This window comes from Elaeis guineensis, unplaced genomic scaffold (genome assembly GCF_000442705.2).
Source record: "Elaeis guineensis isolate ETL-2024a unplaced genomic scaffold, EG11 Super_Scaffold_1000045, whole genome shotgun sequence".
In the NCBI taxonomy this organism is placed as follows: domain Eukaryota; kingdom Viridiplantae; phylum Streptophyta; class Magnoliopsida; order Arecales; family Arecaceae; genus Elaeis; species Elaeis guineensis.
Window position 1 is genome coordinate 2,816,468 of NW_027332425.1, and position 72,089 is coordinate 2,888,556.

A 72,089-nucleotide genomic window follows, 5' to 3' on the forward strand; every position below is an offset into this window, starting at 1 on the left:
TACCATGTATCAGAAAAATATCTCTACTCCTTCTCAAGTATTTGAGTATATTTTTTCACAGCTTTTCAATGATCCTCCCTGGGATCAGTCTGAAATATGCTTACAATGTCTAAGTCATAAGCAACATCAGATCTGGTACATAACATAGCATACATTATTGATCCTATTGCCAAAGCATAAGGAATAGAACTCATTCTATTTCTCTCTTCAGATGTCTTAGGAGATATTTTCTTAGAGAGTTATATGCCATGACCTATGGGCAAGTAACCTCTTTTGCTTTCCTCCATGTTGAACCTTTTCAACACTAGGTCAATATACCTAGACTGGGATAAGCCTAGCATCTTTTTTAATCTATCCCTATAGATCTTAATATCAAGTATATAGGATGCCTCACCCAAGTCTTTCATGAAAAATTTTATGATAGCCAAGTCTTGACCAATTGCAACATCGGGATATCATTCTCAATGAGCAGTATGTCGTTTACATACAAAACCAAAAAGATAGTAGTACTCTCACTATTCTTTTTGTATACACAAGGTTCATCCATATTTTTGATGAAGCCAAACGATTTAACTATCTCATCAAAATAGATGTTCCAGCTCCTCGATGCTTGCTTCAATCTATAAATGAATCTATTATACTTGCATACCTGATTTGCTATCCCACTTATGATAAATCTCTCTGGCTGAGTCATATAGACTTCTTCCTCAAGATTTTTATTAAGAAAGACAGTCTTGACATCCATCTGTCAGACTCATAGTCATGGTATGCTACTATAGCAAGTATTATTCGAATAGATTTGAGCATGGCTGCCAGCGAAAAGGTTTCTTCATAATCAACACCTTATTTTTGTCGAAAATCTTTTACCACCAGTCTGGCTTTATAGGTCTTTACCTGGCCATCTACTCTAATCTTCTTTTTGAAGATCCATTTGCAGTCTATTGGGGTCACAACCTCAGATGCATTAACCAAAGTCCATACTTGGTTGTCATACATGGAGTCTATTTCAAATTTCATGGCATGAGCCACTTGTCATAGTCACTACTCATGACAGCTTCCGAATAGGTTGTGAGATCATCATTCTCAATGATGTGGGTTGTATTGTCATTCTCAATGACAAATTCATATCTGAGTGGTACATTATGTACTCTACTTGACCTTCGGAGAGGAGGTGTGTGTAGTGGCTATGCCTCAATAATGGGCACATCTGGTTGCGAACCATTTGATGAGTCCTGGATGGGTTATAGATTTTGAACTTTCTCAAGTTCAACAGACCTCCCACTGCCTCCTTCTTGGACAAACTCTTTCTTCAAAAAAATGGCATGCCTACCAACAAACACCTTTTGTTGAGTAGGGTTATAGAAGTAGTATCCTATACTCTCCTTGGGATAACTGACAAATCTACATATTTCTGATCTAGCATCCAACTCATGTTTATCAATATTTTTTACATAAATTGGGCAACCCCAAATCTTAAGATGCTTAAGATTGGGTCTTTTCTCTTTTCATATTTCATATGTAGTGCTAGAAATAGATTTTGAAAGTACTTTATTTCAGATATACGCTGCGGCCTCGAAGGCGTATCTCCAAAAAGATATTAGAAGATCTGTAAAATACATCATGAACCGCACCATATCTAATAAGGTGCGATTCTTTCTTTCCACAATTTCATTTAATTATAGAGTATAAGGAGGTGTCCATTGAGAGAGTATTCCATTTTGTTTCAAATAATCGAGAAACTCACTGGATAAGAATTCTCCTCCTTAATCCGATCAAAGAATTTTAATATTTTTATTAGTTTATTTTTTGACCATCCTTTGATACTCTTTAAATTTGTCAAAGACTTCAGATTTATATTTCATCAAATATACATATCCAAATCTAGACCTATCATCAGTAAATGTGATGAAGTAAGAGTATCCACCTCTGACTTGAGTCGACATCGAACCATATACATCAGTATGTACAAGGTTCAAAATATCACTTGTCTTTTCTCTATGTCCAATAAATGGAGTCTTGATCATTTTATCCATGAGGCAAGATTCACAAGTTTCATATGATTCATAATCATAAGGATCAAAGAAACTATCTTTGTATAGCTTGTTAATCCTTGACTCATTTATATGGCCAAGTCAGTAGTGTCAGAGGTACATAACATTCACATCTTCTTTCTTTCTTTTCTTCATATTATCAACATGAAACACATTATTATTAAGTGAAAGAAATAAAAGACCATTATCAATAAAAGTACTTCCATAATATTCATTAGAAAAATAAATAGAACAACCATTATTCTTTACAATTATTTCAAAACTTTGTTCCAATAACAATGATATAGAAATAATATTTCTAACAATATCAAGAATATAATAATAGATCTTCAGTTTCAAAATTTTGTCCGAAGACAACTTCAAAATCTTGGTTCCAATAATTTCGACCTGAATAGACTCTCCACTAGCACCGAATAGCTCAAAGTCATCATTATTCAGATTTCATACTTTCTATAGACCCTGCAATGATTTGTAAAGATGTGAACCACAGACAGTATCGAATACCCAAGAACTGACATTGAAGTACTTAATGATAAATTAGTTTGTATCATATACAAAATTTTAGCAATATTTGTTGATTTCATAGTTACAAGGTACTCCTTGCAATTTCTCTTCCAGTGGCCCTCCTTGCCACATTAATAACAAGTACCTTTGGTGGAGACCTTCTTTGCCTTCTTCTTGGAGATGCCATCCTTAGGGTTCATCTTTTTTTTAGAACCTTTTTTTGCCTTCTTCTTGCTGATCTTATCAACATGAAGGACTTGAGCCTTTTCACTCTCGAAATGACTCTCTACTATTTTCAGCATGTTCAGCAGTTCTAGCAGGCTGATGTTCAGTTTGTTCATATGATAATTAATAACAAACTAAGAAAAAGAGTCAGAGAGAGATTGCAGGATCAAATCTTGGCTCAGTTCACCATCCATGACAAAATTCAGCTGTTCTAGATGAGTGATCAAATCAATCATCCTAAGGACATGCATTTGCACGGAGGTGCCTTCAGTCATGCAGGTATGGAACAACTACTTTGATATCTCATATTGAGCAATTCGACTTTGTTTCCTGTATAACTCTTTAAGATTAAGGAGAATAGAGAGAACGTCCATGTCCTCATGCTGCCTCTAAAGCTCATTGCTCATAGAAGCAAGCACGATGCATTTGACAGTCACACTATCATCTTTCCACATCTTATATGTGGCCCTTTCCTCCTCAAAAGTATTTTTTCTAAGAGAATGTAGAGCAGGTGTATCCAAAATGTAGGAGACTTTCTCCTGAGTGAGAACAATTCTCAAGTTTCCTAACCAGTTGACATAGTTGGGTCCAGTCAAGTTGTTTGCATCTTGGATACCTCTAAGTGAAAGTGAGGATGCCATGAGTATAGTTAATCTACAATAATAAGAACATAACATAAGTAGATGACTCATGATGACATGCACAACTAGACTAGGACTTTTATCTTATTATGTCTCTCACTATTTTGTCGAACTTCATACCCCTCAAATATGAAAATCGAGAAACATACTAATGTTTCTTAGTGAGGTTGAGATTCTTATTCCTCACAAACACTTTGTGGATAGGACAACAAGTATTCATGAGTTCAAGAGTTGGTAACTCTTTACCAATTGTAACTTTACAATTCTCAATATCTTTCTGTCTGACCTCTAGATCACATATAGTCTTATGGATAGCATAACAAACTATAGCATTCTAGTTAAGTTGACTCTTCAATCCATATGGTCATACCTAAATAATGCTATCTTTGTGGATAGCATAACAAAACAACACTATTCAAATATTCCATAAGCATTAATATGCATTTGATCAACATCATGTCAATTTTTATAGTAAACCCTGTGGATAGCACCACAAGCTCACTAAGATCTTGACATACTCTATCGATCAAGTTTGAAGGAAGACCCTTGTAATGTCTACATCACTTAATCAATCTAAGTTTGAAATTCAACAAGACCAAATTGGCCAGGTAAGTAGGTGGGAGGTTCCCTATAGCTTTTCTAGACACCAACAAAGTTGGCCAGGCTTGCATATAGATCAAATTATAAAACCACCATTTATACTTTTCTCGACATCAATTGATCTTAAAAATTTGACTTTTGATTAAAAAGTGAATTCCAATATTACAACTTAATATAATTAAATGAGAGATTTTAAACTAGTCTCAACACATTCTAACTGTAAGCACATAAAATATACACTACAGATTATGCAAATTTGGATGCTTCAACTATTCATAATAGCAATCACATTATTATGCCAACAAATCATATAAGGGTGCCATCGAAGTCATAACATATGACTAACAAATTCATATAAAATAACAAACCCTAATCTAATTAGGCATGCATAACACTCTTATTTTCTATACATCGATTTAAGCATCATGATACCATGATAATAAAATTCTAAATTATCATAAATTTATAATTTAATAATTAAAATTTAGAATCATGATTCTCTAAAAGTCAAAAATAATTTTTGAGTTGGAAGAATTGATGCTAAAAATAATACTATATTTTTGGCAGGATATGAATAAGAATGATTCTATGCTACAAAATTATACTTGTTTGATCGAATCAGACAAGGTGGCTCTGATACCACTGTTGGGTTCTGACTACACAGTAAAAAATAATTTTTAAAAATTTTAAAATTATACAAATCAGTAATTCTCTCACATAAAACTACAGAGCCAGAATCCAAACCCTTAAATCACCTTGCCGATATCGATCAAAGCAAAAACAAGCATGCATAGGGATAGAATTTTATACTTTCACCAAAATAAAAAAGTGACATATTGGTGTTCTCCATAAGACTCTAAGGTAGAAGTCCTCCAATGGTGATCCACATGAAAGTTGGCCAAGATCTTTTCCAACTGGTGCCTGCTGTAGCCTTGTTTTCTTTAGAATACTACCGGCTTCGTACTTGCATCATGATCATGTCAAAACCCAGTTGCTTTCGATCTTGCTACTAAAATGACACCAAGAAGATACTTTTTGAATGTCATACAACTTAAGATTTAATTTTTGACTCCAATATATGAAAAAATCAAACTCTAGGACACTCAAGCAACACTTACTGAAAATCTCACCACCCTTCTTATAACTTTTGCCACTCAAATTTCTTTTTTTTTTCTCAAATTTTTTTAAATTTTTTTTTATGTTTACCATATCTTAACCCAATCACTTATCATTATGTATCTCAATCAGAAAGTGATGATTCAGTTGATGATATATTAGAAATCTTTTTTTAATTATCATCTTGCTTTGGCCAAAGACTTCTAGAATCGCCATCCTATGAGATCACATAAGATGTTCGCTCTCCTTATTAGGAGTGACTGATCCCTTATTGCTCACTCACAATCTCTATGCACACTTCACCATATCCAGAACACCCCATACAAGGATCAAAGAACCAAATTAGGTAGCGAACCAAAATATAGATCCATGTACATAAGGTACCATGCTGTTCTTAGGTCTAAGGATCACATACACAACTTCCACTAGAGAAATATCAGTTGATATGTAAATAAGACTTCATCTGATATTCTCTTGCAGGTCAATTCAGTGAACTCATTCTCTAATAAGCACCCATATCCTTGTATAAGTATCATCACACAAGTAGTTGTGAGATCAACCACCCTCATTGCTGAGCATATATAGGATATGCAGCCTTACCGGTATCATTGATCTCTGACTCAATGTACCAACGACTAGAAATATTTTAGGTCAGGACTATCAAGAAATTAGGTCTTACTGGTATGATCTCATCACGGCCCTAAAATCATTGTCCAAACTTATGGGGTTCATTATAATCTTAAAATAAATAAGATGTAGTATATAATAAAATAAAAATATCTTATTAATCATAAATATCAATTACATGAGTTTGAAAAATAAATTATAATAAACACCTTATCGTATCCCATATGCGATTGGCTTATAGGGTATTATTCTTTCAAAGGATCAAAATGTATGACTTTGTTAGGAACGAAGAAGAGTCTTGCATCTATAAGTGCACTACCGATTCTGTAGTCATCTTCCTTGTATTGTATGTAGATGACATACTGTTACTAGAGAATGACATTCTGACATTGTAGAGTGTAAAGCTATAGTTATCATCATAGTTCTCCATGAAGGATTTGGGAGAAGCATCCTACATTTTAGAGATGAAAATCTATAGGGATAGATCTAGAAGATTACTTGGATTGTTTCAATCCACGTACATCGATACCAAGTTGAAGCGGTTCAGTATGAAAAATTTTAAGAGAGGCTATCTTCTGATAGGCTACAAAATTACTCTCTCCAAGAAGAATACCATATGAGTAGAATACCATATGCTTCGATAGTGGAATCTATCACGTACGTCATGACGTATACGAGATCGGACGTGATCTATTCACTAGGAGTAGTGAGTAGATACCAGTCTGATTCGAATGAGAACCATTGGAAGGTTACAAAGGCAATCCTTAAGTATTTAATAAATATTAAGGACCAATGGCTAATTTATGGAGATACTGATCTAAAACTTATGGGATATACTGATTTTAGTTTTTAGTCAGATTGTGATAATAGCTGAAGCATATCGGGCTATATATTTGTTGGGTGTAAAATCCTTCCAGCCGAAGTTCGTGTCAGGAGTGACTCCTACGGGAGCCGGACTCCGTCTCCAACTTCGACTGAAGGCAAACTTCGTCCGGACTCCTACAGGAGCCAGACTCCATCTCCAACTTCAACTGTCGGTAAACTTCGTTCGGACTCCTACGGGAGCCGGACTCCATCTCCAACTTCGACTGCAGGCAAACTTCGTCCGGACTCCTACGGGAGCCGGACTCTATCTCCAACTTCAGCTGCAGGTGAACTTCATCCGGACTCCTATGGGAGCCGGACTCCGTCTCCAACTTCAACTGCAGGTAAACTTCGTCCGGACTCCTATGGGAGCCGGACTCCGTCTCCAATTTCAACTGCAGGTAAACTTCGTCTGAACTCCTACGAGAGCCGGACTCCATCTCCAACTTCAGCTGCAGGTAAACTTCGTCCGGACTCCTACGGGAGCCGGACTCCGTCTCCAACTTCAGCTGCAGGTAAACTTCGTCCGGACTCCTATGGGAGCCGAACTCTGTCTCCAACTTCAACTGCAGGTAAACTTCGTCCGAACTTCTACGGGAGCCGGACTCCGTCTCCAACTTCGACTGCAGGCAAACTTCGTCCGGACTCCTACAGGAGCCGGACTCCATCTCCAACTTCAACTGTCGGTAAACTTCATCCAGACTCCTACTGGAGCCAGACTCCATCTCCAACTTCGATTGTAGGCAAACTTTGTCCGGACTCCTATGGGAGTCGGACTCCGTCTCCAACTTCAGCTGCAGGTAAACTTCATCCAGACTCCTATGTGAGCCGGACTCCATCTCCAACTTCAACTGCAGGTAAACTTCGTCTGGACTCCTACGGGAGCCGGACTCCGTCTCCAACTTCAGCTGCACGTAAACTTCATCCGGACTCCTATTGGAGCCGGACTCCATCTCCAACTTCAGCTGCACGTAAACTTCGTCCGAAATCCTATGGGAGTCGGACTTCGTCTCTAACTTCAACTGCAGGTAAACTTCGTCCGAACTCCTACGGGAGCCGGACCCCGTCTCCAACTTCAACTGCAGGTAAACTTCGTCCAGACTCCTACGGAAGCCGGACTCCGTCTCCAACTTCGATTGCAGGAAGACTTCGTCTGAGCTCCTACGGGAGCCAGATTTCGCCTCCGACTCCAGCTATAGGTGGGATTTGTTCGAGCCCCCACGGGAGCCAGACTTCCGCCCTGAACTCCTGCTGAAGGTCTTGATCTAGATTCCTCGACAAATGATCCCCATCCGGGCTTCTGCGGAAATCAGACTCCAACCAAACTTTAGCCGACAAGTCTGGACCCCCTGGCAGGTTGCAGTAATGGCCACGACTCTGCTCCACTCCCTGCGGCGGATCCTACGCGGCTCCATTACTCCCTGGCGGGCCGCAGTAACGGCCACGACTCTGCCCCACTCCCTGCGGTGGATCCTGTGCAGTTCCACTACTCCCTGGCGAGTCGCGACAACGGACGCTGCTCCGCTCCCCGCAATTAATTCCACATGGCGAGCCATGATGACAGCCACGACTCCACCCCATTACTCTTCATGATTAATTCCTCCTGGCCCCATACAGCCCACGACGAGGCGATCATAGACAGTCGTTATCAATCCTCTGCTCCCCCCGTCTATAAAAGGGGACCCCAGATACGTTATTCTCTAAGCTCTATTTTCTATCCCAAAACTCTGCTAAAATTTTCGTTCGAGCACTCCATTCTTGTTGAGGTAGAGAACTGACTTGAGCATCGGAGGATGTTGCCGGAGCAACCCCACCTCCGGTTCAGACTTCTTTTGCAGGTCCCGACGGCGACTGCGACTCCCTCGACTCCAGCTTCTCCGGTGCAGGCGGATTTTTGCACCAACAGGATTGGCGCTAGAAGGAGGGCCGCTTGAACCTTCGCAGTACCCTTGTTCTTAAAGGAGCGCTCAACGGGACCATCTCCGATCATCTTCTTCGACATCCACTCCTCCTTCCCCCACTAGATCCTCGCCCGATGCCTTCTCACGAAGCATCCGCACAGCGACCCACGGCCTCCGCGGCCAAATCTCAGGCTCCGACCTCGCCTCCAGTTTCCCAGGTCCCACATCCTCCGGCGATGGCTGCCGGCATGGAGCGGTCGGACAATCGGCCTCTGACAGATTTCGCCAACACTATCTCGGAAGAATCTCAGCGGGGAGCGACTGGCGTATTGGCCAGACCTCCCAAGCGGCAAAAGATCGAGGAATCCATAACTTTCACCGAAGAAGATGCTTAGGGAGTTCAATTTCCTCATAACGATGCGATCGTAGTTTCCCTGAACATAGCTAATTACGACGTCCGCCACATTCTTGTCGACAATGGGAGTTCGGCCGATATTTTGTTCTACGATGCCTTCTCAAGAATGTCCATCCTTGACGGCCATTTGAGGCCGATTAGCTCCCCTCTAGTAGGGTTTACCGGCGATGCTGTTCTGGTGGAGGGAGTGATAACTTTGACTGTGGCCGTGGGTCGATATCCAAGGCAATCCCGGGCTCTGGTGAATTTCCTGGTGGTGAAGGCGCCGTCAGCCTACAACGCGATCCTCGACCGACCTGGCCTCAATGCTCTCCGAGCCATCGTGTCAACCTACCATTTGAAGTTGAAATTCCCTACCGACCAGGGGATCGGAGAGGTCAGGGGAGACCAAGCTCTGGCCAGACACTGCTACAACATAGCCTTGCAAAGAAGCGACCAATCCGACCCCTATCCAGTTGATGGGCTGGATGCCCGTGACGACCTCACTGAGGAGAGGGGCGGCCCAATCGAAGATCTGGTTCTGATCCCTTTGAACGACGAGAATGCGGAGCATGTGGTGAAGATCGGCTCCAACCTAGGGGGAGAGGTGCAGACGCATCTCATTGACTTTTTATGAAAGAATGCGAACGTTTTTGCTTGGGTTCTAGCAGACATACCGAAGATTGACATGAAAGTCATGGAGCACCGCCTGGCCGTCGATCCCAAGCATCGACCGACGAAAGAGAAAATCTGAGGTCATGCACCAGAGAGGCAGAAAGCGATAGCCGAGAAAGTGGACAAACTCCTGAAAGCTGGATTCATTAGGGAAGTCAGTTATCCTGACTAGATTTCCAACGTTGTCCTAGTCAAAAAGACAAACGGCAAGTGGAGGATGTGCATAGACTTCAAAAAGCTGAATAAAGCCTGCCCAAAGGATAGCTACCCTCTACCCAGAATTGATCAACTGGTGGACGCGACCTCGGGCCATAAGCTCCTCACCTTTATGGATGCATTCTCCGACTATAATCAAATCAGGATGGCACCGGAAGACGAAGAAAAGACTGCTTTCATTACTAACCGTGGCCTTTACTGTTACAGGGTCATGCCTTTCGACCTAAAAAATGCAGGCGCAACATACCAATGGCTGGTGAACAAATTCTTCAAGGAGCAGATCGGCCGCAATATGGAGGTCTACGTGGATGACATGCTCGTGAAAAGTAAATCTTCCATGAACCACGTCGCCGACCTCGAGGAGGCCTTCGGCGCCCTCTGAAAATACAAGATGAAGCTGAACCCGACTAAATATACTTTCGGAGTGACCTCGGGGAAGTTTCTGGGCTTTATGGTATCAGGACGCAGAATTGAGGCCAACCCGAAGAAAATTCGTGCCATCCAGGAGATGGCCACCCCGAAGTCGATAAAAGTGGTTCAGCGCCTTACAGGGAGGGTGGCAGCCCTGAATCACTTCGTCGTGAGGTCGGCCGAACGGTGCTTACCCTTCTTCCAAACCCTCAGGCGGTCGAAGAACTTCTGTTGGACCCCTGAGTACCAACAGGCGTTCAAAGAACTACGGAGCTACCTTAGCTCACCTCCGCTGTTGGCGAAGCCAGAGCCTGGAGAAGAACTGTTTTTATACCTGGTGGTCTCTCCCACGGCTCTCACGGCAGTACTTGTCAAGGAAGAAGCAAAAGTCTAACGGCCGATCTACTACGTCAGTCGCGCATTGAGAGACGCCGAGACCAGGTATACTAAATTAGAAAAACTGACTTACGCCCTGTTGATTGCAGCCCAGAGGCTCCGACCCTACTTTCAAGGGCATACCATAATGCTGCTCACCGACCAACCGATCAAGGCGATTCTACACCGGACAGATGCCTCTGGGAGGATGGCAAAATGGGTGATTGAGCTCACAAAATTCGACATCAACTACTGACCCAGGCCAGCAGTGAAGGATTGGCAGATTTCATAGTGGAGTGTACTATCCCAGAGGAGGTCGAACCTGAACAAGGTGAAATTGACGGCCTGGAGACCCGACCGAACTCCCCCAAAGAATAAGCAGATCCCTCTGGTTGCTTTTGGGCCCTCTACGTGGACAGGTCTTCCAACATGTCAGGCGCAGATGCGGACCTGATCTTGATCAGTCCAGAGGGAATCATCGCGGAGTACGCTCTGCGCTTCGAGTTCCCCGCAACAAACAATGGAGCAGAATATGAAGCTCTGATCGTAGGATTGAAGATCGCCAAAGAGCTGGGAGTAGATCGGCTCCAAGTTCACAGCGACTCCCAACTAGTAGTGGGACAAGTCAACGGAAACTACAAAGCACAGGAGGACAGCATGGCTAAGTATCTTGAAAAGGTAAAGGAGCTCGTCCCCACCTTTAGTAGCTTCAACATCATGCAGATTTCGAGGATGGAAGATATTAGGGCCAACCTTCTCTCCAAGCTGGCAACGCTGGCTCCGATCGAATTGCCTAAGAATGTTCTCTTTGAAGTTCTAAAGTGCCTGAGTATGGGAGAATCGTGGCCCGTGATGGAAATTGACCACGAGCCCAGCTGGATCGACCCACTGATAACATATCTCAGAGACGGGGTTCTCCCCCAGGATGCAAAAGAAGCTCGGAAGCTCAGAAATCAAGCCTCCCGCTACATCCTTTATGAGGAAAAGTTGTACAAGAGATCATACTCGTTGCCCCTTTTAAAATGTCTCCGGCCTTCGAAAGCTGACTACGCCTTGTGGGAGGTGCATGAAGGAATCTACGGAAGCCATATGGGGCTAGATCTTTATCTCACAAGTTACTCTGCCAAAGATATTACTGACCAACGATGCATCATGACTCGGTTGAATACGTTAGAAAGTGTGACCGATGTCAGAGATATGCCAACATCCAGAGACAGCCCGCCACCGAGCTTACACCCTTGAGTGCCCCATGGCCTTTTGCGCAATGGGGGATGGACATCCTTGGATCCTTTCTCGTGGTGTCAGGGCAGAGGAAGTTCCTCCTGGTAGCGATTGACTACTTCATCAAGTGGGTCGAAGCCGAACCATTGGCAAAAATCACAGAAGCTAAGGTGCAAGATTTCGTCTGGAAGTCAATCGTTTGCAGGTTCGGTTGCCAAGAACCCTAATCACCGATAACGGGCGGCAGTTCGTGGGAGCAAGATTTACTGAATTCTGTGAAGATCTGAACATCTCCCACAACTTCACATCAGTAGCCCATCCCCAGGTGAATGGCGAAGCTGAAGTGACCAACAGAATCCTGCTGCAAGGGATCAAGACAAGGCTCTAAAAGGCGAAGGGAACTTGGGCAGATGAACTTTATCATGTACTGTGGGCGTATCGAACTACCCAAAGACTGCCCACGGGGGAGACCCCCTTTGCTTTAGCCTTTGGAACGGAGGCTGTTATCCTAATTGAGCTTAAACTTTCGTCAGCGCGAGTCGTGGTATTCAACGAACATCACAATTCGCAAGGTCTCAAAGCCAACCTCGACTTACTAGAAGAGAAGCGGGAGGTAGCTCAAGTTCGGATGGTAGCCTACAGACAGAAAGTCGCCCGCTATTACAATTCCCGAGTCAAGAATAAAATATTTAGAGCAGGAGATCTAGTGCTTCGACGAGCTGCTGTCTCGCAATCTCAGGACCGAGCTAAGCTCGCCCCAAACGGGGAAGGCCCGTATGAAGTCAAAGTAGTCCAGCCCGAAACCTATTACCTCAAGGAGCTCAGGGGAGCAGACCTCCCGCGACCATGGAGCTCGAAAAACTTACGAATGTATTACCAATAACTTTATTTTAAATAAAAGTTACATATCTACATGTCTCCCCTCTTGGCACTAGCTTATATCGACAGGACAGTCGAAACAAACCATGTCAGAAGTGGGAGGGGAACTTCTTCTCGACAAAGTCAAAGGCCCGGTTCTCTTTAGGCCGGATGAGGGGAGAGGCCCTGCAACGCCCATATGTGCCCCCACAGTCCTGTTAGGGATAGGAGGAAAACCTCACCCTAACTTGAGCAAAGTCGAAGGTCCGGTTCTCTTTAGATCGGATGGGGGGAGAGGTCCTGCAATGCCCATATGTGCCCCCACAGCCCTGTTAGGGACAGGAGGAAAATCTCGCCCTAACTTGAACAAAGTCGAAGGCCCGGTTCTCTTTAGACCGGATGGGGGGAGAGGCCCTGCAATGCCCATATGTGCCTCCACAGCCCTGTTAGGGACAGGAGGAAAATATCGCCCTAACTTGAGCAAAGTCGAAGGCCCGGTTCTCTTTAGACCGGATGGGGGGAGAGGCCCTGCAATGCCCATATGTGCCCCCACAGCCATGTTAGGAACATGAGGAGAACCTCATCCTAACATGAGCAAAGTCGAAGGCCCAGTTACACCTAGATCGGATGGGGAGGAAGGGCCCAGTAGCGCCCCTATGTGCCCCTACAGCCGCATTAGGGACAGGAGGAGAACCTCATCCTAACCAGAGCTGAAACCTGTTACGATAGAAATAGGGAAAGAACCTCACCCCGACACCAATTAAGGTCTGGTCATTCAAGACCAGATGAGAAAAAGGGGGACCTTCCCAGTGGCCCCTTCGCAATAAGACTCCGTCCGGACTTCTACGGGAGCCGGACTTCGCCCTCGACTTTAATCACAGGTAGACTTCGCCCGGACTCCTATGGGAGCTGGGCTCCATCCCCGACTTCAACCGCAAGCAGACTCCGTCCGGACTCCTGCGGGAGCCAGATCTCGTCTCCGACTCTGGCTACGGGAAGACTCTGCCTGGACTCCTACGGGAGCCGGGCTTCGTCCCCGACCTCAACCGCTGGTAAGCTTCGTCCGGACTCCTACGGGAGCCAGACTTTGCTCCTGACTTCGATTGCAGGAAGACTTCGTTCGAGCTCCTATGGGAGCCAGATTTCACCTCCGACTTTGCCTATAGGAGCCGGACTCCTGCAACCCCACCAAGAGCAGAGGGAAAAATCCTACTCAAAAAGAAAAAGGGGAAAGCAGAGAGGAGTTAAAGAGGAAAGTGATGAAAAAGGAAAGCGATGGACTTCGTCGGCGATGAATGGAAAACAAACAGCATCAAATATGCAGAGAACCTCACCCCAGCAAGGGTTGGGGTTCTTATCAAGAAGCCTAGCTTTTAAGAAAGCTCTCAATGCAAGCCCGAGACAAGATGACTTCCTCCGGGTGACGAGAAGCTCGAACCTCCGAGCTTGAGCCCTAATGGGGGGCACCAAGCCCGAGCGGCCCCAGACAAATCTGCGGCTCGGACGAAAGGATGGGCCGATGTGATGGCAATCGAGTACCTCCGAATGACACAAAGGCCGAAAGAAGCACGACAGGCGACAATTCAACACATGGGTAAAAGAGGTAGCAGAAAATTCCCTTCTTATATTATTTATTAAATACGCATTATAGAGCCATTAAGACTGAAGAAGAAGGATGACTGGAAAGGCAAACCGACGTGGCCACAACCAGTAACCTCCGGATGACCTCAAAAAAAAAAAAAAGAAGAAGAAGAAAGAGAGAGAAGGGAATACAACAATAACAACGGTAAAGGAAAGAAGTTCGGCAGGCAGCAATTCGACGCAAAGTGCAGACGAAGTAACAAAATCTCTTCTCATTTTTCGATTAACAAGATGTACGTTACAAGACCCAGAGGGCCAGAAAAAGAAAACAAAGGGATACACCGGAGACCACTTCAAGCTGTCGACTTCTCTTCCCAGTTCCGTCCTTCTCAGTAGTATTTTTTAGTACGTGTGATAAGTCTCTCGACTCTCGCCCCCCGCCTCGTTCCACTCCATCGCCGAAACCCCAACCCTAGGGGAAAAAGGATGGGATAGAATTCAGGGGGCAGCGAAGGCAACAGCAGCGACGACGACGACCTACTTCAAGAAGAACCAGAGGTATCCCAGAGGCCGCGATGGTGTCGGAGGCATGCGCCACCACCGTGTGCTCTGCGACAACCACCATCCTAGGTACTCCGACAAGGTCGCATGCGCTACTTCCACCATCCCCGCAACAAGTTCTACTGTCCCACCATCGGTGCCGACCGCTTCTGATCCCTCGGCCCCGACGACGTCAAGAATCCCGCCACAGCTTGTGACGACAACTCTGCCCCCTTGACCGGTGTCGCCCCGTTCGGCTACTCTAAAACTCTCGGGCGAAATGCCCTCGTCGGTGGACCCCGTCATTAAACCCCTGTTGTTGAATGAATTCTCCCTCGAGCCCCCTTTAAGGCGATGGGAACCCTCGGTGACAGTTTGACAGTCGGAGAACTCGCAGGTCGCTATTTTCCTCCTCACACTCCTCTTGGTCCGTGGCATCCTCTTGAGGTTGGCCTCCGGGGTGGGGGCCCCGACGGGAGAACTCCTCGGAGAGGCGAGGGGACTGAAGGCGGTGGAGAGCTGGCGAGGATGGCGAAGATCGGTGCGAAGGGTGCTAGGAGTCGAAAAGGGCACCGATGGAGTGGCTGAGTGGCTAAACTCTCAGGCGGAAGAAAGGTGTCGACCCTCAGGTGAAGTGAAGCCCCTGGAGTAAAGGCGGGGGCTTAAATAAGCAACGAACCTGGTGCAGTTATGGTGGCAGATATCCCTAGGCCTACCAATGCCCACCACGTGTTCCACTCACCGCGACATAGGGTTAACCGTTCGCGGACCGCTATGGCGTGACGCTTAGGATTACACCCTGGTGGGAGTTTCGAAAGGACTTTTCAGATCGCCCTAATCAAAAAAAGGCTCCAGCACGCACGCATTAAATGCCAAGATTTTTGAGGGTGGTGTGTGCAGAATTCGAGGAAACGACTTCGACTGTGAAAATTTTCTGTACTTCCTTCGCTCGAAGCACAAACTGGAAGTAGGGGGAACCCCCCCAGCCGAAGTTCGTGTCAGGAGTGACTCCTACGGGAACAGACTCCGTCTCCAACTTCGACTGCAGGCAAACTTCATCCAGACTCCTACAGGAGCCGGACTCCATCTCCAACTTCAACTGCCGATAAACTTCGTCCGGACTCTTACGGGAGCCGGACTCCGTCTCCAACTTCGACTGCAGGCAAACTTCGTCCGGACTCCTACGGGAGCCGGACTCCGTCTCCAACTTCAGCTACAGGTTAACTTCATCCAGACTCCTATGGGAGCCGGACTCCGTCTCCAACTTCAACTGTAGGTAAACTTCGTCCGGAATCCTATAGGAGCCGGACTCCGTCTCCAACTTCAACTGCAGGTAAACTTCGTCCGGACTCCTACGGGAGCCGGACTCCATCTCCAACTTCAGCTGCAGGTAAACTTCGTCCGGACTCCTACGGGAGTCAGACTCTGTCTCCAACTTCAGCTACAGGTAAACTTCGTCCGGACTCCTATGGGAGCCGGACTCCGTCTCCAACTTCAACTACAGGTAAACTTCATCCGGACTCCGTCTCCAACTTCGACTGCAGGCAAACTTCGTCCGGACTCCTACAGGAGCCGGACTCCGTCTCCAACTTCAACTACCGATAAACTTCTTCGGACTCCTACGGGAGCCGGACTCCGTCTCCAACTTCGACTGCAGACAAACTTCGTCCGGACTCCTACGGGAGCCAGACTCCGTCTCCAACTTCAGCTACAGGTAAACTTCGTCTGGACTCCTATGGGAGCCGAATTCCGTCTCCAACTTCAACTGCAGGTAAACTTCGTCCGGACTCCTACGGGAGCCGGACTCGTCTCAACTTCAACTGCAAGTAAACTTCGTCCGGACTCCTATGGGAGCGGACTCCGTCTCCAACTTCAACTGCAGGTAAACTTCGTTCGGACTCCTACGGGAGCCGGACCCCATCTCCAACTTCAACTGCAGGTAAACTTCGTCCAGACTCCTACGGGAGCCAGACTCCGTCTCCAACTTGATTGTAGGAAGACTTCGTCCGAGCTCCTACGGGAGCCGGATTTGCCTCCGACTCCAGCTACAGGTGGGATTTATCCGGGCCCCCACGGGAGCCGGACTTCCACCCTGAACTCCTGCTGAAGGTCTCGATCTAGATTCCTGACAAATGATCCCCATCCGGCTTTTGCAGAAATCAGACTCCAACCGAACTTCAGCCGATAAGTCTGGACCCCCTGACAGGCCGCAGTAACGGCCACGACTCTACTCCACTCCCTGCGGCGGATCCTACCGGCTCCATTACTCTCTGGTGGGCCGCAGTAATGGCCATGACTCTGCCCCACTCCCTACGACGGATCCTGTGCAGTTCCACTACTCCCTGGCGAGTCGCGACAACGGACGCCGCTCCGCTCCCCGCAACTGATTCCACGTGGCGAGCCATGATGACAGCCACGACTCTACCCCATTACTCTTCATGATTAATTCCTCCTGGCCCCGTACGGCCCACGACGAGGCGATCATAGACAGTCGCTATCAATCCTCTGCTCCCCCCGTCTATAAAAGGGAACCCTGGATACGTTATTCTCTAAGCTCTATTTTCTATCCCAAAACTCTTCTAAAATTTTGTTCGAGCACTCCATTCTTGTTGAGGCAGAGAACTGACTTGAGCATCAGAGGGTCTTGCTGGAGCAACCCCACCTCCGGTTTAGACTTCTTTTGCAGGTCCTGGCGGCGATCGCGACTCCCTCGACTCCAGCTTCTCCGGTGCAGGTGGATTTTTGCACCAACAATATTTATCTTGAATGGAGGAGTTGTTTGCTAGAAGAGTTCCAAGCAACATATCATTGTCGATTTTGTATGCGAAGCAGAATATAATGCTGCATCGGATGCTGCAAAGGAGATGGTGTGGTTGTAAAATTTATCACCAAGCTAGGAGTTATACTTTCTATTGATGGCCCTGTCCTGTTATATTATGATAGCTTTGATGCCGTAGCTCAGGCGAAAGAACCAAAGTTACACCAGCGCACCAAGCATATTTTGCATCACTATCACCTAGTATGAGAGATCATGAATTGAGGTGACGTCGAACTTCAAAAGATCGATGAAAAGGAGAGCCTAGCTGACCCCTTTACTAAAGCTCTTAGGATAAAAGAGTTCGATGATTTCAAATGAAAGATGGGTATAAGATACTACCCCGATTGGCTTTAGTCCATATGGGAGTTATTGAGAATTATGTCCTAAAACTAATCATGTGATGATTGAGTTTCTCTTTATATATGAATTATTTATTGATAAATAAAAATTATTTTGATATTATTCATCATAAAGTTACATCTTTCTTGTAGAATTCGTATTGTGATGAAGTCTTTAAAACTATGCTAGTGAACGATAAAGAGAAGATTTATCGTATAGTTCTTAAACATATTCGCGATCAAATATACATCATTACAGGATGATGATGTTTATCGAGTGGAGGTCATTGTGATACTGGGTTGGTTATCGTCTTAACCAAGAAGTGTAGTGACACTGGTATGTCATACAAGTGAGATGTAGAAGTACATCACTGAACAAGTGACTCACTTGCTGAGCATTTTACTATCAAGAGCTACTCACGAAGCATATGGATGTAAGTGTTCCTTAGATCTGAGATAGCCATAGTGACTTGTAAGCAAGTCACTATGCTTTGATGCCAGACTATCTGAATTTTTAATATAGTGACGAAAGGCTACTGGGTATAGTCAAGTACTTACAAAGTCTATGTGTGGATTAGGATGGGATTAATCTCTCTGGATTATATGAGTTGATGTATCACTGTATTTCAAGTTAGTAAAATTTTGACTAGGATAATCTATGAGATGGATGTGATAGGTTAAATATAATGTGAATGAAACACTCCGGATTGACAGTTAACTTGAGATCATCCTAGAGCATTCAGGATCAAAGAAATGAATTATGCGATAACCATATATATAGATTTTGAAATATTTTTTTATGATAATTTGATCTATTCGAGTATTGAGAATCATTGCTAGATGGTAGCTTTGATTAGTACAGGAATCGATTCCTGTGCTACCGACTTAGTGTTTAAACCTATGAAGCCATGCACACAAGTCAGATAACATCAGAAAGTATTGGCCTATGTTTGTATATCCAATTTAAAAGTACTTGATTTGATTGAATATATAAATAACTTGATTAAGAATTAAGTTATGGATCAAACGAGATTAAAGAATTGACTATGTCTAGCTAGCACTACACATGAGATTCAGGTTCAATCTTGGGGATGAACGGTTCTTGATTTATGATCCAAGAAGTCTATAAGAGATTGAATTTAAGTACTGATTAGATTTAAATTAGTTAGACTTAATTAGATTCAAAATTTTAAGTTAGACTAGGTTCAAAAGTCTTAAAGAGTTTAGGATTGACAGCCTTTTGAAATTATTTCGAATCAGCTTCGAATTGGATTCGAATTGGACTCTTTTTGGATGAGATCCTAGGAGTCCTACTTACACTGGGACTCCCTCACTCTTTGGCTGACCAGCATCTGGTATGGTGCTGGTTGTGGGCTTTCCACATGGGTGTGGGAGTGTGTGCAAAGAGGCACCATATGTGTTGCCAATTCTATCTCAAGTTGGAGTCCTTTTATAAGTAGTAGATTGATTCAAAGCTTGTTTGAATTAGAAGTTCTATACTTATTGGTTATAAAAATCATCTATAAATAGAGAGGGTCTCTACCTATGGATGCAAAAGAGAAAGCATAGAAATCAGATTGAGAGAAGAGAGAAAAGAGAGAGAGGCATGAGGAGATTGGTGGCCCCCTCTTCCTCTTTCCTTGAAGGTGCTTTGATCAAGGGAATCATCCCACTTTTCTGTGTTGCCTGATGTGCATGCGAAGTAGAGGGCTTGCATTTTCAGGCCTATATGAAAGTTGAATCCAGATTCTAGAGATTTGATCCTCAATTCCACTACAATCTAGGTAAGAATTTGATCCTTATTTATATAGATTTATGAAAAATTTTTAGATGCAACCCTGGTTATCCATAAGAAATAGATTTCTTTCCCTTCATGTATACAATTATCTGTTCCCTCTCAAAGAACCAATAATGAATAAGCTCCCTTCATGGATGAGGATCTATATCAGAAGGACAAATATGAGTAACATTACCCTCTACAAACCCTCTCTCTCGTAGTCCATCTTTAGCATTGCCTTTAATTCCTTCTATTTTTGATTGAGGAACTTCAGCATCTAGTCATGACTATCTGGAGGGATAAATTTGCCCTAGAATAAAGTAAAGAAGGATATTCGATTATAAAAAATATAGTTAATTGATTATAAATAAGTTAACATATATTATTAATTTATTTTTTATCTATACAACTTGTAAAATCTCAAGCTTATATGCAGGAAGCATATCATTCCATTTCACATAGTTCTAGAGATAAAGCCGATCCTCTGTGCCACTGTACCTAAAAAGCTCATTAATAATCTGGTAGTCTTATTGATGAGCTTTTCCAACTAGATGCACCAGGTGATTACTCTTTAACCCTCAGTGAAATGCCAGATATCTCTTACTCATATGGATCCATGTCTAATTCATAGTCTTTCGGATCCATCTACAACAAACATATAAAATAAAAAAATACTAAGATCAATCAATAAAAATTAATACCTAAATCTTAATAGTCATGAATATATAACATTTCTATTAAATTATCTCGGATGTGTGTCTTATCCATTATAACCTCTTTATCAGTAGGAGGATCCTGTTGGACTCGAGCTATTGCACGGATAAGGAAGGACCAACCTCGGACTGCTATGTGAATGATGAAGTACAGGCCTTGGATTGCTATGGCTGCATCGACTGTCAGGGCCGATCAGAACATGATCTAGCCTGAGAAGTATATAACTCAACATCATTGAATCATCTATGTCAAGGCATGATATCACCTAACATTCACAAATAAAAATAAAAATCAGTTAACATAAATTATCAAAATAATAAATATAATATTGATTGAATAGCTAATAAGAAGCAAGATCTACTAAATGAACATGATAACATATGTAATATTTTTGATAGAATGTACACATCTTGAATATCTCTTACTAACTAAGAATGAGTCAATATTTCTCTTTTAATATCTGCCCTAACCAAGCTTGTAGCATTTAGATCATCAATCAAAGTAAGATTGCAAGGCTTACACTGTGTATAAGTTTTATCATCCTCTACTGCCAATCCTTTTTTCATATTATATAGGTCTTTAGATTTCATTCTCACAACAACAACCCATTCCTCATCTTTCAAGTCTAGTATAAAAAATACTTGATGAGCTTTAGATGAAAAAGTGAATAGATCATCCTTTAATAACATACCAGTATGTATCAATCTTGAAAAATTTATAAGTGTAAATCTATTCGTATCTTGCTTCAAGCCTCTTGATGAGTTTATATCCACTTAATCACATTGAAATAACACTACTTTAAATTTTTTATAATAATCCAACTCAAAAATATCAATAAGTACATTACATCTTTCTATTTGCTTCTATCATGACCCCACTGTTCTAAATTTTTCTAAATTTTTTATACTCTTTGGTATAAAGTTTGAATCCATTAATGATGAAACTATGATATCTATTGACAATATTGTTAGGACCTTGAGCAATGATAATTAATTCATTTAAATAGTTACTCTTCATCATCATTGATACTTAAAAACTATGAAAAAATTATTAATATATTATTTGATGTTAATTAATGTATTCCAAAATCAATTCCTTTCCTCACATATATGACTAACCTATCTAAAAAGCTATTCAGGGATTAACTCAATCAACTATCATTGCTCAATCTTTGGATTGGGTCGAATGCTATGGTTTGCTCATCTTTGAGTAACCAAAAATTTTTTACAAAAAAATTAATTCATTGATTAAGAACATTATATATCATGATAATGAAAGCAATCAATGTATGACTATATTAACCTACAATACTAAGATATTATATCACTATAAAGTAACACATAATGATGTACTTGTACCAAGGATCTTTTATCAAGAACAACACTTTCAACCTTCCCAAAATCTCTTTTAATAGTTGAGAACTTATGATTTTGTACATTCTTGATAACATCACTATTCCTTTGAGGTTGATTAAAAGTGATCTCTATACCTTCAAGATATCTTGAATAAAATGCCAAGCACTCTTCAGTAATATACCTTTCCGTAATCAAGCACTCAGGGTAAGTTTTATTTCATACATGATGCTATAAAGCACACAAGATACCTTCAAAATTTAAAAATTTATTTGAAACATCAACATAAGTGTGACATTACTTATACTAAAAAAAATTATAAGTACTAGTTATATAGTTTACTAACATCACCTCTTATAGGATACATCCATCTATAGTGTATCGATCCATTATGTTTAGCTTCCATAGCTAAGTGAATGAGTAGATGATGAAAGAATAATGTCCTACAAGCCAATCACATCAGTGATGCGATGGGATATTTTTTATATTTTATCTTTCAAATTTATATATTTAATATTAATTATTATTAATAAAATTAAATATTTTATTTCATTATATACTACATCTTAATACTTATTTAAGATTATAATGAATCCCATAGATTAGGATAATAATTTAGGGCCATGATGAGATCATACCAGTGAGATCTAAATTCTTGATAGTCCTAATCTAAAATATTTTTAATCTTAAGATTATTGAGTCAGAGATCAATGATATCAGTAAGACTGGCACATCCTATGTATGCTCGATGGAGAGGATGGTTGATCTCACAATCACATGTGTCATGACACTAATACGAGAATATGGGTGTGAAAGAATAGTTTCCCATAAGCCAATCACATAGATGATGCGATGGAACTATTCTATATTATCTTCCTACTCATGTGCATGATATTGGTTTTATTTTATATTTATGAGATATTATGTTTCATCATTTGTTATATCATATTATGATTTAATTATAATTATGATGAAGCCCATAGATTAGGATAATAGTTTTAAGGCTATGATGAGATCATGCCAGTGAGATCTGAAACTTTGATAGCTTTAGTCTAAAATATTTTCAGTCATAGGATCATCGAGTCAAAGATAGATGTGTTGAGAAATGTGTCTCAAAAAGCCAATCGTCAAGCTGTTGACGGTTGAGCAACCAAGTATTGTAATTGATTTGTTAATAAATAAAATATATTTAGTATTTTCATCATAAGCTTTCATCTTCTAATAAACTCCGTTGTTATGATGAAGTCCTTAGGACTATTTAGATTTGATAAAAAGAGATTTATCGATTAGTCCTTAAAACAGTTTACGATCAAATGATAGGCTGTTAATAAGGACGACGGCTTCTATCGAGCATAGGTCGTTGTAGGCCATATGGGTTGGTTGTCCTCTTAACCAAAGAGTTGGAGACACTGGTATGGCATACAGGTGAGATGTATTGGTACATCATCATTGAATGTGACCAACTCCAGAGTATTCTGCTGTCGAGAATGTCTCTGATGGGATATAGGTATAAGTGTCCCTTAGACTTGAGATCGCCTCAGTGACTTGCAAGCAACTCACTGTGCTTTGGTACTGGACTAACTGAATTTTAATTCAGGGATGGAAGGCTTCTGGGCACAGTCAAGTACTTACGAAGTCAGAGTGTGATCGAGATGGGATTGACCACTCAAGAGTTGGAGAAGAATCGAGATGGGATTGTCCATGAAAATAAGGAGGAGGTGCTTAAGAGTTGGGCGCCCCTTAACTTGCCATGTTTGGATAAGCCTTGACTAGGTATTTGACCTAGACAAGGACTCTATCATATCTCTCTATATAAATGATTTTCTTCATGAAATTTTTGGAGAAGATAGAGATTTGAGATACCTTTGGGCCATCTAAAAATTAGAGAGAAAGACCTTTGGGTCATGGAGATATAAAAGATACAAGTTAGGGTGTCTAGAGAGAGAAACGAGAAGAAGAAGAGGGTCTTCTTCTAGGGTTGTTTGTTTTCATATCTTTCCTCCCTCCATCTTGAGTTTCCTGAGAGTATCTCAGATCTGAAACTCTCCTTCTACTTTTCATCTTTGGAAGAGTCCAAATCAATAAGAAAGAGGCACCTGATCAACCATCAAAGAAGGATCAGCGCAGTACTAGCATACTGTGCTGATTTTCTGAAGCAGGACTTCTGATCGAGATTCGTGGGCTCGTGTGGATGACTCCTAGAGGCCGGATGCATGTGCGGCTTGCAACATCATCCTCAAGCCCGGATCAGTGAGGTTAGAATGTCTAACTTGCAAGGTAATAGATCTGATCTATTGTTTAATACATACATTTGATGTAGTATAGAAACATGTTGATATGATCAACATGTAGTTCATGCTATATTTATATATTTTAATTTTTGATTTAATGCTATGTAATAATCATTAATAAAATCTTAGATCTAGGGATTCTCTAATTTTAAAAAATAATTTTGATTTATTTTAGTCTTCCGCTGTATGATCTTGAAAAAGTTTCAAGATCTAACCCTGAAACCCTAGATCTGGTTCCTACAATTGGTATCAGAGCCAGGTTCTTTATTACATGATTATTTATACATGCTTAGATTATTTCTTAAATTAGATCTAATTTATAATCTGATTATTAAATCTAAAATTAAAATTTTAGATCAATCACGAACTGCAAGGTTGTCCTGCTGTAAGGTTGACCCCTTACAGTGCAAAGGTTGTCCTAGTTTGTGTAGATCTATCTTTAATCATAAATTTATTAGATATGATCTAGATTAAATTTATAATTTATTAGATTTAAAAGATATTTAAATTTGAAATAAAATCTCTTTGTTAATAATTTTTGTGCAAAGAAATTGTTTAAAGTTGAAACTGTTTCAATTACATGAACCTGTTTAGATTAGATCTAAAGTAGTTTCATGTTTATTTCACTTTTATCTTGGTTATGAATCAAACATGCAATATGGTTGGTAGAATCATATTGTAAAATTATTTTACAAATATAAAATTATTTTTTGAAAAGCCGAACCCAACCCTCAGCCCAAAACTTAATTAAGAATTAAGAAGTTGTTTGATTAGGTTCTAGGATTGTGAATTGAAGAACCTAAGACACAAACCATAACACATTGGGTTAATGGGTTAGTGAGAATTAGGTCCATTAATTGGGTTAGACCTATGGTTAGATTGAAGATGGACTTAATTAGAGAATTGACTAAATCTAATCAATTATTGTCTTAGATTAGGTCAAGAATTCTCTAGATCAATTACAATAGTTGTAGTTGGTCAAGTCCATGTCTTTAACGAGAACCAAATGGACTTGATTCTTGGCTAAGCGATCTAGCACGAACTGTTAGGTTGATCTAATCGAAACTAATTAAACCAGTTGGTGTCTAAGGTAAACCAGACCGGTGTTTTTTAATTGGGAGCCCACTTACCTGGCCATTTCTGATGGTGTCTAAGGCAAGCTTTGGCAGACCCTCCCATTGATCAAACTTACCTGGCCTCTTGGTGAAATTATGTTTTGATCGGATCACTTGACTATTCGAGCTGACCCATGTCAGCTAGGTAAATCAGTGTGACTGATTTAGGTGCTCCTAGACCAGCCCTTTTAATGGTCTCCCTTAAGCTGACTTGGTGAAGCCAGTGGGAGGATCATGATAAGCTGGTTCATCTGACCTCATCCTCTATATTATTTAAATCTTCTAAAATTATTAGATCCTTAAAATGATAAAGTTATGGAGATAACTGAGTCATAGCCTCCCATTAAGGTGTTTGATAATGAGTCCATTAACTCAATAATCATTGCAGACCCAAAGGCCTGGTGCTTGTTGACTAATGAAATTATCACTCATCATATGACGACTTGGAAGTGTCTCTCTAATGGTGGTTAGGTGAGCCAACCAAAGTTGGGCTTAATCATTCGTTGGTTAGATACACCAAGTATGATCATGTTAATGGTTGGACCTAACCGGATCCTTACAGTGGAGGCCAAAGTCTACTGATTAGATTTCTGAGGCAAAATTAAAATTACTATAAATTATTTAGAGAAATAATTGGTTATGAACCTACCCTTAGATGTACATAGGTTGGCCAACCAAAGTTGGACTTGTGTGTAGTCTAAGTGGATTCTAGTACCCACTAAGGAATTAGGGTAATTCCTCAAATTGGAGGTAGAGGCTACCAATTCGAATAAAATAGTGGAAGAAATCTTTTGATTAAAGTCCAAATCTTTAGGTTTAATGAATCAATTACTAATTAGGTTATGGTTCTCCTTTGTGCAAATATGGCCACTTCCCTATCGCTCCGATCATTGTTGGACAATGATAAGTTGGTGGGACCCAACTTCGGTAGCTGGTACCGAAAGTTGAAGATAGTCCTGGAGCATGAACGGATCCTATATGTGATAATGGATCCTGCACCTGAGGAGCCAGCTGTCAATGCACGTGGAACAGTCAGAGATACTTACCAGAAGTGGCTCAGTGATCGGACCACGATGCGCTGTATCATGCTGGCTGCCATGAGCGATGAGTTCAGTCACAGATTCGAGACAGCTCAGCCAAAGGACATGCTTCAAGTGTTGGAGGATGCCTTTGGCACACCCGATGATGTGGAGAGGCACAAGACTAGTTGTGCCATCTTCAACGCCAAAATGCGGGATGGTGTCTCTGTCACTGATCATGTATTATACATGATCGAGCTGATGGAATGATTGAGCAAGCTCGACTTTTCCTTGCATGAGCAGCTTGGAAAAGATGCAATACTGAACTCGCTGCCCAAATCTTATCTCCCATTCCTCACTCATTATAGAATGACAAAGCCTGAAGAGAACTACCACAGGTTACTGGGGTTGCTTCAGAACTTTGAGAAGGATCACCAACTTCACAAGGAGTCGGTGAACTTAGTGGGAGGTTCATTTTCTGGTTCTCGACCTTTTAAGAAAGGGAAGAAGAACAAGAAGAAGAAAGTGAAGAAGGTGCAAGTTCAGGCTGGGACATCAGTGCAGAGCCAGACCAAAAAGATCAAGCCTGATAAGAGTATATTCTACTGGCAAGCACCCTAGATCAGATAGTGTGTCAGATATCTACTTATGGCATTGGAAGCTAGGTCATATAAATAAGAACAGAATAAACAGGTTGACTCAAGAGAGAATCTTCGAAGTCAGTGATTGTGAATCACTTCCAACCTGTGAGTCCTGACTTCTTGGTAAAATGACCAAGTCACCTTTTACTAGAAAAGGTGAGAGAGCTACTGAGCTCTTGGGCCTAGTACATACTGATGTTTGCAGGCCCATGAGCACCAGTGCTAGAGGTGGAAATTTCTACTTCATAACTTTCATGGATGACCTATCCCAATATGGATATGTCTATCTGATGAAACATAAGTCAGATTCATTTGAAATGTTCAAACGATTCCGAAGTGAAGTAGAAAAACAAACTGAGAAGAGTATTAAAACTCTTCAATTTGATCGAGGAGGAGAATATCTTTCTAGTGAGTTTCTCACATATCTAGGAGAGAATGGGATTCTCTCCCAATGGACTCCTCCAGGAACACCACAGCATAATGGTGTGTCTGAAAGGAGGAATCAGACTCTGTTAGACATGGTCTGATCCATGATGGGTTTTGCTAGCTTGCCGATATCCTTCTGGAGATATACACTCAAATCGGCCTGTTATTTGTTAAATAGGATTCCAAGTAAGTCTGTAATTAAGACTCCATATGAGATATGGACAGGACGTAAGCCAGCACTTTCACACCTTAGGGCTGGGGGTACCCGACCTATGTCAAACAATTAGTCACAGACAAACTTGGACCTAGGTCTGAAAATGCTCATTCATAGGATCCCCAAAGAGACAAAAAGATATTTTTTTCTACCATGCTGATGAACAAAAGGTGTTCGTCAGCCTTAAAGCAATCTTTTTAGAAAAAGAGTTTCTTGGTGAAGGAACCATTGCCTCTAAGGTTGAACTTGATGAAGTTCGACAAGTAGAAGGACCGACACCAATAGCTGAACCTGAGTCAGATATGATTAGATCAGATCTGGAGCCCAATGTTCCTGCACCATTAAGACGATCCGGTAGAGTACCGCATCAGCCGGACAGATACTACGATTTCTTGGTCCAGAATGGTGATCCCATCGAACTTGATGAGAATAATGAGGATCCGATCACCTATATGGATGCAATGCAGAGACCTGATTCCGAGAAATGGTTTGAAGCCATGAAATCCGAAATAGAGTCCATGAAGGTCAACGATGTATGGACATTGGTTGACCCACCTGAAGGGGTTAAACCCATTGGGTGTAAATGGGTCTTCAAAAGGAAGAAGGGCGCAGACGGAAAGGTGGAGATCTATAAAGTCCGTCTGGTTCCAAGGGGTATCATCAACGTTATGGTATTGACTATGACGAGATATTTTCTCCTGTGGCAGTGCTCAAATCCATTCGGATAATACTTGCAATAGCTGCCCATCTGGATTATGAGATCTGGCAGATGGATGTAAAGACAGCTTTCCTGAATGGAGAGCTGACCGAAAAGGTGTATATGATACAACCTGAGGGGTTTACATCCACAGATGAGTCCAAGGTGTGCAAGCTTCAGAGATCCATTTATGGATTGAAGCAAGCTTCTCGGAGTTGGAACATGCATTTTGATAAGGTGATCAAAACGTATGACTTCATTAAGAATGGAGAAGAGCCCTGCATCTATAAATGAGCAAATGGTCCAGTTGTGGTATTCTTTGTCTTGTACGTGGATGACATTCTCTTAATCGGGTATGACATCCCCGCACTACAGGAAATAAAAGTTTGGTTGTCATCACAGTTCTCCATGAAGGACTTGGGTGAAGCATCCTACATTCTAAGGATGAAGATCTATAGGGATAGATCTAAAAGGATGCTTGGGTTATCCCAGTCCATGTACATAGACACTGTGCTGAAGAGGTTCAGCATGGAGAATTCTAAGAAGGGCTATCTACCGATAGGCCAAGGAATTTCTCTCTCTAAGAAGGATTGTCCGACAACTCTTGAAGAGAGAGAGCGTATGAGTAGAGTCCCATATGCTTCAGCCGTGGGATCTATCATGTACGCCATGACATGTACAAGACCAGATGTGGCATACTCACTAGGAGTAGTGAGTAGATACCAATCTGATCCTGGAAAAATCACTGAAAGTGGTTAAAGCCATCCTTAAGTATTTGAGAAATACTAAGGACCAATGGTTGGTTTATGGCGAGTCAGATTTGAAACTTGTGGGGTTCACAGACTCTAGCTTCCAATCTGACCATGATGACAGCAGGAGCGTGTCGGGTTATATCTTTACTCTGAATGGTGGAGCCATCTGCTGGAAGAGTTCCAAGCAACATACTGTGGCGGACTCTGTTTGTGAAGCAGAGTACATCGCAGCATCAGATGCCGCGAAGGAAGCTGTGTGGTTGAGAAAATTCATCAACGAGCTCGGAGTAGCACCCTCCCTCGATGGTCCGGTCCTGCTCTACTACGACAGCACTGGTGCCATAGCTCAGGCGAAGGAACCCAAAGCACATCAGTGGATGAAGCACATCTTGCGCCGCTTCCACCTGGTCCGAGAGATCGTGGATTGAGGTGACGTCGACCTTCAGAAGATCGACGGAAAGGAGAACCTGGCCGACCCCTTCACTAAAGCCCTGGCGATAAAGGAGTTCGACAACCACAAGTCGAAGATGAGTATTAGATACTGTGCCGAGTGACTTTGGACAAGTGAGAGTTGTTGGAAAATGTGTCCCAAAAAGTCAATCGTCAAGCTGTTGACGGTTGAGCAACCAAGTATTGTAATTGATTTGTTAATAAATAAAATATATTTGGTACTTCATCATAAGCTTTCATCTTCTAATGAACTCCGTTGTTATGATGAATCCTTAGGACTATTTAGATTCGATAAAGAGAGGATTTATCGATTAGTCCTTAAAACAGTTCACGACCAAATGATAGGCTGTTAATAAGGACGATAGCTTCTATCGAGCATAGGTCGCTGTAGGCCATATGGGTTGGTTGTCCTCTTAACCAAAGAGTGTGGAGACACTGGTATGGCATACAGGTGAGATGTACTGGTACATCATCATTGAAGGTGACCAATTCCAGAGTATTCTGCTGTCGAGAATGTCTCTGATGGGATATAGGTATAAGTGTCCCTTAGACTTGAGATCGCCTCAGTGACTTGCAAGCAACTCACTGTGCTTTGGTACTGGACTAACTGAATTTCTAATTCAGGGATGGAAGGCTTCTGGGCACAGTCAAGTACTTGCGAAGTCAGAGTGTGATCGAGATGGGATTGACCACTCCAAGAGTTGGAGAAGAATGAGTCGTGTATTTCAATTTAGCAAAACCTTGGCCAGGGTAATCCATCAGATGGATTTGATATTTTGAAATACAATGTAGACAACCTAATCAGAGTTGACAGTTGAACTCTGGGGTGTCCTATGATCATTTTGGTCAAGGGGATGAATTATATGAAAACTATATCCGAATGGGTTCTAAGGATGTTGTTTTACACATTCGACCTATCCGGTCGTCGGGTACCATTGCTAGATGGTCACTTCGATTGGTACAAAATTTATTCCTGTGCTACTGACTTAGGTTCGGATCTATGAGGTCACACATATTAGAGTTCATGATCCATCGGATGGTTGATCAATGATTAAGAATCGTTCTAGGGTTAAATGATCAATACGATTGACATTTAACCCAGTGCAAGTGTTGCAGGAGGATCGATTAGCAATTCGATTGCTAATTGGCTTAATTTGATTAAACCAATGGGCTAAGATTAAGTCTAATTAAATATTATTTAATTAGATTTGGTTTGGCCTTGATTGGATCAAGTCCAACTGGTTTATTGGATAAGCCAAGTGCAAGGAAAAACTAGTCCTAGTTCAACTAGGACTTGGGTCAATCTAATTTCTAATTTGATTAGAAAATTAAATCAGATTTAAATCTAATTTAATTTGATTAAATTAAGTTTTTAATTGGGTTAAGACTTATTTTAATTGGGTTGATCTAATTTTGGTTTGATTTGGTTTGAGAAACCAAATTAAAACAAGTCATAAGATAGAATCCTAGTAAGACTAGGATTCCACCTTGCACCACATAAGCCTTCCCCACGCCCTCTCTCTCATTCAATGCCAATCCCCTCTTATTTTGTGTGACAAAAGCCCTCTCCCAGGTCTCTCCCACATTCACAAAAGGTCTTCTCTCTTCTTTCTTACATGGAAGGTGGTTTGGATCAAATCAAAAAGGAATAAGTTTGGATTTTGAATTCTATGAGATAGAGTTTTAGGAATCCAAAACTCTTTCAATTTTGCACTGAATCTATCCAAATTTTTTTTGAAATTTTTATGGCTTTTAGGGTACACATTATGCACCCTTTGCTAGTGATCCATGCACGAAAATAAGGAGGAGGTGCTCAAGAGTTGGGCACCCCTTAAGTTGCCATGTTTGGATAAGCCTTGACTAGGTATTTGACCTAGACAAGGACTCTATCATATCTCTCTATATAAAATGAGTTTCTTCATGAAATTTTTGAAAAGGATAGATATTTGAGAGACCTTTGGCCATCTAAAAATCAGAGAGAAAGACCTTTGGGTCGTGGAGATATAAAAGATATAAGTTAGGGTGTCTAGAGAGAGAAACGAGAAGAAGAAGAGGGTCTTCTTCTAGGGTTGTTTGTTTTCATATCTTTCCTCCCTCCATCTTGAGTTTCCTGAGAGTGTTTCAGATCTGAAACTCCTCCTTCTACTTTTCATCTTTGGAAGAGTCCAAATCAAGAAGAAGGAGGCACCTGATCAACCATCAAAGAAGGATCAGCGCAGTACTAGCATACTGTGATGATTTCCTAAAGCAGGACTTCTGATCGAGATTCGTGGGCTCGTGTGGATGACTCCTAGAGGCCGGATGCATGTGCGGCTTGCAACATCATCCTCATGCCCGGATTAGTGAGGTTAGAACATCTAACTTGCAAGGTAATAGATCTGATCTATTGTTTAATACATACATTAGATGTAGTATAGAAACATGTTGATATGATCAACATGTAGTTCATGTTATATTTATATATTTTAATTTTTATTTAATGCTATATAATAATCATGTAATAGGATCTTAGATCTAGAGATTCTCTGATTTTAGAAAATAATTTTGATTTATTTTAGTCTTCCGCTGTATGATCTTGAAAAAGTTTCAAGATCTAACCCTGAAACCCTAGATCTGGTTCTTACAAGATGATGCTGGTAAGATTGATACATCCTATATATACTCGATGGAGAGGGTGATTGATCTCATAATTACTTATGTGGTGATACTAATACAAGGATGTAGATGCTTATTAGAGAATGAATTCATTGAGCTGATCCATAGGGAGAACATTTGATGGAGCCTTATTTGCATGTCCAAAGATTATTCTCTAGTGAGAGTAGTGCAAGTGATCCTGAGATCATCATAGTACCTTATGTATGTGGATCCATACTTTGGTTCATACTATAGCATGACTCTTTGAGACATATGTGGGATGTTCTGGGTATGGTGAAGTGAGCATGAAGGTTGTGAGTGGTCAATAAAGAATCAGTCACTTCTTATAAGAGAAGAGAATATCTTATGTGGTCCCATAGGATGATGACTCAAAGAGTTTCTGACCAGAGCAGAGATGAATATTAGAAAGAGTTTCTATCATCGATTGAGTAATCATCAACAGATCGAGATACATATGGATAGATATTTGGGCTTGACATGATTCTATGTCCATGGTCTGTTTGGGATGTTGTATGATTGAAGGATGGAATTGTACGATAACTCGCCACAGAAAGATATTTTTGGTATTTTATCATATTTCATATCTTCTGGATAGTCATGATACGTTGCTAGTGCAAGAATAGTGTCCTATAAGTCAATCGCATAGATGATGTGATGGAACTTTTCTGTGTTATCTTCCTATTCATGTACATGACATTGGTTATTTTATATTATTGAGGCATTCTATTTCATCATTTGCTGTATTATATTATTATGATTATGATAAACCTCATAGATTAGAACAATAATTTTAGAGCCATGATAAGATCATACCAGTGAGATTTAAAATCTTGATAGCCTCAATATTCAGTCATAGGATTATTGAGTCGGAGATTGATGATGTCGGTAAGATTGGTACATCTTATGTATGCTCGATAGAGAGGGTGATATTAATATAAGGTTGTAGGTGCTCATTGGAGAATGAGTTTACTGAACTATCCATAAGGAGAATATTTGATAGAGCCATATCAGCATGTCAAAAGATGGTTCTCCAGTGAGAGTGGTGCAAGTGATCCTTAGACCTGAGATCACCATGGTACCTTGTATATATAGATCTATATTTTGATTCATTTTTTGACATGACTCTTTGAGATATGTGTAGGATATTTTGGATTTCATAAAGTGTGCATGAAGATTGTGAGTGATCAATAAAAAATTGATCACTCTTTGTAAGAGGAGAGAACATCCTATGTGATCTCATATGATGACTTAGGAAGTCTCTGTTGAAAATTATATCTCAAAATCAATCATCAGCCTGTTGATAGTTGAGTTCATTATTGTAATTATATATGAATTGTTAAATAATAAATGTTCTTTGATTTTTTTCATCACTTTGTGTACATCTTCTTCGAACTCTTATGATTGCGATGAAGTCCTTAGGTTTATTTGAATCGATATAAGAGGATATATCGTTTGATCCTTAAACCTTGTTCACGATCAAATGATATACTATTATTAGGATGTTAGCTATTTAAGTGTAGGTTGTTGTATGCCATGGGCGTTGGTTGTTCTCTTAATCAAGGAGTGTGAAGATACTGACGTGGCATGCAAGTGAGACATAAGTGTACATTTCACTGAATATGACCAACTACGGAGTACTCTACTGTCAAGAGTAGCTCACAAAGGATATGGATATAAGTATCCTTTCAACTAAGATCACCAAGGTGACTTGTAAGCAACTCACTATGCTTTGGTGTCGGACTATCTGAATTTTTAATTCAGTGATGAAAGATTTTTGAGCACAGTCAAGTATTTACGAAGTTGGTGTGTGAGGCAAGATAGAATTGATCCCTCCAAATAAGTAGAAGTTAATGCATCACTGTATTTCAATTCAGTAAAATCTCGATCGAGATAATCCATGTGATGGATTTGAAAAGTGAAATATAATTTAGATGATCTTTTTTGGATTAATAGTTAAATCCTAGGTCACTTTGAGCATTAAGATCAAAGAGATGAATTATATGGTAACCATATGCCAATAGATTCTTAAATATTTCTTAGCAATCTTTCGACCTATCCAGATGTCAGGTACCATTGCTAGATGGTCACTTTGATTGACATTGAAAAATTATTTTTGTGCTATCAACTTAGGTTTGAATCTATAGGGTCGCACTCAAAAGAAGTTTCTGACTGATCATGTAGCTGATCAATGATTGAGAATCATTTTAAGATATAACCGTCAATTCGATTGATGATTAACCTTGCACAAAAATTGTAATAAATTAATTCGCTAATAGTTAATGAATTATAGGAGGATTGATTAGCAATTAAATTGCTAATTAACTTAATTTAATTGAGCATTGAGGTTTGAATCAAATTCAATTGAATTAGATTCAATTAGGTTTGACCTGATTAGGTAATAAGATGACCTAATCGCTAAGGAAGATGACCTAATCTCTAGTTTTTGATTTGATCAGGATTTGGGTTCAATCAATTTCTAATTGAATTAAGATTTGATTAAGAATATAAAAGTCTAATTAGATTAGATTTTATTTATTTAATTGGATCTAACCAAATGAGACTTGGTTTGGAACCAAATATGATTGAACCTAAGAGTCCGATCTAGTTGGACTTCTCCCAACGCCACCCTTTCTCTGCGCCCTTCCTTTCTTCACACAAGAAGTGTTTTTGCATGAATGTTTTGCATGGCCTAAAGTGGATTGTCACCCATTTCTGATCCCTTTTAGATTTGGATGAGTTTGGTTTTAAATTTGAGTTCAAAAGGTTTTAAATTTGAGTTCAAAATGTTTGAATTTGAATGAGAACTTAGAGTCCAAATCTTGTTGGACTCTTCCCCACACTGACTTCTCTTCCCATGCATGAGAAACCTTTTTGCGTGATGATTTCCCACACCATTCTTATGTTTCTCTTTTTTTTTTGTGCCCCCTAGGGATAGGATAAAATTAGTTGGGTTTTGAATTCAAATAGGTTTGTATTTAAACTAAACTACCTAGTGTTTATCTTATCCTATCTCTTCTCCATGCCAACCTTAAATCCCTTCTAATTTTATGCAACAAAGTGAGAAGGTTTTATCATGGAATATTGTCTTGAGAGAGTGGGGGAATGAAACAGAGAGGGGGCAGGTCATTTTGTGCGATAGAAAGAGAAAAATTCCTTCCTCTTTGGGCGTGAGTTCTCGATGGGGTTCTAAGGTTCAACTCTCGATTTTTGTGAGAAGAAAAATCAAAAGTGTCTTGTTCTATACTTCTTTCACCACCTCTCCTCCTTTTGATCCATCCTCTGATCCAAAAGAGTTTGGGTGATCCAAAAGAAAGAGTATATTTCAGCCATCCAGCATCTTTCATGCGAACTAGCATTCTCAGAGAAGGTCGATCTGATCAAGGCTTCGAGCAGACATCCTATAGAGGCCAAACGTGCTGTGTGGCTCCTCGATATCAGAAAAAACTCTTTACCATATCTATCAGCAGTGATGATCATCGACCCATACTCTGGTAAAGAATCTAATCTTGAAAGATTGGATATGCTCCAGATTAGAATGTTTGTTTCAGATTTGATCTGATTGTAAAATTCATATGATCCATTATTTAAATTTAGATATTACATTTATTCATGTCATATGATCCTTATTTGGTAGTTTTTGGATCAGATCTAGGGTATGCAATTAGATTAAAATATTTAGTCTATAGTTTTTTGCTAAAAAATTTTGAAAAATGCATGCAATGAATTATCAATTTTTCCTTAAAATGGTATTAGAGTTGCATTCAATATGACATATATATTATGCATATAATTCAATTTTAATTATTTAGATGAGATCTAAATAATTAATCTTAATTTTGAGTAGTGTAGTAATCAGATTTGGTAGATCCCCATAGTGTTGCTCCTAGATTGATTTTGATGATTACAAATCAGATTGAAGGGATTCAAATAATTTTAAAATGAAAAAGTCCTTATGATCTTCAAGGGCAAAATCATAATTTCACTCAAATCTTGATTTGATAGTATCATTTGGTAGAACAAATGATTTGAAATCTATTGGTGAAAATTTCATTGTGTTTGGACTTATATTTTTGAAGTTATGAAGGTTTGAAGTGCATGAGTCGACTCATGAGTCAACTCATGGCACTGTGAGCTGATTGGCACGCAAAAATTCTCCTTGGCACGCTAGTTTTCTGGCTTGGCACGACCTGTGAGTCGACTCATGAGTCAACCCACAAGGCATGAGTCGACTCATGAGTCGACCCCTGCTAATTTGAGCCAAGAAATTCCAGAAAAGCATTCTCTGGTTTTTGCAACAGAGGTCGACTTATGAGTCGACCCCTGAAGCATGAGTCGACTCATGAGTCGACCCCTGCGACGGGAAATGTCAGCAACGGCTATTTTTTTGCCCGTTTTAATTGCCATTTATGCTTCCTAAAAATCCTCTAACGGCTCTTTATCTACCTAAATTGTTTTCTCTTGCTTCTAATGCTACAAAATGCTTAATTTGATGAAAAAAATTACAGATTAAATAGCGGATCAAACGTGAAATCAAAAAGAAGAGAAGAAGAAGAAAAAGACGAGAAAGAGAGAAGAATAGAAGAAAGGATCCGAAATTTGCAAGAAAAAGCCTGAGATCAACGAAAAATCCAAAGAGAAAAAGAGAGAGGATCCACAATATACCAGAGAGATTGTGATAAAGAAAAGCAAGATCTTTCAAGGAGAGAATTCTTCACGCCTATTGTTTCAACCTTGATCTAGAGATCGTTAAAAGCTTTCAAGAGATCTTCAATCAACAATCAACCTCTTCTCAAGCATTCAAGCGTTCATCCACTTTGAGAAAATCCGAAAAAAGGGGTTCTTCATTTGAGTAAAGCTTTTATTGTTATATTTGCTCATAAAAGGAGCTGTTATTGTATTAATCTGTGCTCTAAATATTCTTACTCTTTGTGAGTTTTTGCTCTTGTTTTTGGAAGATTTCCAAAACAAGGAAAGGTTGATCCGAACCTGAAATCGGAGTGTTTTGGGTTTGCTTGTACCCGAGAAACAAGTGATCTAGCTTGGGATAGCTAGTGTCGGAGTTTCCGACGTTTTGTATTCGGGTTGAATACAAAGAATAGTGGATTGAAATTCTCAAGTGGGATCTTGGGGAGTGGATGTAGGTGCAAGGTTAGCATCGAACCACTATAAATCCTTGTGTTTGTGGTGTGCTTTATTGCTTTATCTTATTTCTTTATTATATCCTTGCAATACTGCTTTAGGTAATTAATATTATTTTAAGCCATTGTTTTGTTCTTCATAAGTTATCTGTTGGGCTTAAAATTTTTAGAAACCCAATTCACCCCCCCCTCTTGGGTTGCATAGCTGGGCAACAAGTGGTATCAGAGCCAGTGCTCTAGCCCTTCTTTGTCTAACAATCAAAGAGCCAAAGATCTATGGCAACCCATGTTGGAACTTCTCTAGCCGAGGGGCAATCAACAAACCGACCTCCACTTTTCAATGGGTCTAATTACACCTATTGGAAAGCTCGGATAAAGATTTTCATACAAGCACTCGACTATGATATGTGGAGTATCATAGTGAATGGTCCTCACACACCCACCAAGATTATAGATGGTGAGGAGTCAACCAAACCCGAGAAAGAATGGGATGAGGTTGACAAGAAATTGGCACAATTAAATGCCAAAGCTATGAATGTTCTTTATTGTGCACTAGATGCTAGTGAATTTAATCGCATTTCTACTTGTGCATCTGCTAAAGAAATATGGAATAGGTTAGAAGTCACCCATGAGGGAACAAATCAAGTAAAAGAGTCTAAAATAAACATGCTTGTACATAAATATGAATTGTTCAAAATAGAGCATGATGAGTCCATAACTGCTTTGTTTACTCATTTTACTGATATAATCAATGGTTTAAAGAGTCTTGGCAAATCTTATACTAACAGTGAACTTGTAAGGAAGATTCTCAGGTCACTGCCAAGAACTTGGGAAGCTAAGGTGACTGCCATCCAAGAAGCAAAGGACTTGAACACTCTACCTCTAGAAGAGCTTCTTGGATCCTTGATGACTCATGAACTTAGCATGAAGCAACATCAAGAGGATGAAATCAAAAAGAAAAGAACCATTGCCCTCAAATCCACAACTTCGCCTGATTATGAAACGGATGACTCTGAAGATGAAGATCAGGATGAAGAGATGGCTCTCATCACCCGGAAATTTAAGAAGTTTCTAAGAAAAAGGAAACAGGGGATGAGAAAGAAATTCACAAAAGGGGATCAAAGCAAAGAAAAGGAAAAAGATCAAACCCCCATATGCTATGAGTGCAAGAAGCCAGGACATTTCAGATCCGAATGTCCACAATTGAAGAAAGGTCCAAAGAAGTTTAAAAAGAAGGCAATGATGGCGACCTGGAGTGCGAGTGATGACTCAAGCTCCGACGAGGAAACCTCAACAGAACAAGCCAACCTGTGCCTGATGGCACATGAAAATGAGGTAACTTCTGAATCCACTAGTGAATTTACTTTTGAAGAATTGCATGAGGCATTCTATGATTCAATTGATGAATTAAAGAAACTAGGGAAGAAAAACAAAGAGCTGAAATTGGAAAATCAGTCCTTAGTGAAACAAGCTGAAAATCTTTCAATTGAAAAATTCACCTTGATTCAAGAAAATCAAAACTTAAAGGATGAAATGAACAAGCTGAAGTCTATAGTAGATAAGTTCACCTTAAGTTCAAACAAACTAAATATGATCCTTAAAAATCAGAAAGCTATATATGATAAGGCTGGACTTGGTTATAAACCCCTGAAGAAACAAAAATTTCTGAAGGATATTTATGTAAATTATTCAAGTAACAAGTCTACAAATATTACTTGTTTTAAATGTGGAAGAATAGGACATAAATCATATACATGTCTTATTAACAAATATGCAAACACAAAGAAAATATGGGTTCCAAAAGGAACCATTCTGACTAACCTGAAAGGACCCAAGAAAGCTTGGGTACCTAAGACAAAAACTTGATCTTTGCTTGCAGGTGTGTCTAGCATCCCAAGAAGGAAACAGGAAATGGTATCTTGACAGCGGATGCTCGAGACACATGACTGGTGATGAATCACAATTCATCACGCTTGATGCTAAGGATGGAGGGATGGTCACCTTTGGAGATAATGGCAAAGGAAAGATCATCGGGATAGGTAACATTGGTATCACTCCCTCCAAATACATTGAGAATGTTTTATTAGTTAAAGGTTTAAAGCATAACTTACTTAGCATTAGTCAATTCTGTGATAAAGGGTATAAAGTAAGTTTTGAATCATCTGTTTGCATTGTGACGAATCCTATTAACGATGGCATTAAATTTATAGGACATAGGCATGGCAATGTTTATATGGTAGACTTGAATGATTTAACTAAATTAGACATGCAATGTCTAGTTTCCTTAAATGCTAAAATAAATGAGACTAGTTGGCTGTGGCATCGTAGACTTGCACATATTAGCATGCATTCTCTTTCAAAATTAATCAAAAAGGATTTAGTTCTCAGTTTGCCAAAATTGAATTTTGAAAAGGATAGAATTTGTGATGCATGCCAATTAGGTAAACAAACTAGAGTATCATTTAAATCCAAAAACACTGTTTCAACTTCTAGACCTTTAGAGCTCTTACATATGGATTTATTTGGACCAACAAGAACCACTAGTCTAGGAGGAAAACGATATGGATTTGTAATAATAGATGATTACTCTCGTTTTACTTGGGTTTTTTTTTTAGCTCACAAAAATGAAACTTTTCAAATTTTCACTAAATTTCATCGAAAGTCACTAATGAAAAAGGGTTTTCAATTCAAAATATTAGAAGTGATCATGGAACAGAATTTGAAAATCATGACTTTGAAAATTTTTGTGATGAAAATGGAATTGGCCATAACTTCTCTGCTCCTAGGACACCCCAACAGAATGGGGTAGTTGAAAGAAAAAATAGAACCTTAGAAGAAATGGCCCGTACCATGCTTTGTGAAAGCAACCTTCCAAGATATTTTTGGGCGGAAGCTATTAACACAGTATGTTACATTTTAAATCATGCTTTAATAAGACAATTTTTAAAGAAAACCCCCTATGAACTTTGGAAAGGAAGAAAACCAAATATTGCCTATTTTCATATTTTTGGTTGCCGATGTTTTGTATTAAATAATGGCAAAGAAAAACTTGGTAAATTTGATGCAAAATCAGATGAAGCAATCCTTCTAGGTTACTCCTCCACTAGTAAAGCATTTAGAGTGTTCAACAAAAGAACCTTAGTAGTTGAGGAGTCCATACATGTTGTCTTTGATGAATCTAACGATCTTCCTTCAAGGAAGAATGAGGGTGTTGATGATGCAGATCCACTAATAGAAGGTATGAAGGAGATCACTCTGAAAGATTCAGCAACTCCAGAAGACAAGGATCAAGAAGATGAACAAAATGAGAAAGGTGAAGAAATTCAAGAACAACCTCAAGGTACAAATGACTTACCCAAGGAATGGAGGTATGTTCACAACCACCCTAAGGAATTAATTATCGGTGATCCTATGCATGGGGTAAAAACACGTTCTTCACTTAGAGATGTACTTAATCATTGTGCTTTTGTATCTCAACTTGAACCTAAAACTTTTGAAGAGGCTGAAAATGATCATAACTGGATTAATGCTATGCAAGAGGAACTTAATCAATTTGAAAGAAATAATGTTTGGACCTTAGTAAAAAGACCTAAAGATTATTCAATAATTGGCACAAAATGGGTCTTTAGAAACAAATTAGATGAGCATGGAAATGTAATTAGAAATAAAGCAAGACTGGTTGCTAAGGGATATAATCAAGAAGAAGGAATTGATTTTGATGAAACCTTTGCACCTGTTGCTAGATTAGAAGCTATTAGATTTCTACTTGCATATGCTTGCTTTATGAATTTCAAGTTATTTCAAATGGATGTTAAAAGTGTATTTTTAAATGGATATATTTCTGAAGAAGTATATGTAGAACAACCCCCTGGATTTGAAAATCATGCTTTTCCCAATCATGTCTTTAGATTAAATAAAGCTTTATATGGTCTAAAACAAGCACCTAGAGCATGGTATGAAAGGCTAAGCAAATTTTTACTAAATAATGGTTTCTCAAGAGGCAATGTAGATACAACCCTATTTATTAAAAGAAACCAAAATGATATGCTAATTATACAAATTTATGTTGATGACATAATTTTTGGGTCTACTAATGAATCCCTTTGTCAAGACTTTGCTAAGCTTATGCAGGGAGAGTTCGAGATGAGCATGATGGGAGAACTCACCTTCTTTCTCGGACTCCAAATCAAACAATCAAAAGAGGAAATCTCCATCACCCAAAGCAAGTACACCAAGGAACTACTCAAAAGATTTGGAATGGAGAACTGCAAACCAATTGGCACACCAATGAGTCCCTCATGTAAGCTTGACAAGGATGATGAAGGTAAAAGCGTAGCTTAAAATACTATAGAGGTATGATTGGCTCATTATTATATCTAACTGCAAGTAGGCCTGATATCATGTTTAGTGTTTGCTTATGTGCAAGATATCAATCTAATCCTAAGGAATCTCATTTGAATACTGTTAAAAGAATCCTTAGATACTTAAATGGTACACAAACTATAGGGCTATGGTACTCTAAGGACTCACAAATTAATTTGTTAGGATATTCTGATGCTGATTTTGCTGGATGTAAATTAGATAGAAAAAGCACAAGTGGAACTTGCCAATTTCTTGGAGTTAACCTAATCTCATGGTTTAGCAAGAAACAAAATTCGGTGGCACTGTCTACGGCTGAGGCCGAATACATTGCAGCCGGAAGTTGTTGTGCTCAAATCTTGTGGATTAAGCAACAACTCGAAGATTTTGGAATCAAACTTAATGAAACTATAATAAAATGTGATAATACAAGTGCCATAAATCTATCTAAAAATCCAATACAACACTCAAGATCCAAACATATTGAAATAAGACATCATTTTATAAGAGAACATGTTCAAAACAAAAATGTAATTCTTGAATATGTTTGCACTGAAAATCAATTAGCCGATATCTTTACAAAGGCCCTTAGTGAGGATAGATTCTGTGAAATTAGGAGAAATCTAGGAATTCTAGATCCATTTTCCTAAACTTCTCTTAATTAATATCAAATATTCTTAGAGCTCAATTTCCAACAACTATCCTGGTTCCAAAAGCTCAGATTTATCACTCTAAAAACTTATCATTGAGCAAAATTCCTTCTCCCAAAATTTTGAATTTTTTTTGAATTTATTTGCATTTTTCCTGATTTTCTGAACTTCATGAGTTGACCCCCATGAGTCGACTCAATGGCAAACTTGTAAATCCCACCAACTTCCATCGGGTTCATTATTTTTAAAACGGGAAACCCTGTTTATGAGACGACTCATCTTCTCGTCGTCTTCCTTCCGAAAGCCGTTCTTTCCAACTCTTTCTTGCTCCAAAACCAAGGATTTATCTCAAGGCAATTCTCCCTCCTATTCTCCACCAAAATTCTTCTTTACTCTTTTGTGATCCCTCCTCCACTGAATTCAAGTCTTCTTATCTGCTACTTTATTGGATATGGCTCCAAAGATGAAACTTCCCCAAAGAAGAAAATCAATCCGTGAGCCTGAGGAAATTGTCCGAAAGAAAAGGTATGCTCAGTCTTCCAGTGTTCCCGCTCCAGTTTCAGTACCTGCTCAAGGTCCCTCTCAATCCTCCATAAGCCCCAGTGTAAATCCTCTTTCTGATAGAAAAGTAGAAACCGGGAAAAACATAGATTTTCGGTTCTTTGAGAAAGAAGGCTTTACTTTTGCAAGTAAGATCAAAAATCAAGGATGGGAACTCTACTGCTCCCTTAAGGAAGTCACCTATGTTGATCTAGTCAGAGAGTTCTACCAGAACCTAAATTATGGAAACGGGTCTGTGACTTCAACAGTCAAGGGGATTGACATTTGCTTGGATTCTAGGATATTGGGAGATATACTTCAGTTGCCTAGTGAAGGATACTCATATATGGAACTCCCAATTAAAGAAGAAGGGATCAGAATTATCTTAGGAGAAGCTTTTTCAGGAAGTTTAAACAAATTGGAAGCAAAGCTATTATCCATTGAGATGAGGGTCCTGCATCAGATTGTAACGAAACTCTTCTTTCCTAGGAGTGGTAGACATGACTTACTATCTGGCAGAGATGTATGTGTCATGTTTCATATCATCACTCAGACCCCCCTAAACCTCCCTGCACTTATGATAGAGGCCATGAGAGAAACTTTGAACAGATCCAAGGCACACTTGCCTTATGGTATGGCCCTTACTAGAGTTTTTAGGAGGTTTGGAGTTAGCTGTGAGGGGGAGACACCTACCAAGCTCTCACATGTGGACACTTTCAACCAACACAGTCTGCACCGAATGGGAATTACAAAGACTGTTGGTGGTTGGATCAAGGGCTCTGAAGAAAGAGCTGAGGAGAGAGCTGAGGAAAGAGCTGAAGACAGAACTGAAGGCAGAGTAGAAGAAGAAGGTCCATCTTCTCCTGTACATGACTTCAGGGTAGCTTCACCAGATACCCAGTTCATTCCTGATACTGAGGCTGGCCCTTCTGAGTTTACTAGGATGCCCACACCAGTGTATCAGCCAGAGAGCAGAGCACCTCCATCAGAGTTCAGACTGGCTGATGATCAGATCGAGCATATTTCACAGCGTGTGGCTTCTTTGCTGTCTAGCCAGTGGAGTAGTACTTCTTTTGCACCTGGAGCTACTTCTTCTGATCAGACCATTACTCCCCACATCTCCACTGTATTTCAGATGATTTCAGATCAGTCCGTCAGGATACAGCAGCTTGAGGATACAGTCTGGAGACTTACTGGCAGAGTTCTTGACTTGCAGGGGCAAGTCCTTGCATTGGCCCATCCCCAGCCACAGGAGTCTACTATTGAGGTCACAGACCTCACTGCAGAGGCTGGCAGGCTCAGAGGAGCATTAGAAGGTGGATATGAGCTACTGAGGAAAGAGATCAGAGGATCGAGTGAGCATGCTACCACCCAGTTCACTGCTCTACTTCAATCTGTTTCCAGAGCACTGAACGTACTTGATTCTATCAGACTCACCCTTTCTGTTCAGTCCCTAGCATCTCAGCGTTCTCAGCCACCCAGTTCATCTCGTTCTCCTGCTCGTGCCAGCACTTCCACTCATGGCAGAGGCAGACGGGGTAGAGGACACACTTCTGATCCATCATCTCCTCACCCTATATCTGATGACTCTGATCATTGACTTATCTAGATCCTAGGAGTTAGTATCTTGTTCTAGGATCTATACCTTGGGGCCATGTATTGACATTTAGCCGGTTGAATTTTATGTATTGAAACAATTATGATATTAATGGAATCATCTTTTACCTATATTTCTACCACTTTGTAATGATTATATTTTGGTTATATTTCAATCTCTGATACATCTGTTGAAATATTATCTTCTCCTTGTTGTTGTTTGCTGTTGATAATTGCTATATTAAGGGGGAGCAAACATCTGTGAAAAACTCTAAAGAAGAAGAAATTAAAGAATATTTCAAAAAAAAAAAGAAAAAGAAAGAGTTAACTATGTTTGATGATGTCAAAAAGGGGGAGAAATTAAACTAAAACAAAAATTGAAATTAGACAAAAAGCAAAACCCTAAATTATGAGAAAAAGGGGGAGAAATTAAACAAAAACAAATATTGGAGAAATTAAAACAAATATTGAAGAAATTAAACAAATATTGGAGAAATTAAACAAAAACAAGGATTGAAAGATTAAACAAAACTTTGAGAAATTTGGTATCAAAATTTGGTATCAGACAGAACTTTAACAAAAAGTCATCCATCAAAAGCAAAATCATGAGTACAATGCAAATAAGTATTTTTTTTATAAGTTCTGATATTCAAACTTGCTTTTGAAATTTTACTCACCTTGATACATCAATAAGAAATTTGTTTTACTCTGATACATCCTACAATTTCTTTTAACTTGATCTGATACATGATAACATTTGATCCGATACAGTGTGAAGGTTTCTCTAATATATTATAACATTTGCTCTGATACAGTGTGAAATTTTTTCTGACATTTGCTCTAATACAGTATGAAATTTTCTCTGATACATTATAAAAATTTTCTTGCTCTGATACATTATAAAATCTTTTCTGATATCATTGTAAAAATTATTTTTGCTCTGATACATAGAAAAAGTTATTTATCTTCTCTTGCTCTGATATATCTTGAACTCAAAATGATCTAATACCCTTTTCAAATCTTTAAGAAAATGGACAAACTATTTTTGCATTTATATTACATGCCAAAAGAATCATACTCTTTTCAAGCATATACACCTATAATGGATTCTTTTGAAATTAATGCATTAACATAAATATTTTTGTTCAAATATTTTGTCATCATCAAAAAGGGGGAGATTGTTGCTCCTAGATTGATTTTGATGATTACAAATCAGATTGAAGGGATTCAAATAATTTTAAAATAAAAAAGTCCTTATGATCTTCAAGGGCAAAATCATAATTTCACTCAAATCTTGATTTGATAGTATCATTTGGTAGAACAAATGATTTGAAATCTATTGGTGAAAATTTCATTGTGTTTGAACTTATATTTTTGAAGTTATGAAGGTTTGAAGTGCATGAGTCGACTCATGAGTCAACTCATGGCACTGTGAGCTGATTGGCACGCAAAAATTCTCCTTGGCACGCTAGTTTTCTGGCTTGGCATGACCTGTGAGTCGACTCATGAGTCGACCCACAAGGCATGAGTCGACTCATGAGTCGACCCCTGCTAATTTGAGCCAAGAAATTCCAGAAAAGCATTCTCTGGTTTTTGCAACAGAGGTCGACTCATGAGTCGACCCCTGAAGCATGAGTCGACTCATGAGTCGACCCCTGCGACGGGAAATGTCAGCAACGGCTATTTTTTTGCCCATTTTAATTGCCATTTATGCTTCCTAAAAATTCTCTAACGGCTCTTTATCTACCTAAATTATTTTCTCTTGCTTCTAATGCTACAAAATACTTAATTTGATGAAAGAAATTGCAGATTAAATAGCGGATTAAACGTGAAATCAAAAAGAAGAGAAGAAGAAGAAAAAGACGAGAAAGAGAGAAGAATAGAAGAAAGGATCCAAAATTTGCAAGAAAAAGCCTGAGATCAACGAAAAATCCAAAGAGAAAAAGAGAGAGGATCCACAATATACCAGAGAGATTGTGATAAAGAAAAGCAAGATCTTTCAAGGAGAGAATTCTTCACGCCTATTGTTTCAACCTTGATCTAGAGATCGTTAAAAGCTTTCAAGAGATCTTCAATCAACAATCAACCTCTTCTCAAGCATTCAAGCGTTCATCCACTTTGAGAAAATCCGAAAAAAGGGGTTCTTCATTTGAGTAAAGCTTTTATTGTTATATTTGCTCATAAAAGGAGCTGTTATTGTATTAATCTGTGCTCTAAATATTCTTACTCTTTGTGAGTTTTTGCTCTTATTTTTGGAAGATTTCCAAAACAAGGAAAGGTTGATCCGAACCTGAAATTGGAGTGTTTTGGGTTTGCTTGTACCCGGGAAACAAGTGATCTAGCTTGGGATAGCTAGTGTCGGAGTTTCCGACGTTTTGTATTCGGGTTGAATACAAAGGATAGTGGATTGAAATTCCCAAGTGGGATCTTGGGGAGTGGATGTAGGTGCAAGGTTAGCACCGAACCACTATAAATCCTTGTGTTTGTGGTGTGCTTTATTGCTTTATCTTATTTCTTTATTATATCCTTGCAATACTGCTTTAGGTAATTAATATTGTTTTAAGCCATTGTTTTGTTCTTCATAAGTTATCTGTTGGTTTTAAAATTTTTAGAAACCCAATTCACCCCCCCCTCTTGGGTTGCATAGCTGGGCAACACATAGCCATCCAGTCATAGGAGAAAGTAGGATTTAATGGCCCTCTCTTTTCATTCGATGGGGTTCTTCTATGGTGTATAGGGATGTTGTACAATCTTTTTCGTAAAGATGAACAATAAAAAGAGATTAGAAATTTTATTGTAGATCTAATATATTGTATGTTAGATCTAAAATTATTTTTCAGTTGATTGTATGATAATTTATAAAAATATTTTATAAAATTTAAAACTATTTTCAAATACCAAATCCCAATCCATGTTAGTCCAAAATTTAATTGAGAATTAAGTGATCTAGATTTGAGAATCAAAGATCTAAGGCCTAATTTTCATAGATCATGGGTTTATGGGTTAGTTCGAGTTAGGTCCATTTAACTGAGTTAGATCTAAGACTAGAAATCATTGATAATGGACTTTATTAGTAATTGATCAAATCTAATCAAAGGTTAATTCTAATTAGATCAATTCTTCTCTTGATCAATTCTCAATAGTTGTAGTTGATCTGAGTCCATATCTTTGATTAGACTAAGATGGACCTCAATCGTAACTCCATGGTTGAATCTAAGTCTATAAATTGATTGAATTAAAATTGATTAACTAGTTGGTATCGAAGGTAAGTATAGTAGTTTTGATTGGTGGTCATTAATTGGAAGCTACTCGCATAGATTGAGTCTATGGTGAGTTAATGGCATATCCTTCCCACCGATCTCACTTATCTAGCCAATATGGTGAATCATATTTTGATCAGATCACTTAATGATTGGGGTTGACCCATGCTAGTTAGAAAATCAGTATGATTGATTTAGATGCCCTTAGTTCAACTTGTCTATAGTCCTCTTCATGACTTGATGAAGTCATTAGGAGGATTTATGACTAGTCGACAGGACCAACTTGTATTTAGTATTCTTTGATCTGACTTGATAAAGTCAATGGAAGGATTATGATTAGCTAGTTAGTCTTTTCTCTTCTTTCAATACATCTAACTAAATCTTTTAAAATTATTAAGTCCATAAAAATGAAATAGTTATGGTGATAACTAGATCATAGCCTCTCGTTAAGTTGGATAATAATGGATCCAATAGTTTAGATGATCATTGGTGGTGCCATACATCTGGTGCTCATCTGGCTGTCGAAATTATCATTCATAATATGTTAATTTAGATGTGCCTTTCTAACGATGGTCAGGTTGGTCGAGTCACACTCGAGCCTGATCATTCGTTTATTAGATGCACTGAATTCTGACATGTTAATGGTTGGACCTAACCAAAACTTTTAATGAAGGCACCACATGCCTGCTGAAGAGGAGCCTGAGGCAAAATCAATTGTTAAAAATTATTTGATGAAATAATTGGTTAAGAACTTATCCATGGGTGCATAAGGATTGGTTGAGCCACACTTTGGCCCATGTGCAGCCTATGAAGATTCTAGTACCTACTAAGAAATTAATGTAATTCCTTGAATTGGAGGTAGAGACTACCAATTCGAATAAAATAGTGAAAAAACTTTTAGACTAAAATCCATGTCTTTAGACTTAATCAATTCATATACTAATTAGATTTTGATTTTTCTTTTATAGTTATAGCCACCACTTTGTCACTTCGATCACTATTGGATAGTGATAAATTAATGGGATCCAATTTTGATAGTTGATATTGAAAATTCAAAATTATTCTGAAGCATGAACAGATCTTTTACATGCTGACAGATCCGATACCCAAGGAGCTAGCTTCGAATGCCTGTAGTACAGTTCGAGATACTTATCATAAGTGGCTCAACGATCGAACCATGGTGTGTTACATTATGCTGGTGGCAATAAATGATGAGTTCTGCTGTAGATTTGAGAATGCTCAGCCACAGGACATGCTTCAAATATTGAACGAGCCCTTTGGCACACCCAATGATATTGAGAGGCATAAGATGAGTTGTAGTATCTACAATGCTCAAATGAGGGAAGGGACGTCAGTCACTAATCATGTACTGTACACGATCAAAATGATTTAGCACCTGAGCAAGCTCGACTTTTTTCTGTATGAGCAATTGGGGAAGGATGCAATTTTGAACTCTCTGCCAAAATCCTACCTCCCTTTTCTTACTCATTAGAGAAGGATAAAGCCTGCAGTCAACTATCATAGTTTGTTGAGGTTGCTGCAGAACTTTGAGAAAGATCACCAGCTCCATAAAGAGTCAGTTAATGTGGTGGGAGGGTCTTCTTTTAGGCATCGATCCTTTAAGAAAGGGAAGAAAAGCAAGAAGAATAAGAAGAAGGTGCATAGTGCTGGGGTGTCTAAGCCCAGTCAGACCAAGAAATTTAAGTTCGATCAGAGTCAGATGGAATGCTTCTATTGTAAGAAGCAGGGATACTAGAAGAGAAACTATCCTCAGTATATTGCCTCCCTAGATCTGAATAGATCGACAAAGAAGCAAGTTATTGCTAGACAAGATAATTATGTGATAACACCTTATAATTTTTCTATTTATGATTCTACTATTTGGGTATTAGATATCAAAATCTCTTTTAATATATGCAATTCATTGTAGGATCTGTAGATTAGTAGGAGATTTGAAGAAGATGAAAGATTCCTTAATGTTGGAGATAGATGACCTATTCTAGTTCTAGCATTAGGGATTGTTAAGTTTGTATTCAAGTCTAATATAATTGTTCTCAGTGAATGTCACTTTTGTCCTTCATTTTTATTGAATATTATTTCTGTAGCCCTTTTGACCATGAATAGTTATGAGATTTTAATATATTTTTTTTAATATCATTGTGAATGTTGCTAATGTGATGAATGGATAATTGAATAATAGAATTTATATATTGTCATAACCTGTTAGTATTATGCACACATCCAACAAATATCTTAGAATTGATGATGTCTCTGATATCTATCTTTGGCACTGTAGGTTAGGTCATGTTAATAAGAATAAAATAAACAGATTGACTCAACAGGGAATCTTCGAAGTCAGTGATTGTGAATCACTTACAATCTGTGAGTCTTGTCTCCTTAAAAAAATGACCAAGTCACCTTTTACTGAAAAAAATGAATGAGCCGGTGAAGTTCTGAGTCTAATACATACTAATGTATGTGGACCCATGAACACAAGTGCAAGAGGTAGGTATTATTATTTTATTATATTTATAGATGATCTATCGAGATATGGGCATGTTTATTTAATGACACATAAGTCTGAATCATTTGAAATGTTTAAATAATTTTGTAATGAGGTAAAAAAATAAAATGAAAAAAATATTAAAACTCTTTGATCTGATCGAGGAGGTGAATACCTCTCTAGTGAGGTTTTCACATACTTGAAAGAGAATGAGATTCTCTCGTAGTGGACTCCTTTTGGAGCACCATAGCATAATGGTGTATCGAAAAGAAGAAATCAAATCCTGTTAGATATGGTTTGGTCTATGATGGGCTTTGCAAGTCTATTGATCTCCTTTTGGGGATATACACTCGAGTCAACTTGTTATATACTTAATAAAGTTTCGAGCAAGTCCGTAAGTAAAACACCACATGAGATGTGCATACGGCGTAAGTCAGTACTCTCTCACCTTAAGGTTTGGGGGTGTCCGGCTTATGTCAAATATTTGAAAATAGATAAGCTTGAATCTAAGTCTAACAAATGTAACTTTATAGGGTATCCAAAAGAGACTAAAGGATATTACTTCTACCTTACCAATGAATAAAAAGTGCTCGTCAGCAATAAGACAGTCTTTTTGAAAAAAAAGTTCCATATGGAAGGAACTAATGTCTTTAACGTTGAACTTGATGAAGTTCGATTGGTAGAAGAACCGACACAATCTAGTAAATTTATAGAATCAAATTTGATTAGATCAAACTTGAAATCTATTGTAGAGACATCTTTAAGGAGATCTGATAGAGTACCACATTAGTCGGATATATACTATGATTTCTTGATCCAAGATGATGATCCTGTTGAATTCGATGAGAACAATGAGGATCTGATCACTTATATGAATGCAATACAGAGGCTTGACTCCAATAAGTGGCTAGAAGTCATGAAGTCCAAAATGGAGTCCATAAAGGTCAACGATGTGTGGACATTGGTTGATCTACCTGAAGGGATAAAATCCGCAGGGTGTAAGTGGATCTTCAAAAAAAAAGAGGTGCTGACAGAAAGATGGAGACCTATAAAGTCCGTCTAGTTGTCAAGAATTATCATCAGTATTATGGTATTGACTATGATGAGATATTTTCTCTTGTGGCAATGCTCAAGTTCTTTCGGATCATGTTTGCGATAGCAGCACACCTGGGCCATGAAATCTAGCAAATAGATGTAAAAGTAGCCTTCCTAAAAGAGAGCTGGAAGAAGAGGTATATATGATACAACTTGCACAGATAAGTCTAAGATGTGCAAGCTTCAGATGTCCATTTATGGACTGCAATAGACATATCGAAGTTGAAACATACATTTTGATAAAGTGATTAGAACGTATGGCTTCATTAATAACAGAGAAGAACCCTGCATATACAAGTGGGTTAATAATTTTATGATAGTATTTCTTATTTTGTATATGGATGATATTCTCTTAATCGGGAATGACATCCTTGTATTACACGAAATAAAGGTTTGGCTATCATCACAATTTTTTATAAGAGACTTGGGAAAAACATCTTACATCTTTGGGATGAAGACTATAGAGATAGATCTAAGAAGTTACTTGGATTATCCCAGTCCACATATATTGATACTCTACTAAAGCAGTTCAGCATAGAGAATTTTAAGAAAGGCTATCTTCCGATAGGCCATGGAATTTTTCTCTCGAAAAGAGATTATCCAACAACTCCTCAAGAGAGAGAGAGAGAGCATATGAATAGAATTTTATATGCTTCGGTAGTGAGATCCATTATGTACACCATGATATGTACGAGATCAGACGTGGCATACTCACTAGGGATAGTGAGCAGATACTAGTCTGATTTAGGTGAGAACCACTAAAAGGTTGTAAAGATCATCCTTAAATATTTGAGAAATATTAAAGACCAATGGCTTGTCTATGAAGAATTTGACTTAAAACTTGTGAGATTTACAGACTCCAATTTTCAGTCAGATCATAACGATAGTAAGAGTGTGTCAGAATACATATATATCCTGAATGATGGAGCAGTCTGTTGGAAAAGTTTCAAGTAGCACATCATGGCCAACGATACTTGCGAGACAGAATATATCACGGCATCCGATGCTGCGATGGAAGTTGTGTGGTTGCGGAAGTTCATTGATGAGCTAGAAGTGGCAGCATCCATCAATTACCCTATCTTGTTGTACTGCGACAGCACTGGTGCCATTGTTCAAGTGAAGGAACTAAAGTCACATCAGCGCACCAAACACATTCTATGCCGCTACCACCAATCTGAGAGATTGTGAATCGAGGTGACGTCGAGCTTCAAAAGATCAATAAAAAGGAGAACCTAGCTGACCCATTCACTAAAACCCTCGATGTTAAGGAGTTTGAAGATTATAAATCGAAGATGAATATACGATACTGTACTGATTGGCTTTAGTCTAAGCGAGAATTATTGAGAATTATGTCTCAAAGTCAATCATCAGTCTTATTGGTGCAGAATTCCACCGACGTCGGAGAAGCTGGAGTCGAGGGGATCGCATCCGCCACCGGGACCTGTAAGGGAAGTCTAAACCGGAGTTGGGGGTGCTCCAGCAAGACCCTCTGATGCTCAAGTCAGTACTCTGCCTTAACAGAAATGGAGCACTCAAATAAAATTTTAGCAGAGTTTCGAGATAGAGTTTTGAGCTTAGAGAAGAACGTATCTGGGGGTCTCCTTTTTATAGACGGAGAGCGTAACTGCTTGACAGCGATGTCTGTAACTGCCTGGTAGTGGACTGTTCAGGACCATGCGGAGTTTGTTACAGAGAGTAGTGACGTCAGGGGGCCGTTTAGGGCCACGTGGAGTTTGTTATGGAGAGTGGAGTGGTGTCCGTTGTCATGACTTGCCAGAGAGTAGTGGGGCTGCATGAAATCTGTTATAGAGAGTGGAGTAAGGTAGTGGCCATTATCGTGACTTGCCAGAGAGTTCGGGCTTGACAGTTGAAGCTCGACTGGGATGTCTGATGGAGCAAAATGGCTCTCTGTCTCAGCAATCCAGGAGAAGCTCGAATGCTTTCGAGGTTGCTGACGAGTCTACTGTTGTCGGATGCCTTGGGCGCTGATTGGGCGCTGATGTTGCAGGCGGAAGTCATCTGTTGTGGAAGCTCGGACGGGGACTTTCTATTGGTGAAGTCTGGTAGAAGTCTGATTGCCAGAGAAGTCCGTCTAGGATTTGCCTGATGTGGAAGCTCATCTGAAGATTGTCCATCGGAGAAGTCCAGTTTTATGAGGAATCTGATAGGGGGTCATCCGATAGTGGAGTTCGAATGATGTTATGAATGTTTGTCCGCTGGAGGAGTCTTGAGGACACTGTGGAAGGTCGAACGTTGGAGGAGTCCGAGATTCAATTCTGCTGTAGAAGTTCGGACGAAGTCTGACTCTCGTAGGAGTCTGGATGAAGTCCGCTTATTGTAGAAGCTCGACCGAAGATCAGTTATCGTGGAAGCTCGGATGGAGACTCTTGTTGAAGAAGTCTCACTGTCGGAGAAGCTCGGTCATTGATGAAGTCTGGAAGAAGTTTGGAGTAGAGATCTGGTGGAGCCTATCTGTCGTAGAAGTTCATCTGTGATCCATCCACTGTAGAAGTTTGGACGGAGTCCGGTTCTTGTAGGAGCTTGGATGAAATTCGGAAGGCGATCAACCACCGTAGAAACTTGGATGGAGTCTGGTTACTATAGACGTCCTGCCGTCGAAGAAGCTCGAAAAGTGTTTGGAGCAGCCCGATAGATGAATGGAGGAGCTCATTATCAGAGAAGTTCGGATGGTATTATGGAACCTCGGACGGTCGGAGGAGTTCAGAGAGAGACACCGCACAAGGTCGGAAGCCAGAAGAGCCCAAGGAGGGTCAGTCTTTTACGAACTTCGGCTGGGGGTATTTTATACCCAACACCAGTCCCCCTACTTCCGAATTCGGATTCCGAATGAAAGAAGTACAGAGAAATTTTTACAGCTGAAGTTACCTCCCTCGATTTTCATACTCAGTTGTTTTCAGATATTTTGCGTTTGGCACGCTAGTGCTAGAGCCATTTCAAATCGAGGCAATCCGAAAAGATTTTTTCGAAATTTTTACTGGAGCGTTGCTCTAGGTACGGTGCAATAATAGTTCTGCCAGCTGTCAGCTGCTTCCAGTCACCTGCCATGGTGAGTGGGACATGTGGCGGTTGTAGATCGACCAGAGGAGATCCGCAATCATTACTGTGCCAGACCTCATCGCTTATTTAAACCTGCCTCCCTCCTTCAGGGGTCTCACTTTGCCTGGAAGCTTCTTCGATCCCTCCTTCTTCCTGAGAGTTCCGTTCTTCCCCAGCATCCTTCTTGGCCCTAGGCGTTCTTCGAGTCATCCCCTTCTCTGCATCTCTGATCCTTCGGACCAACCTAGGTTAGTTCCAAAACTCTCCTCCTGTATTTTTTCTTGTTGTTCTTCTTCTATTTTTCTTTCTTTACATTCCACCTATTCGGTTTTCTGCGAGCGCCCCGTTTCTTACTTTTCCCAATTTTTTCAAGATTTTTAGGTTTTTCACTTGATTCAAAATGTCCTCCAACACTTCCTCCTCTAGCAGTTCTAGGAGTCCGTCGGTTCCAGCCCCCCAAAATCTCAGTTCTGTAAATAAACCTCGTCTGATCTTTGTACCAGACACTATCCCCAGCTCTCTGACTCCGAAGGAACTCTCACTGATTAGGATTCAGTACGGGGTTCCTTCGGAGTATGAGCTGGAGCTTCCTGGGCCGACTGGCCGGGCTAGCGCCCCTCCCCCCGGCTACTTCTGTTTATACCAAGAAGCTTTTCGCATTGGGCTTCGACTTCCACTTCCACCTTTTGTTATTGCTCTCTTTCACTTCTTAAATATTTCTTTAGTTTCTATAGCGCCGAACTCTTTTAGATTTCTGATAGGATTTCTTTCCCTCTGTAGTTTAGCTGAAGTTCGGCCAACCCTTTCTTTGTTTAGGAATTTTTATACTTTCAAGCATCATCCCTCGACAAAGGACTGGTGGTACTTCTCTCCTCAGTTCGGTAGAAAGGGGTTGCTGAAAGGTTCCTCCTCTTCTATCCACAATGGGAATGAGAGGTACTTCTACGTCCGATGCCCGACCTTGGAGTTGGGGTTGCCTCCCTGGGGCTCCCTAAGGGATTTCATCCGTCGGACTTCTAGCCTGGGACAAGACCACCTTGAAGCCTCTAATAAACTCAAGGCTTATCCAGCCCCTCTTCTCTCCAACCTCTTGAAGGAACAACTCTTGTTTAACATCGGCCTAAGCCCTCTCAACCCTATCGGTATTGTTATATATATATACATTTTTTTTCTTTGTCGTTCGCTGCTTCCCCTTTCTTCTTGTTCTTTTGTTAAGTTGTGTCGATCCTCATTCACTGTAGATATGGACGTTGACGTAGCTTGAATGCTAGCCCAGGTTCTCAAGACCCACAAAAGGAAAGGCGCAGCATCCTCGGGGGTGGCGAAGAGGGCAAGGGCAGAAGAGGCCAGCCTGACCGCGCCTGCTCAGGCGGCTGTTGCCGTCGATGCTTCCTCCGATGTCGAGCCCGTAGTCCCTTAGGCCTCTTCAAGGAGTCCCTCGATCGAGGTTCCCGCTCCAGAGGCCTGGCCCGAGGAGGCACCAGGGGCCGAACGGAGAAGGAGAAGGAAGACATTGGCCTGCAAGAGCCACAGCAGCAGGGCTGCCATCGAGGGGGCTGATGGCTCCGAAGAACATCTGGGAGAGAATCCCTTCAACAATAGGGATCTAATAAAGAGATTGGTCGATGGGTGCATCCTGCTCGAGGTCGTCCACAGGATCGTCCATGTCGATCCTGAGCAGCGGGTCTGGGACTCTCTGGGGTCCTTTCTCGAGGTAGGTCAATTTACTCCTTCTTCTTGCCTCTTTACTTTACTTATTCCTTGGCTTTTATATTGATTCCCTGACCATTCTTGCAGATTGGACATCAGCTCATCGCCAACATCGAGGCCATGAACATGCTAGGAAGGAGACCGCCCAGGTGGAGGAAGGTCGCCTGATCGAGGCTACCCACCTCGAGGAGAAGATTGTCGAGGTTGCAAGTCTCCAAGAGGCACTGCAGAAGGAGGGGCAGACCTCGGCAGACTTGAGGGCCACTTTGGAGGAGGGGAGAAAGAAAGCAGAGGTCAAGGTCTCCGAGTTGAAGGTGCAGATCCCGACCCTGGTCTCAGAGGCAATGGTCTGGGCAGTGGAGGAGTTCAAAACCTCCTTCGAGATGAGGGATTTGAAGGTCAAGTTCGGCCAGGCCGCCTTCATCAAGGGCTTTGAGCTCTGCCAAGAGAAGGTGGTCAGAAAGTTTTTTGAGCTAGACCTCGGCTTCCTGGATGAGGCGTCCGATGACGAAGTCGGGCCTTCTGAAGCTGCTGCCGGTCTTCCTCCAGCCGAGACTTCCTCAACTGTCGTGGCTGCTGCAGCCGACCTTCCGGGGGCGTCGAGCTCCTCCACTTCTGCCCCAGAGGTTCGAAACCTCTAATTTTGTATTCTCTCTTTTTTTTTGTTGTAACTTTTCTTCGTTCTCTTGTACTTAAGAATTATTTAATCAATGAAATCGGATTCTTCTTTATAGAGGGCTCCTCTTTTTTACTCTATATTTTTTTTCTTCTCTTTTATTTTCTGGCACTAATTTGCGTTGTGGTGCTCTTATCTTCCAATGATAGTGCCCCACCGAAGCTCTTCCCCTACCACAGGGGATTCCTCTGAAGTCGATGGTCTGGAACCTCAGAAGGAAAGTTCATCACCTGACGAAGAAATCAAAGAAGCTGGATGACAAACTTCACCAGCTGAGGCAGAGCCATTCGAAAGTCACTACGGAGGCTGCTCGCTTTCGGGACCTTCACAAAAAGGGCTTCATGGACTACACTTGGAGGAAGGCTGACTTCGTGAAGGAGCTTGAGGAACTCCAAAAATATGCCAGCAATCGATCTTGGACTCCGACTTCCAAGATCAGCTCCCTTGAGGTCGAGCTGGCAGCTGCATGGGAGAAGATCGGCTAATTGGAAGGGAGCTTATCCTGGCTCACAACTCAGGCCGACCGCTATCGAGACTGGTCAAAGAAATTCTCTGACCTTCAGAAGCAGCTGCAGGATGCCGAGGTGAACTACAACACCTACCGAGTCGGCTGGTGTGGGCAAGTAGACGACTATCGAAGGAAGCTCAAGACGGCGACCGATGAAGTTGCCCACCTTCAGAGGCAGTTGTCTGAGAGAGTCCAGGCTGTCTCTGCACAAGGCTCCGACGAGCTCCGCTCCTTAAGGGAGACCATGGAAGAACTATCCGTGGCTCTTGGGTAGGAGAAGTCCAAACTACAGCGACTGAAGATTCAGCTGGTCTCGAGCAGCAGGCAGTCAAGGACGTCGAGGCAGAGTCTGAAGTTCTGAAGAAGAGGCTTCGGGAGTCGGAGGGCGAGAGTCAGCAGTTCCACCAAATATATCGGGAGATGCTGTTAAGAAAGAAAGAACTGGAAGAAGAAGTCAAAAACTTAAAGCAATCCTCGATGATGGCTGGAATCAAGAGTTCAAAGTCTGAAGAAGCCAGGCTTCCTTAGAGCTTCTTTACCTTTTATTCTATGTATTTTTTTCTTTTTTTATCATTTTTCTTTTTTGGCCTTCAAAGGCTTTGTAATGTATACTTCACTAATGAAATAAAAAAAAATTTTTCATTATCTTGTCCATTCTTGCATTAAGTTGTCATTTACCGAACTTCTTTTTTCTTTTGTCTTGTTCGGTGTCAACATTGTTTGAAGGTTCCTGATCGCCGCCGTGTTGATTTGCCCCTTTTGTTCATAACCAAAGGTCTTTTTGAGGCCACTCGAGTTTGACGCTTCCTCCCGGTGCTCGAGCTTGGGGGCCCGAACTTCTCGTTATCTTGAGGAAGTCAATTTTCTCCTGCCAGTGTTGGATTCCCTCTTAGAGACTGAGGGTCTTTGACAAGAGTCTCCTTCCTCATTGAGATGAGGTTCCTTGTGTCTTTGATGTAGTTTATTTTTCCCTTATCACTGGCGTGGCTCGTCACTTTCCCTTTTTCTCTCCCCCCTTTTTTTTGTGTTCGAGTGAGGGTTTTTCCTTTGCTCTTAATGAGGTCGTAGGGGTGTAGAGGAGCCATTGAGGAGGCTTTCCTCCTTATCCAGTCTTGAACGATCGGGTCTTCATTTGTGTCAGGATGAGGTTCTCCTCCTGTTTCTGAGACAGTCAATTTTAACTCATGTTAGGACGAGATTCTCCTCCTGTTCCTAACATGGCTGTGGGGCACGTAAGGACCGTTGCAAGGGCCTCTCCCCGCATCCGATCTCTAAATAATCGGGCCTTCGACCTTGCTCATGTTAGGATGAGGTTCTCCTCCTATTTCTAACATGGCTGTGGGGGCACATAAGGGCCGTTGCAAGGGCCTCTCTCTCCATCTGATCTTTAAATAATCGAACCTTCAACTTTGCTCATGTTAGGATGAGGTTCTCCTCTTGTTTCTAACATGACCGTGGGGCACATAAGGGCCGTTGTAAGGGTCTCTCCCTCCATCCGATCTTTAAGTAATCGAACCTTTGACTTTGCTCATGTTAGGATGAGGTTCTCCTCCTATTCCTAAGATGGCTGTGGGGGCACATAAGGGCCGTTGCAAGGGTCTCTCCCCCCATCCGATCTTTAAATAATCGGGCCTTCGACTTTGCTCATGTTAGGATGAGGTTCTCCTCCTATTCCTAACATGGCTGTGGGGGCAAATAAGGGCCGTTGCAAGGGCCTCTCCCTCCATCTGATCTTTAAATAATCAAGCCTTCGACTTTGCTCATGTTAGGATGAGGTTCTCCTCCTGTTCCTAACATGACTGTGGGGGCACATAAGGGCCGTTGCAAGGGCCTCTCCCCCCATCCGATCGTTAAATAATCGGGCCTTCGACTTTGCTCATATTAGGACGAGGTTCTCCTCCTGTTCCTAACATGACTGTGGGGGCACATAAGGGCTGTTGCAAGGGTCTCTCTCCTCATCCGATCTTTAAATAATCGGACCTTCGACGTTGCTCATGTTAGGAAGAGGTTCTCCTTTTGTTCCTAATATGCTTAGTTTTGATTATCGGAAGGGGCTACTCTCTGTCGTTACGAGCTCATGCCAAAAGAAAAGATATGCGAATATGAAAGAAACTTTTATTTAAGGCAGAGTTATTGGTAATACATTCGTAGATTTTTCGAATCCCACAGTCGCAAAAAGTCTGCTCCTCATCGAGGTCCTCCAGAGATGGAGTTGATGATCCCAATTGGAGGTCGATCTTTAGGCTGCTCCTCCCTCCTTGGTGGCTCCGATTATGGTAGGGCCCTTGACTGATCTTCCCTACCTTCAGGCCGGTGTCGAATGAATCTGTCGAGCCGACCTCATCTGATGAGCTCCTCGATCTCGTCTCGGAGCTGAATGTACTTCTCCGTGTCATGGCTGTGGTCACGATGATAGAGGCAAAACTTGTTAGGGTTGCACTTTCTGGGGTGTGTGCGCATCTTTTTCGGCCTTAGCAGCTGCTCCCTGACCTCCATCAGCACTTAGATTTTCAATGCATTGAGAGAGGCGTAGCTATGGAATCTTCCTGGGGGAGAGCCCCGTCGAACTCTACGGTCCGGGCTTCTCTGCCTATGAGCCCGGGGAGGAGTCTGGACATGCTTGTGTCCGAAGGGAGTTCGAGAATGTGGCCGAGCTTCACTCGATCCTTTTTTAGCTGCAGACTTGCTGGAGTCTCCCGCTTGCCGCTCCTTCGTGATCTCCTCGTCCTTCATCTTGAAGGCTTCTTCTGCTCGAGCATATCCTTCAGCCCGAGCCAGCAAATCAGTGAAGTCCCTGGGATACTTTTTTTTTCAGAAAAAATAGAAGATCGTTCTTTTGAACACCGCCCTTCAGGGCGGCCACGCAACCAATTGGTCCAAGTTTCGGACCTCCAATGCGGCGGCATTAAAATGGTTGACGTAGGCTCGGATGGATTCTCCCTCCTTTTGCTTGATGTTGATGAGGGACTCCGAACCTCTCTGGGGATGCCGGCTGTTGATGAAATGAGCAACGAACTGGTGGCTCATCTGATCAAAAGAAAAGATAGTACCCGGCTTCAGTGCCGAGTATCAATTTCCTGCTGCTCCCTTCAAGGTAGACGGAAAAGCTCGACACAGGATGGCATCTGGTGCACCATGGAGCAGCATCATTATCCGAAAGGCCTCCAGATGGTCAACCGGATCCGAGGTTCCGTCGTAGCTCTCGAATTGGGGGAGCTTGATGTTCGACGGAATTGGTTCCTACATGATCATTTGAGAGAAAGGAGGGTCAGTGCAAATGTCCTCACCGTAAGTAGTGGGAGCATGGCGAAGCTCTTCGATCCACCAGTTCATCTCTCAAAATTTTTGATCCAGGAGGTCCTCTCGACTGCGAGTCTCGAGGGTCTTCTGGTGGAAAAGAGGTAGAGATCCTTCGGGTGTGATCGGATGGAGGGCTCTCCGCCTTCTGCTTCCCATTTCCGGAGAAGACAGAGCGACTGGCCCAAGTGGCCCGCCTGATCGTCGGATTCTGAAACTCCGACGATGCTCTTTCCAATCACACTGATGCCTACGGCTGCTACTGCATGGCCTGCACTGCTTTGGTAAGGCCCCTGACCTACTGAACCAGTAAGTTGAACTGCTCCATGCCGACTGCCGTTGCCGAAGGAGGAGCTTGGAAAACTAGAGACAAGGTCGGAGCTTGTGGGGCTCGCTGAGATTTGGCCGCAGAGGTCGTGGATCGCCTAGTGGATGCCTTTCGGGGAGGCATCAGGTGGAGATCTAGCAGGAGAAGAAGGAGAAAGTGTCGAAGAAAATGATCAAAGACAGTCTTGTTGAGTACTCCTTTAAGAACAAAGGTACTGTGAAGACATAGGATCCTTCCTCTAGCGCTAATTCTGTTGGTGCAGAATTCTACCGACGTCGGAGAAGCTGGAGTCGAGGGGATCGCATCCGCCATCGGGACCTGCAAGGAAAGTCTAAACCGGAGTTGGGGGTGCTTCGGCAAGACCCTCCGACACTCAAGTCAGTACTCTGCCTCAACAGAAATGGAGCACTCAAATAAAATTTTAGCAAAGTTTTGAGATAGAGTTTTGAGCTTAGAGAAGAACGTATCTGGGGGTCCCCTTTTTATAGATGGAGAGCGTAACTGATTGACAGCGACGTCTGTAACCGCCTGGTAGTGGGCTGTTCAGGGCCATGCGGAGTTTGTTAGGGAGAGTAGTGGCATCAGGGGGCCATTCAGGGCCACATAGGGTTTGTTATAGAGAGTGGAGTGGTGTCCGTTGTCACGACTTGCCAGAGAGTAGTGGGGCCATGTAGAATCTATTACAGAGAGTGGAGTAAGGTAGTGGCCATTGTCGTGACTTGCCAGAGAGTTCGAGCCTGACGGCTGAAGCTCAGCTGGGATGTCTGATGGAGCGGAATGGCTCTCTGTCTCAGTAATCCAGGAGAAGCTCAGATGCTTCTGAGGTTGCTGACGAGTCTACTGTTGTCGGATGCCTTGGATGCTGATGTTGCAGGTGGAAGTCATCTGCTGTGGAAGCTCGGACGGGGACTTTCTGTTGGTGAAGTCCGATAGAAGTTCGATTGTCAGAGAAGTCCGTCTAGGATTTGCCTGATGTGGAAGCTCGTCTGAAGATTGTCCGTCAGAGAGGTCCAATTTCATGAGGAATCTGGTAGGGGATCGTCCGACAGTGGAGTTCGGATGATGTTGTGAAGGTTTGTTCGCTGGAGGAGTCTTGAGGACACTGTGGAAGGTCGAATGTTGGAGGAGTCTGGGATTCAATTCTGCTATAGAAGTTTGGACGGAGTTCGACTCTTGTAGGAGTCTGGATGAAGTCTGCTTATTGTAGAAGCTCGGCCAAAGATCAGTTGTCGTGGAAGCTCGGATGGAGACTTCTTATTGTAGAAGTCTCACTGTTGGAGAAGCTCGGTCATTGTCGAAGTCCGGAAGAAGTTCGGAGTAGAGATCTGGTGGAGCCTATCCATCGTAGAAGTTCATCTGTGATCCATCCACTGTAAAAGTTCGGATGGAGTCTGGTTCTTGTAGGACCTCGGATGAAATTCGAAAGGCTGTCGACCGTCGTAGAAACTTGGATGGAGTCTGGTTACTATAGACATCCTACCGTCAGAGAAGCTTGAAAAGCATTTGGAGCAGCCCAGTAGATGAATGGAGGAGCTCATTATCAGAGAAGTCCGGATGGTATTATGGAAGCTTAGACGGTCGGAGGAGTTCAGAGAGAGACACTGCATAAGGTCAGAAGCCAGAAGAGCCCAGGGAGGGTCAGCCTTTTACGAACTTCGATTGGGGGTATTTTATACCCAACAAGTCTGTTGATGGTTGAGATCATTATTATAATTATATATAAATTATTAAATAATAAATATTATTTGATTTTTATATCACTTTGTGTATATCTTTTTTGAACTCCTGTAATTGTGATGAAGTCCTTAGGACTATTTGAATCGATATAGGAGGATATATCATTTGGTCCTTAAACCTTGTTTATTACCAAATGATATACTATTATTAGGATGATAGCTATATTAAGTGTAGGTCATTGTGTGCCATGGGCATTGGTTGCCCTCTTAACCAAGGAGTGGAGAGACATTGACATGGTATGCAAATGAAACATAAGTGTACATCTCATTGAACGTGACCTATAATGGAGCAGTCTACTGTCAAAAGTAGCTCATGAAGAATATGGGTGTAAGTATCCCTCTGACCTGAGGTTACCACGGTGACTTGCAAGTAACTCACTATGCTTTGGTATTAGATTATCTAAATTTTTAATTTAGTTATGAAAGATTTCTGGGCACAATAAGTACTTACAAAGTCGGTGTGTGAGTCAAGATGGAATTGATCCCTCTGAATAAGTAGGAGTTAATGCATCGCTGTATTTCAATTCAGTAAAATCTCGATCGGAATAATCCATGTGATGAATTTGAAAAGTTGAAATACAATGTAGATGACCTTTTCTGGGTTGACAGTTAAACCCTAGATTTTGAATATTAGGGTCAAAAAAATAAATTATACGGTAGCCATATGCCAATGGGTTCTTGAATGTTGCTTAGCAATCTTTCAACCTATTCGGACGTCAGGTACCATTGCTAGATGGTCACTTTGATTAGTATTGAAAAATTATTTTTGTGCTACCATCTTAGGTTCTAATCTATAGGGTCACACTTAAAAGAAATTTCTGACTGATCATATGACTGATCGATGATTGAGAGTCATTCTAGGGTATAACCGTCAATTTGATTGATGATTAACCATATGCAAAAATTATAATAAATTAATTTACTAATAGTTAGTAAATTATAAGAGGATTGATTAGTGATTAGTTTGCTAATTGGCTCAATTTGATTGAGCATTGAGGTTTGGATCAAATTCAATTGAATTAGATTCAATTAGGTTTGACCTGATTAGGTTATAAGATGATCTAATTGCTAAGGGAGATTAGTTTCTGATTTGATCAAAATTTTTTTTCAATCAATTTTTAATTAGATTAGGATTTGATTAAGGATATAAAAGATCAATTGGATTGGATTTCATTTATTTAGTTGGGTCTAACCAAATGAGACTTGGTTTGGAACCAAATATTATTGAACCTAAGAGTCCAATCTAGTTGGACTTCTCCCTAACGCCACCCTTTCTCTGCACCCTTCCTTTCTTCATGCAAGAAGTGTTTCTGTGCAAATGTTTCTCACACCCTAAAGAGGATTGTTGCCCACTTCTAATCCCTTTTGGATTTGGATGAAGATGGTTTTAAATTTGAGTTCAAAAGGTTTGAGTTTGAATGAGAACTTAGAGTCCAAATCTTGTTGGACTCTTCCCCATGCTGACATCTCTTCCCATGCATGAGAAACCTTTTTGCATGATGATTTCCCACACTATTTTGATGTTTCTCTTTTCTTTTTTTGCACCCCCTAGGGATAGGATAAGATTAGTTGGGTCTTGAATTCAAATAGGTTTGAATTTAAACTAAACTACCTAGTGTTTATCCTATCCTATCTCTTCTCCACGCCAACCTTAAATCTCTTCAAATTTTGTGTGACAAAGTGAGAAGGTTTTACTATGGAATATTGTTTTTGAGAGAGTGGGGGCATGAAATAGAGAGGGGGTGGGTCATTCTGTGCGACAGAAAGAGAAAAATTCCTTCCTTTTTGGGCGTGAGTTCTAGGGTTGGGTTCTAGGGTTTCATCTCTAGATTTTTATAAGAAAAAATTAAGAGTGTCTTGTTCTATACTTCCTTCACCACCTTCTCCACCTTTTGATCTATCCTTTAATCTGAGAGAGTCTGGGTGATCCGAAGGAAGGAGCATATTTCAGCCATCCAGCACCTTTCACGTGAACTAGCATTCCTGAGGAAGGTCAATCTGATCAGGGTATCGAGCGAAAATTCTGTAGAGGCTGGAAATGCTGTATAGCTCCTTGACATCAAGAAGAATCCTTTACCATATCTATCAATTATGGTGACCATTGATCCACACTCTAATAAAAAATCTAATCTCAATAGATAGGATCTACTCCTGATTAGAATGTTTGTTTCAGATTTGATCTGATTGCAAAATTGATATGATCAATTATTTAAATTTAAATATTATATTTATTCATATTACATAATCTTTATTTTATAGTTTCTAGATTAGATCTAGGGCATGTAATTAGATTAAAATATTTAATCTATAGTCTTTCGTTAAAAATTTTGAAAAATGCATGATATGAATTGCCAGTTTTCCCTTCAATCTCTAGCCAGAGCAAGGATGAACAGTAGAAAAAATTTTTACTGATTCATCAATCGAGTTATCATCATCAAATTGAGATACATATGGATAGGTATTTGGACTTGGTATGATGGTATGCCCATAGCCTGTTTGAAAAATTATATGATCGAAGGATCGAATTGCATGGTAACTCACTACGGAAGGATATTTTTGATATTTTTATCAAATTTTATATCTTTTTGGTAGTCATGATATATTATTAGATATCAATCTTGACTTGAGGACTCATAAAAATTAAAAAAAATTTATTTAAAAATTAATTTAAAAGTATTCTGATTAATTAATGCTTTTGGGCTGGCCTAATCTAATCGGATTGGTTTAGATCATGAGCCTGAGTCCACTGCTACCTAGATATAGAATCCAATGGATTACACACATTAAAAATTTGATCTTGATCTGATCTAATTAGATTTATTATAAATAATATAAATTTAATTAAATTGCTAGCATATGAATTAACCTAAGTTTCCAGTTAGGTTTAGTTCAAAAGTGCTTGAGCTAACTCTATCCTGTTGCCTTGAACTTAATTAGATTAGGTTCAAATCTTCAGACATTAAATAGCTTAACTTATTTAAATATGAAAGCATTTCATGTCATCTGGATTCTTCCATGCCAAACCATATGCTAAATTAATTCCAATGCCCTAAAATAAATGGCGCCCAGAAGGAAGAGTCCTTCTGGGCTACTCGTCTTAAATATCCTTCCTTATCTTCATGCGCCACTTAATTTCCCTCGGTGTTTCTTTATGGGATGCACCATATGATGGTGCCTTGACTTCTTAATGCTGAAAGGGAAGAGTTTTATTTTCTTAAAATACTTCATTTATGTGGGCGTTAAGAAAGAAGAGTCCTTAATCAAGGCTCTTAAATTCCCATGCTACCTTTTATCTCACACGCCATCTGATGGCTCTTGGATTTCTATGCATAGAGGAGGAGTCCTTCTACCTATGAAATTCTTAGTTTTCCATGCCACAAATATATCATATGGTATTAATATTTATGGAAGTCAAAACAACACCGCATGGGAAAGAACCAAATGCCAAGAGTTGGTTGTTTTTGTGCCCCTTCTTATTTTATTTAAAGGGGGCACTCCATGAGGTTGTGGCGTACAAAGAAACCTAAGATATATGCATGGGCTCTTTTGAGGAAAAGAAAGAATAAAATCAGAAAAGAAAGGAAAGAAAGAAAAGAAAAATAAGAGAGAAAAATAGAAAGGAAAAAGAGGAGAATTTGGAAAGTAGATTGTCTACTTTTCATTGTGATTAGAATATCCAATAGTTAGATATCTTAATCTGATTTGGATGTGTTTAATCTTTTGAGAAAAGATTTTGGTGTGGTCTAAGTGGAGGTTTGAAGGCAATCAGGTGGTGGTGCAATCAGTTCCTTGAGAAGAAAATCGGTGGACTTGTGAAGAAAGCTGCAACATTACATCAAATTGAGAAGGATTTTGATTAATTCTATGTGGATCACCATTAGAAGACTCTACTTTGATGTCTTGTGGAGATCATCCTGATGTAGGTTCATCATCTTCGAGAAGGTATAAATTTTACCTTATATGCATGTTTGAAGTGTTTGATTGATATCTACAAGGAGTTCCTAGGGTTGGTGTTTCGGTTGTTTTATTTTAAGTGTTAAAACTTATTCTCAATAGTTAAAAGCATATTAAAAATTTTTAAAACTATATTCTACTGTACAACCAAAAATCAACAGTGGTATCAGAGCCATCCTTGATTGATTCAATCAAACATCATGTTATTGTTGTGATATTGATTAGATCAAATTCATGTTATGTTAAAATTTTATTTTTGCATAATATTTATTTGATAGTTTGGTGCATCCTTGGTTAAGAATAAATGTTATCTTATCTATGATCAAATCTTGGTATGAAATTTCATGGTCTTATGACTTGTATGATAAATTTGGGAAAGATCTTATGATCTAAATTTTTCATAGTATTGTAAGTCTTGTGCATGCGATGCGCAGAACCTTGGAATGCTGCATGTGATATACATAGCCAAGACATAGGGTTGGCCACCATAGATTGGTTATTGATTATGGTGTGGTTTCCCATCATGGTTTCTGATCTAGGCTTATGGGTGGCTGAAAATTGGATCATGGATGAAAGATGCTTCAAACATAGATTAGGATTTTTGGTGATTGGTTTACTATTGAGTATAATTCATTGACCTAATCAGATTAGGGTTTATGATTGTAGATCAAGTCAGATCCATAGTTCTAATTAGATTAAAAATTTTGTTTAATTAAAGTTGACCTAATTGTCATTGACCTATTTCGATTAGAACTTGAGTCAAAGTTCACCAAATCTTTATGAACCTAATTGGATTAGGATTTGTTTAAGAATTGGTTAACTTAACTTAAGAGGATGACATATGGTTGACTCAACATTAAATTTGGATCAAGAGTTGACCCCAAATCAAAAATCCTAGATGGGTCTTGTGCCCATGAAATTAAATATTTTAAGTGACATGTGCATAAATGATATCACAATTAGAATAACATGGTTAGTTTATTTTCATACTTTATATAATTGTTATGAATTGCATGATGAATGGTTATGGACTAGAAAACCCATATGATGGATGTATTAATGAATATATCTATGATGGCTGATTGTATGAATGCATCTGTAATGGTTGTAATTTTTATAATAGGGATAGGGTTCTCTTGATGCATTTGTATTTTCAGCTATATCTTTTTTTTTCCTATGTATATTCCCAACTACTGATTGAAATTTTTACATGTTGATGTAAAATCAAGAATAGAAAATTTTATTTATAAATATACAAAAATTATTTCTTTATATTTTTGGATAAAGAAAGAAGATGAGCATTCGTCGAAGCCTTCATGGAGATGAAGTCTACACTACCAGTTGGCTAAAGGGCCTAGGTGCATAAAGATAGACCATAAGATGGTTCAATCTGTGATGCACCTAGGATGAGATCAGTAATCCATCCAAGTGTTTTGGGTGGATTATACTAGAAAAATTCATAGCCATCTGATATATTTATTCGCTCTTATATGCTGATAGTTAGAATTAAATATAAATTATCTGTGATGTATTTTTATGTGTTATAGATGTACTTGAGATCTAAATGAAAGAATAGTGCCCTACAAGCCAATCGCATAAATGATGTAATGAACTATTCTGTATAATCTTCCTACTCATTTATATGATATTTGTTATTTTTTTTATATATAAGGCATTGTGTTTCATCATTTGTTGTATCATATTTTATGATTATGATGAACCCCATAGATTAGGATAATAATTTTAAGAATATGATGAAATCATACCAGTGAGATCTAAAATCTTGATAGTTCTAGTCTAAAATATTTTTAGTCATAGGGTCATCGAGTCAGAGATCGATGATATTGGTAAGATCGGTACATCCTATGTACGCTCGATAGAAAGGGTGATTGATCTCACAATCACTTAAGTGGTGACACTAATAAAAAAATATAAATGCTCATTAGAGAATGAGTTCACTGAACTGATCCACCAAAAGAATATCTGATGGAGCCTTACAGGCATGTCAATAGATGGTTCTCCAGTGGGAGTGGTGTAAGTGATCCTTTGATCTACCTTATGTATATGGATTCCTATTTAGTTTATTTCCTAGCATGCCATTTTGAGATATGTGGGGGATGTTCTAGATTTGATGAAGTATGTATGGAGGTTGTGAATGGTTAACAATGAATCGATCACTTCTTGTAGGAGGAGAGAACATCCTATGTGATCTCATAGGATGATGACTCAACGAATTTCTGGCCAAAACAAGGATGAATAGTAGAAAATATTTCTATTGGTTCATCAATTGAGTCATCATCATCAGATCGAGATACATATGGATAGGTATTTGGGCTTGACATGATTTCATACCCATGGTCTGTCTGGGATGTTGTGTGATTAAAAGATTAAATTATATGGTAACTCACCACAGAAGGATATATTTGATATTTCTATCAAATTCAATATCTTTTGAATAGTTATGACATGTTATTAGATATTAATCATGACTTGTGGACTTACAAGAATTAAAAGAGTTTAATTTAAAAATTAATTAGAAGGTGTTCTGATTAATTGATGCATTTGGGCTGACCTAATTTGATCGGATTGGTTTAGGTCATGAGCTTGAGTCCACTGCTGGCTAAACATGAAATCCAATGGGTCACACACAATAAGAATTTGATCTTGATCTAATCTATTTGGATTTATTGTAAATCCTATGGGTTAAGTAAATTGTTAGCACATGGATTAATCCAAGTTTTTAATTGGGTTTGATACAAAGGTGTTTGTGCTAACCCTAATCCTATTGCCTTGAACTTAATTGGATTAGGTTCAAATCTTAGGACATTAGATGTCTTAATTTATTTAACATGGAAGAGTTTCATGTTAATCTGGTTTCCTCCATGACACCTCATACAAGAAATAAATGAAGTCACCCCATTTATTTTTGACATCTAGAAGGAGTCCTTCTGGAGCACTCCTCTTAAAATTCCTGTCATTTATTCCACATGCCATCAGATAGCTCATGGGACTTTGTGGATGCAGAAGAGGAGGTATCCTTCTTCATGAAGGATCTTACATGCTAAAAATAACTAAGGATGCCCATTTGTTTGTGTTGGAAAGAAGGAAGAGTTCTTCTTTAATACAACTCTTAACTTCCTTTTTTATCTCCCATTTATTCCTTGCTTTTTCCTATGGGATGCATCATCTGATGGTGCATTGGTTTTTGTGCATAGAGGAGAAGTCCTTCTGCCAATAAAACTCCTCTTATTCTATCGCTTATCACATAGTGAATTAATTGTTTTGTGAAAACTATGAGTCATCGAGTGGAGATGAAATGCCAAGGATTGTTTCTCATGACTCTTCATCCCTTATTTAAAGGGGCGGTCCTTGTGAGATAAGGACACCATATGATGGGTTTTAGGTGTGACAATGAAAGGAAAAAGGCAGCAAAAATCTAAGGAAAAAAGACAGAGGAAAAGAGAGAGAAAAATGGAAAGAAAAAATAAGAGAGGAAAAGGAAAGCAAGGGTTGCTTGTCCTAGGGTTTAAAAGATTCAAGAGTTGGATTTCTAAATCTGATATGGGTGGTGAGATCTTGTAAAGAAAGGTTCCTTGTGTGATTTTGATGGAGGATTCGAAGGCATACAAGTAGTGGTGCTACCAGTTCCTTGAGAAAGAATTTAGTAGTGGACTTATGAAGATGACTGCAGCACTACAAGTTGGGAAGGACCCTGATCTGTCTAGTGTGGATCACCATTGGAGGGTATGTACTTTGACATCTTGTGGAGATCATTGTTCACTAGATCCTTATCTTCAGGAAGGTATAGTTCTTGCCTTATTGCATGTTTAAATTATTTGATTATAATCATCAAGGTAGTCCTAGGATTTGTATTCCGGTTTGCATGTTTTAAGTGTTAAAACTTATTTTCAAATAGTTAGATGCATGTTAAAATTTTTGAAAATAATATTCTACTACGTGATCGAAACCCAATAGTGGTATCAAAGCCACTCTTGATTGATTCAATCAAACGGCATGTTATTGTTGTGATATGGATTAGATTAATTTCATGATATGTCAAAATCAGATTTTCTGAATGATATTTAATTGATGTTTTTGTAGCATCCTTTGTTAAGTATAAATGCTATCAGTCCATGATTGAATCTTGGTATGTGATTCCATGGTCTTTGGACTTGTGAGATAGGTTTAGGTTAGATCCTATGATCCAATTTTTTCATGAAATTGTAAGTCTTGTACATGCGATGCGTGGATCCTTGGAATGATACATGTGATGCACATTGCCAAGCAATAGGTTTGTTGCATATGATGCATTCACCCTAGATCCAAGGGCCAGCCACCATAGATTGGGCATTCATCATGGTAGGTCTTCCATCATGGTTCTTGTCCTAGGTATGTGTGTGGCTAGAAAAACTGATCATGGAAGAGATGCTTCAAACATAAATTAGGATTTTTATTAATGGGTTTGATTGACTACAATTCATTGACCTAATGTAATTAGGATTTATGATTGTAGATTAAATCAGATTCATAGTTCTAATTTGATTAGAAATTATGTTCAATTAAAGTTGATTTAATTATCATTGATCTAATTTGATTAGAGCTTGAGTCTTGGTTGACCAAATCTTAGTGAACCTAATTGGATTAGAGTTTGTTAAAGTATTGGTTAACTTAACTCAAGAAGGTGACATATGGTTGACTCATAATTAAAATTTTGATCAAGAATTGAACCTAAATCAAAAATCCTAGATGGGTCCTACACCCATGAATTTAAACATCTTGATTGACATGTTCATGAATGATATCATAATTAGAATAACATGGAAAGTTTGTTATCATGCTTTGTAATTGTTATAAAATGCTTGATGAATGGTTATGGACTTAATACACCCATGTGATGGATATATGTATGAATATTTCTGTGTTGGTTGATTGTATAGATGCATCTGCAATAGTTGCAATAGAGGCTGGGTACCCTTGATGCATCATATTTTTAGCTGTATCTATCTATTCTTTCCTTTGTACATTCCCAACTGTTGATTGGGACCTTTATATATTGATGTAAAGTTAAGGATAGAAAATTTTGTTTGAAAATAGATATAAATTATTTTTTTCTATTTTAGATGAAGAAATAAGACAGAATATTCATAGAAGCCTTCATGGAGATGAAGACCCGACTACCAGGCGATAGGAGAGCAGTGGCACATGTAGATCGATCATGAGATGGTTCAGTCTGTAATGCACCTAGGGTTAGACCCATCATCCATCCAGTGGCTCGGATGGATCACATTAATAAAGTCCATAGCAATCCGATTGCTTTTATATTTTCTTATATGCTGGTGGTTAAAATTAAATATAAATTGCATGTGATGAATTTATATGTTATGGATGTGCTTGAGACCTAAATCCCTCATTTAAATTATATTAAGTCATAATGATGAAGTATTAAGAACACTACCTATGTCTTCTTTCATACCAAGCTAGTATTATGTCAAGAACCATAGTGGGTTTGTTATGCAACCACAAAGCTTGCTGTAGGGATTGATGTAATATTGTCTTGCTGCATAATGAAGCTGATGGTATTTAGTGCATACTAAGTCAATAGAGTATGTCAAAAACTGTAGTG